This window comes from Mauremys mutica, unplaced genomic scaffold (assembly GCF_020497125.1).
Source record: "Mauremys mutica isolate MM-2020 ecotype Southern unplaced genomic scaffold, ASM2049712v1 001072F_np12_obj, whole genome shotgun sequence".
NCBI classification, from domain to species: Eukaryota; Metazoa; Chordata; order Testudines; family Geoemydidae; genus Mauremys; species Mauremys mutica.
This window is the reverse complement of record NW_025423111.1, coordinates 490-70,262: the sequence shown is the minus strand read 5'-3', so window position 1 is coordinate 70,262 and position 69,773 is coordinate 490. Positions and strand designations below refer to the sequence as shown.

General features: G+C 51.3%; 2 protein-coding genes, 1 long non-coding RNA gene and 3 other non-coding genes across 8 annotated transcripts; 4 read left to right on the top strand and 2 right to left on the bottom strand.

Annotated features, from left to right (window-relative positions):
• Window positions 1-14,278: 14,278 nt before the first annotated feature.
• On the bottom strand, window positions 14,279-14,360 carry TRNAS-GCU. The gene has a single exon. It is a non-coding gene; the product is annotated as a tRNA-Ser (tRNA).
• A 4,413-nt stretch (window positions 14,361-18,773) lies between these two features.
• On the top strand, window positions 18,774-18,855 carry TRNAS-UGA. Its single transcript has one exon. It is a non-coding gene; the product is annotated as a tRNA-Ser (tRNA).
• A 1,485-nt stretch (window positions 18,856-20,340) lies between these two features.
• On the top strand, window positions 20,341-20,413 carry TRNAF-GAA. The gene has a single exon. It is a non-coding gene; the product is annotated as a tRNA-Phe (tRNA).
• Window positions 20,414-35,923: 15,510 nt separating this feature from the next.
• On the top strand, window positions 35,924-41,396 carry LOC123357786 (chromo domain-containing protein cec-1-like). 3 transcript variants are annotated; one of them, XM_045000771.1, is made up of 4 exons: window positions 35,924-36,743; window positions 36,987-37,039; window positions 38,284-38,756; window positions 40,944-41,396. In XM_045000771.1, exons 1-4 carry the CDS (start codon window positions 36,645-36,647, stop codon window positions 41,384-41,386), a joined length of 1,068 nt encoding a protein of 355 aa, XP_044856706.1. In that variant the 5' UTR covers window positions 35,924-36,644; the 3' UTR covers window positions 41,387-41,396. The 3 variants fall into 3 exon arrangements, with proteins under 3 accessions (XP_044856706.1, XP_044856707.1, XP_044856708.1); XM_045000772.1 differs by having other exon boundaries at window positions 35,925-36,743; window positions 40,980-41,396; XM_045000773.1 differs by lacking the exon at window positions 35,924-36,743 and adding an exon at window positions 36,752-36,905.
• Window positions 41,397-41,582: 186 nt separating this feature from the next.
• LOC123357788 (glutamic acid-rich protein-like) lies at window positions 41,583-44,488 on the top strand. Its single transcript, XM_045000774.1, has 2 exons — window positions 41,583-42,893; window positions 44,106-44,488. Exon 1 carries the CDS (start codon window positions 41,680-41,682, stop codon window positions 42,001-42,003), a length of 324 nt encoding a protein of 107 aa, XP_044856709.1. The 5' UTR covers window positions 41,583-41,679; the 3' UTR covers window positions 42,004-42,893; window positions 44,106-44,488.
• An 859-nt stretch (window positions 44,489-45,347) lies between these two features.
• On the bottom strand, window positions 45,348-54,344 carry LOC123357785. The gene is made up of 5 exons (XR_006575606.1): window positions 54,297-54,344; window positions 51,046-51,113; window positions 48,614-48,696; window positions 47,525-47,679; window positions 45,348-45,927 (listed from the first exon to the last, which is right to left on the bottom strand). It is a non-coding gene; the product is annotated as an uncharacterized LOC123357785 (long non-coding RNA).
• Between the last annotated feature and the right edge of the window lie 15,429 nt (window positions 54,345-69,773).

Sequence of the window (69,773 nt, the reverse complement as noted above, 5' to 3'; positions counted from 1 at the left end):
AATATTTATATTTGGTGCACTGAAAGGGCCAACTTTCCAAAGCTGACCCAAAGGTTTAGTAAAAGTGTTTTGGAGAAAAACACTAAACAGAACAATGCGAATGAAAACTGGGAGGTATTGTTTAAGGAGCTTGTTAGATTGGGCATAAGCCACATTGCCTAATTAGCTGAGCTTGCAATGGCCTTTCACTCAACTCGCTGACATTTCTCTGTCTGCAAATGTGGTACCTGTTTTAAAACCTAGATCCAATCAATTACAACACGTCAGGGAAGATTCTAGGCATCAATGATCTGATCATTGGGTTGATGGCAATAAACAAGAGATTCCCATAAGGCTCCCTCTTCCCAAGAGCCACCCTCATCCTCTCTCCCCTTTCTTCTCCTGCATCCTCTGCAAACTTTTAAAGTGATGGCCTTCGCTCATGGGGATGTTGCCTAGTGGTCAGGGTTTCAGTCCTTTGGGGTGGGGGAAAGGGCACAGAAGATGGTGGGGGAGCCCAGGGCCTCCCATGGGCTTTGACCCAGGCCACTCTGAGGGCAACACTGCCTACCACCCCGCTATTGTCCAAAGTTCACAATTTATCACAGGAAGCTCTGCGGGTGTCAGCTCACTGCTTGGCACCTCTTCACAGCTCGGTATGGCATAGCAACTCTCTTCTTATAGACTCATAGACTTTAAGGTCAGAAGGGACCATTATGATCATCTAGTCTGACCTCCTGCAAGATGCAGGCCACAGAATCTCACCCATCCACTTCTATAACACACCCCTAACCTGTGTCTGAGTTATTGATGTCCCCAAATTGCGGTTTGAAGACCTCAAGCTGCAGAGAATCCTCCAACAAGCGACCCGTGCCCCACGCTGCAGAGGAAGGTGAAAAACCTCCAGGGCCTTTGCCAATCTGCCCTGGAGGAAAATTCCTTCCCGACCCCAACTATGGTGATCAGTTAAACCCTGAGCATGTGGGCAAGACTCACCAGCCAACACCCAGGAAAGAATTCTCTGTAATAACTCAGATCCCACCTCATCTAACATCCCATCACAAACCATTGGGCATACTTACCTGCTGATAATCAAAGATCCATTATTTGCCAAAATTAGGCTATCCCATCATACCATCCCCTCCATAAACTTATCAAGCTTAGTCTTGAAGCCAGATATGTCTTTTGCCCCCACTACTCCCCTTGGGAGGCTGTTCCAGAACTTCACTCCTCTAATGGTTAGAAACCTTCATCTAATTTCAAGTCTAAACTTCCTAGTGTCCAGTTTATATCCATTTGTTCTTGTGTCCACATTGGTATTAAGCTTAAATAATTCCTCTCCCTCCCTAATATTAATCCCTCTGATATATTTATAAAGAGCCATCATATCCCCCCTCAGACTTCTTTTGGTTAGGCTAAACAAGCCAACCCCTTTCAGTCTCCTTTCATAAGCCAGGTTTTCCATTCCTCGGATCATCCTAGTAGCCCGTCTCTGAATGTGTTCCAGTTTGAATTTTTCCTTCTTAAGCATGGGAGACCAGAACTGCATAAAGTATTCCAGATGAGGTCTCACCAGTGCCTTGTACAACGGTACTAACACCTCCTTATCTTTGCTGGAAATACCTCGCCTGACACATCCTAAAACCGCATTAGCTTTTTTAATGGCCATATCACATTGGCGGCTCATATTCATCCTGTGATCAACCAATACTCCGAGGTCCTTCTCCTCCTCTGTTACTTCCAACTGATGCGTCCCCAATTTATAACTAAAATTCTTGTTATTAATCCCTAAATGCATGACCTTGCACTTTTCACTATTAAATTTCATCCTATTACTCCAGTTTACAAGGTCATCCAGATCTTCCTGTAAGTTATCCCGGTCCTTCTCTGTGTTAACAATACCTCCCAGCTTTGTGTCATTGCAAACTTTATTAGCACATTCCTGCTTCTTGGGGTGGCAGCTGTGTCTGTTACGCTGACAGATCCGAGTCGGTGACTTGTCAGTGGGTGGGATCGAACTGGGAACTCAGGAGTTTAGGGCGTGAGCCTCCACAGCATGAACTGAGAGCCACCTGACTGCTAGCTCAAACTTTAGAGAAGACTCATTTTATCTCTCCCTCTAAGTGATCTTGGTGCCACTAGCTGGGACACCCCACCACCCCCTGGAGGTGTGTGGGTTACGTACTTCCCCTAGCTGAGGAAGCACATCCTGAGCTTCGGAGAGTTCCCAGCTGTAATCCCGGACGACCCCTGTAACAATGCGACCACTGGCAGGACACTGCTGAGAGTATCAATTCAGGACAAATTGCTTGGAGCAGGGCAGTCACAGCCCGAGGCTGGGTGCCCTTTACTATTAAAGCACGTCACAGCAGCCATGCAGAGAGGACTTTGGTTTTACCCCACTGGCCAATCGGACGTCATACAAGCAATTCCCTCAGCTATTCCAGTTCCCTTGTATCACCACCAGCACCGCTCCTTATGGGGATGAATGGTTATGAAAACCAAAACCTCAGTAAAAGGAAAAAACGTTCTCTCAAAGGATCCCAAAGGACCAAGCCCCAGATGCAGGTCAAGTCAGATCTTACCCACAAATCGCACTCTTGCAAATCCTTTAGCATCTAAAGGTTTATTCATAAAAAGCAAGAAATATGGATGAGAGTTAAAATTGTTAAAGGAATCAATTACATCCAGTAACATCAAAGTTCTTAGTTCAGGCTTGTAGCAGTGATGGAATAAACTGCAGGTTCAAATCAAGTCTCTGGAGTCCATCCACAGCTAGGATGGGTCATTCAGTCCTTTGTACAGAGCTTCAGTTTGTAGCAAAGTCCCTCCAGAGGTATGAAGCAGGATTGAAGATAAGATGGAGACGAGGCATCAGCCTTTTATAGTCTCTTGCCATGTGGTCTTTGCGTTCTTTGTCCCAAGGACACTCTATCCAGTATCAGAGGTGTAGCTGTGTTAGTTTAGATCTGTAAAAGCAGCAAAGAGTCCTGTGGCACCTTATAGACTAACAAGTAAGAAGCAGGCGGTGAAAACACCTCAACTGCTAGAACAGGGCCTCATCCTCCCTGATTGAACTAACCTCGTTATCTCTAGCTTGCTTCTTGCTTGCATATATATACCTGCCCCTGGAAATTTCCACTGCATGCATCCGACAAAGTGGGGATTCACCCATGAAAGCTCATGCTCCAAAACATCTGTTAGTCTATAAGGTGCCACAGGACTCTTTGCTGCTTCTATCCAGCATGTGGCACAGAAAAACCTTAGAGTTCTGTCCATAGGCAGGTCCCTGCACACTTTGCTGAGTCTCAAGGCATATCTGCCTTCTCTCAATGGGTCGATTGTGTAGCTGATGGTCCTTAATGGGCCATCAAGCAGGCTAGGCAGAAGTGACACCAACTTGTCTGGGGTGTTCCCTGGAAGCAGAGCACAAGTTTGAAATACGGGCAGCAGAGAGCCAATATTCATAACGTCAACTACAAAAAATGATACACATCTAGAGAGAGCGTCATTATAATCAGCCAATCAGAACCCCTTCATAGACCCCTTACACGACAATCTTTCTACAATATTGGCTGCAAATATAGAACAGTGGTCACAACAGTGATCTATACAGTTACAGATTATGTCAATAAAGTCACAGGAGGTGACACGGCATCAGTGAGACTGATACTGGAATAGCCTCCAGTTTTCGTGTCCTCGTTTGAAAAAGATGTTGTGAAATTGGAGCTGGGGCAGCAAAGAGCCACCAAAGGTTCTGAGGGCTGCAGAAAAATGCCTTCTAGTGAGCTATTGAAAGAGCTCAACCTGTTTAGCTGATCAAAAGAAGATTGAAAGGTGACTTCATTGAAGTGTTGAAGTGCCTTAATGGAGAGAAAGGATTGGGTATTAAAGGGCTCTTGAATCTAGCAGAGAAAGGCATAACAAGACCCAATGGCTGGAAGGTGAAAAGAGACAAATTCATATTACAACTAAGCCACAAATATTGTAATAAGGTGGATTCTCCATCTCTTGATGTCATTTAATGAAGACTAGATGCCTTTCTGGAATGTGTTTGCCCCAAAAGTATCTCTTGTGTCATTCAGGAGGCCTGTGATATGCAGGGGGTCAGATTATATGCTCTAATGATCTCTTCTGGCCATAAAGTTGACTAATTTCTGAAAAACTGAGTGCAGCATTGGGAGCAGCGTCTGATGTTTCCCTGTCTAGCCGGCTTGCTGCCTAGAACGAACGCTCCTTGAGTGGGGTGATCCACAGGGAGTAGCTCAAACCTTCACAGTGCCTGGCCAGGGGCAGGACATTGGCACAGCAAGGGAGGGGTGTGGCAGTGACATCACAAAGGCCTTTTGCAGGACCTCAGACTATTGGTCAACTGAGTGAACTGTTATAAATCCCTTGACTAGGGCTGGACAAAGATTTATTTTTTTTAATCACATTTGCTAATTCCCACATAGTGATTTTTGCACCATCTTCACCAAGGTCTCTCAGCTCCACCAGATCAGTTGCCTGCTTCTGCCTTTTGCAGCTCACCCTTCTTTGGGGTCAGTCCTGTGATCTTTTCTATCAACTCCTTTCGTTTTCAGTCACAGGAGTGTGTGTCCGTCCTGCCAGGAATGTTCATCAGCTCCAGGTGGGGGAGAGGTTTGATTCCCAGCAACCTACACGGAGGCTAAAACTACCTGAGCCTGACATCCACTAGGGCTGTACATGGCATTGGCTGCTCAAGTTAGTGATCTTGGAGTAAAAAGACAATTATAGTTGTAGAGCAGATGCGCCCAGGTGCAGGGGTTGGCATTAGCTTCCCCCTTGACCTGACCTAAACTCCATCACTGTTCCTAGTCTTAACAAACCCTGAGCATCACGGTTATACTGTTCCCCCATTTCACAGCAATTCTTAGTCATCGAGTTCTCCCTTTGGGAACAAATTGTTTCATTCCCCGTTGCTCAGATGTTGGTTCAGGTTGTGCTGGGGAGCAGATATTTATACTCCCATTTTCCTCACTTAAAATATATTGAACTATAACAAAGAGCAGGAACAGGGCAGGGATAGAGAGTGAAATGTCATTTCACCCTCTGGAACAACAGAAGAAGATGGGGTAAATCAGAGGGATTCCCTTATTCCCCGTCACCATCCCAGTCCCCCTTTTGTGCAGTTGGTTAGGTCAGTATTTTTTCTAAAGGGCTGGGAAGAGGATTCCCTCGTAAATAACTTGTAACTAAACAAAGTGCCCATGCATTGGGCTCCCAAAGCAGTTGTGGCCCAGGCCTTGCAGGAAGTGGCTCCTGAAGAGATCTCCTTCCTCATTAGCTGCATGTTGCCTATTATTTGGGAAATACAATCCCTATCGAGGCAGAGATGGGAAAAATGGAAGTGACTTTTCTCTTCAGCTCACCCCTGGGAGATGCTGCAAATGTGTAGAAAATGAAATCCGTGTTGAATGTGATATAGCTGCAGAAAGATACCTATTTTTAATAGAGATCTGACATTTGTTGTTTTACAGGGATTCTAAGCCGCACCTGAATTTAGTCCCTAATTTAAATCTGTGCTACCAGATTAAAGAAATAAAAGGGCATAGTTGGGGGAGTTGTACCTCACTGTCGCTACTGATCTGTTGTGCGGTTAGTGACAAATTCTACGTCAGAGCAGTGTGAAATTACTCCAAGGAAGGTCAAAGATTTGACAAGAGCTCAGGTAGAAATTGCAGGTACTAGTGGTTGATTTTCACCCCCGAGATGGAAGCTGTGGTGACCTGAGGCCCAGGTAAACTGTCTTTAGAACCTGCTCCCTAGTTAAGTGGCATTGATCACACTCCTGAAGGACGCCATGATTAAATTGGGCACAACTGTCCTTTACCATTTGGATCCAAAGTTAGATGAAGCACAGAGAGAAAGGGCTGATTCCTTCAGAGCCATTCCATGCCTACGGGTCCCAATCTGGCTGCCTTGTTGGACAAGAAGCACTTCCATGCTGGGCAAACAATGGTAGCCAATGAGGGAATGTATCAGATGTGAAGTTCAGACTGCAGGATACTTGAATGCTGAGTCCAGAGTCTGTGGTTTAGTCCAGGCCTGCACAAGTCGTAAAGCGGTGAGGACAATATTACTCAAAAGAAAACAGCTGAGGGCTGAACACCCCCCCCCCGGCCTCACTGAAAACCGCCCCCCAGCGCTGCGGAGCCCCTCCCCGAAACAATCCCCCCCAAGCGCCACCTGCCCCGTGTAAACAAACCCTCCTTCCCCAGCACCGTCCTGCCAAAACGGTGGCATTGAACCTTGTTAATATGTTATAGCGGGCCTCTAAGGTAGTATAATTAAGGTAAAAGGAAAATGTCTTTTTGCTAGAAGTAGAATAAGATCTTCTCCCCACTTGGTAATCAGTTGCCTTGTGGAGTCAATGAGGTGGGACTGAGGAAGGCGTGGAAGGCAGCACCTCCAGACAGCTGCAACCCTTGGAGAGGGGCTGGGAGCCAGACCAGATCAGCAGAACAGGTCAGCCACTGACTCATAGCTCGTCTCCTCAGTCCCCTGCTGCCGGCTCACTAGCCCCTCCCACTCGCCTCCTCATCCCCCCTCCCTCACCTGCTATTGTGTCATACAGGAGGCCTGTGATACGCAGGGGGTCAGATTAGATGCTCTAATGGTCTCTTCTGGCCATAAAGTCGACTAATTTCTGAAAAACTGAGTGTAGCATTGGGAGCAGCGTCTGATGTTTCCCTGTCTAGCCGGCTTGCTGCCTAGAACGAACGCTCCTTGAGTGGGGTGATCCCCAGGGAGTAGCTCAAACCTGCAAAGTGCCTGGCCAGGGGCAGGACATTGGCACAGCAAGGGAGGGGTGTGGCAGTGACATCACAAAGGCCTTTTGCAGGACCTCAGACTATTGGTCCAAGGTGGTGGGGAGGTGGTGACCTCACAGAGAGATGCTGACATCAGCCAGGCAGGACCGGGGCGAGGGGCCAGGGAAACCTCAGAGACCCCTGTGGCTTTGCTTCAGCAAGTCTCCTTCTCCAGGTCTCTCTCTGAGGACTGAGGGAGTATTCGGGTTCACGGACGTGAGCGCCAGGAGGAACCTCTTTCGAGTTTTCTCCTTCCCTTTCAGTGATTTTACTAGAAAACAGCCATCCCTGTTTAGAAGGTAAGAGCCTCCTGGAGGTGTGAAACCTGTTCAGTCTGATCCATCTGGTGACAGTTGAATTCTAAGCATGGAAAACACGAGCTTAAAGAGGCAGAATTTTATTCCACACCTGGGATTTTGTCCCTTAGAATCACTGGGGACATTGGGGTTTGTCCTTTTTGTTTCCCCTTTTCCTCCATCCATCCCCCCCTCCTTTCTCTTCGTCTCTTGCTTTTTTCCTTTCTCCTGTTCCCCTCCCAACACCAGCAGGGAGGGGTGTGTGTGTGTGTGTGTGTGTTGCAGGGGAGTGCTCTGCAGCTCCCACTGTGGGAGGTCCACCCAAAAATGTGGGGCTGAAATAGTGCTCGGGCAGTGATCCCCACCAGTGACCTGGGCCATCCTTTGGGCTCTCTGGTGAGAACCCTCAGCCTCCCGTCCTCAGTCTCTACCCTGATTGGCTGAGCAGCGGGTTATTGACAGGAGGAGACTCAGGTCCTTGTTGATCGGTTTTAAGACCAAGGAAATAAGTCAGAACCAGTTCTATGTTTGATGAATTTTGCTGCTTCTCTGCATTAATGGTCTCTGAGCAGTTCATGATTCTCTTTAACATTGCACTTCTCCTCAGATACTTGCTGAATAATTCCTGTGCACGGTTGTTGGTCTGGAGCTCATCTGAGAGCACTTTACACAGGTCATTCAATGTCTGAAATTCAAGATCCGATGGTTAGTTTGAAAAATCAGGGTTCTTGGGTCCTATTCCCAACTCTGCCCCTGACTGGCCGTGTGACCTGAGACAAGTCAATTCTCCTTTCTCACATGTAGCTTCTCCCTCTTTCAAGTAGGGATAATAATGATCCGCTCCTACCTACCTCAACACACTCACTCTTCCCCAATACACACACTGTCTCTACCCACACACACAGTCTCCACCCTGCAGTTGAAAAGCAGCTGGCAATCCAGTAGGATGCCCATGGAAAAATGGGATGGAGAAACCTGTATCATGTGATGCTGTACCATCTGATGAGGCATTGCAAAGCCTTCCCAAATCACCCTGCAGCCAGTTGCACAGTGGGATAGTTACCCACAGTGCACTGCTCTCTGTTGCCATCCAAGAACTGCTAGCATGGATGTGCTCTGGTGACACAAGGGGCATAGGGAGGACATTCAATAGCTGTTTAGTTAAAACACTTTAACTAAAGCAGCAATGCCAGGGGGTTGGTGGCTCCTTTCTTTCCTCACCCTGGAGTAAACTCAGCTTTTTATTCCATTCTTGATGTTTCATGGAATAACAAGAGACGACCGAAGAAAGACGTGGACAGGGTGGGTCTCGGGAGGGACAGAGAGTTTTGAGCGGTTGGCAGAGCAGGTCTCAGAGGTGGGGACAGTGGGCAGGGCAGGTCTCAGGGGAGAGGCAGAGAGGTGTGGGTGGTGGGCAGGGTGGGTTGCAGGGATGGGTCAGAGAGGTGGCGGCTGGTAGGCAGACCTTGTGGTAGGGGGTGGAGAGGCACGAGCAGCAGGCAGGAAGGCCTTGGGGGAGGAGAGGAGCAAGCGAAAGGTGGCTCAGCAGTCCTCAGCCAAAGAGGAAGAGCGGGGGTGGGAAGTGGAGTGGCCGAACTGGAGCAAGGGGGGAGCACAGGTGGGGCCTCAGAGAGAGGAGAAGGGTAGGGGGGGCAGTGCCATGGTCTGGGCACCAATGGGCCTCCCACTTCTAGGGAGCTTCCAGCGCTCACACCCAGCCTCCCCAAATGCAAGAGCCATGGGCCACCTATTCTCTTCATCTTCACTAACCAAGCCCCTCCCCAAGCTATGCTGATGGGAGAAGCCCTCCTGTTGGCACAGCGCTATCTGCACCGGGGTTAGGCTGATATAACGGCATTGCTTAGGGTATGGCTACACTGGCGAGTTGCAGCGCTGGTGGAGGCTTTCCAGCGCTGCAATTAGTAAGTGGCCACACCTGCAGGGCACTTCCAGCGCTGCAACTCCCTGGCTGCAGCGCTGGCCGTACACCTTGCTCAGCATGGGGAATAAGGATTGCAGTGGTGGTGCTGCAGCGCTGGTCATCAAGTGTGGCCACACACCAGCGCTGTTATTGGCCTCCAGGGTATAAGGATGTATCCCAGAATGCCTGTTCAGCCACTCTGCTCATCAGGTCAGACTCTACTGCCCTGGCCTCAGGTGACCCGCCCTTTAAATGCCCCGGGAATTTTAAAAATCCCCTTCCTGTTTGCTGCAGCCAGGTGTGGAGTGCAATCAGTGAATCTTTACAGGTGACCATGCCTCCATGCGGCAAATGAGCCCCAGCATGGAGCAATGGCGAGCTGATGGACCTCATCAGTGTTTGGGGGGGAGGAATCTGTGCAGGCACAGCTGCGCTCTAGCCGTAAGAATTATGATATCTTTGCCCAGGTATCAAGAGACATGCTGGAAAGGGGCCATGACCGGGACACACTACAGTGCAGGGTTAAAGTAAAGGAGCTGCGGAGTGCCTATTGCAAAGCACGCAAGGGAAACCGCCGCTCCGGCGCTGCCCCCACGACCTGCCATTTTTACAAGGAGCTGGATGCGATTTATGGGGGTGACCCCTCTGTAAATCGAAGGACCGCGATGGACAGTTCAGAGCCGGTAGAGGAGCGGGAGGTGGAGGGGGAGATCCAAACAGACAGTGAGGCTACTGTGGTCGGGGGAGACACCCCGGAGTCCCAGGAGGCATGCAGTCAGGAGCTCTTCTCAAGCCAGGAGGAAGCTAGCCAGTCGCAGCACCTGGAACTTGGTGCAGAAGAATCACAGGAGCAGGTCCCAGGTAAGCAGCTTTTATTGCAATGCAAATGTTTTGGGAGAGGAGGGGGTGGTATGGCTGCATGCTTGCATGCCTAGATGTGGAATATCCCATTGATGTGGTCTATCACGTCGCGGTAATCTGCCTCTGTAATCTCTTCAAAAGTTTCTGCAAGAGCATAGGCAATTCGCTTGAGCAAGTTTAAAGGGAGAGCCAGTGTGGTCCCTGTCCCAGTCAGGCTAACGCGTCTGCGCCACTGTTCCAGGAGGGGTGGGGGGACCATTGCTGCACACAGGCAAGCTGCATAGGGGCCAGGGCGGAATCCGCATTGTTGTAGGAGACCCTCCCTTGCTTCCCAGGTAACCCGCAGCAGGGAGATATCTTCAAGTATTAACTCCTGTGTGACATGGAGGGAGGCACAGTGTTTCAATGCAGGTCCCAACAGCAGCTTCCTGCCTTTCCCAAAGCCCACAAACAGCAGTGCACCCATGAAGCAAGAAGCCCCCTGCCCAGCCAAACTGCAGCAGGAACATGTCTCCCAGGATTTATTGATTTCTACTCTACTGCCTTACCCTCACTTACCATTTCTGGGAGGCTGTGAATTCTCTAGCTGTGTTTGAAATGTCTGAGGAATGCTGCAGTGTGAGACTGGAAACTAACTTCAGATTATACACAATGCAGGCTCTCTTAAAATGTATCATTTGCTGTATTTTTATAGTGTCCTTGACTAGTCCTGGGCCGGTCTTATCAGTGACTGAAAGAAAACTTCAGAACCTTAGAAGGAAGCCTAAGAAAAGCAAGGAAGACTTGGTGAAGGCAGTTATGAACCAGTGTGCAACAGAGAATAAAACTGCGCAGGAATGGAGAGAAAAAATGCAGCACTGGAAGGAAACAGAAATCAGAAGAAAGGAGTTGTCGCTGAAGAAAACCACGAGGCAGCTTATAAACCTCATGGCGCGCCAAACAGACTATATGCAGTCACTGGTAGCCATGCAAGCTAAACCCCCACCCTCCCAAACCTCTTTCCCCTGTGCACCAATGTCAGCTCCAAGTCCCGTTCCCCAGCATCCAGGTTCTTACCTACACCATCACCAGCTGCCCCCGACACCTGTACGGTCACCTATGAGCCCAAAGAACTACGACCCTTACGCTCTGCACTCAACCCCCATCACCATGCAACAGTATAACCCTGAGGTGCACAGCACTCCTGGCAGTACACATGCAAACCTATGAATGTATACAGTCCAACAACCAACCCCCCTGCCCGTTTACTTCCTTTTTTTTAAATAAATGATTTCTTTGATTATGAAACAGTTTTTATTATTGCATAAAGTGAAAGATGATAAACCCCAAGGAAAACACAGGTAACAAACAGCAAGGAAAACACAGGCACTTAAAAGCACTGTAACCAGTGCACGTCACTCCTGGTCAAGGCAAAAAACATTACTGTTGGCTTTCAGCCTCAAATTCCTCCCTCAAGGCATCCCTAATCCTTGTTGCCCTGTGGTGGGCGTCTCTATTAGCCCTGCTCTCTGGCTGTGCAAATTCAACCTCCAGGACTTGTACCTCGTTGGTCCATGCCTGGCTGAATGTTTCACCCTTCCCGTCACAAATATTATGGAGGGTACAGCACGTGGATATAACCGCAGGGATGCTGCTTTCCCCCAAGTCTAGCTTCCCATAAAGCGCTCGCCAGCGCCCCTTTAAACGCCCAAAAGCACACTCCACAGTCATTCGGCACCGGCTCAGCCTGTAGTTGAAACGGTCCTGGCTCCTATCCAGCTTCCCTGTATAGGGTTTCATGAGCCAAGGCATTAATGGGTAAGCGGGGTCCCCAAGGATCACAATGGGCATTTCAACGTCCCCTACTGTGATCTTTCGGTCTGGGAAAAATGTCCCTTCCTGCATCTTCCTGAACAGGCCACTGTTCTGAAAGATGGGTGCATCATGCACCTTTCCAGGCCAGCCTGTGTAAATATCAATGAAACGCCCACGGTGATCCACAAGCACCTGGAGTAATGTAGTTACACCCCTGAGTAATGTAGTTACACCGATCTAATTTTGTAGTGTAGACCTGTCCAAAGAACCTTGGGAGTAAAACTTCACCTGCTCCTCTGCTTTTCTGAATCCAAACACCAGCAAAGCTTGTCAGGCCCAGATGGAGGTTGGCAGAGAGTCAGGTGTGTGCAGACATGATCCCTTCAGCAACTGTAGGCACCATGGCTTAGCTGGCTAAAACCACTGTTTTGTATACAGGAGATCCTGGGTTCAAGTTCCAGTGGTACCTTATGTATCAGAGGAGTAGCCGTGTTAGTCTGGGTCTGTAAAAGCAGCAAAGAATCCTGTGGCACCTTATAGACTAACAGACATTTTTGCAGCATGAGCTTTCGTGGGTGAATAATCGATGCTCAATTCTTGCATCCGAAGAAGTGGGTATTCACCCACGAAAGCTCATGCTGCAAAAACGTCTGTTAGTCTATAAGGTGCCACAGGATTCTTTGCTGCTTTTAGTGGTACCTTACTGAGTTGCTTTTGGGGCACCTGGTATTGGCTGCTGTCAGAAGACAAGATTCAGAGCTAGATGGACCTTTGGTCTAGCCTAGTGTGGTTTTTCTTATGGTTTAAATTACACTCACAGGCACTGAGGATAGAGTTACTGAAAGTTTGGGAGTTAGGAGCTGATAAGTCAGTGGTCCAGTCCCCTCACAGACGACCCCGTCCCTCTGGGACAGGGTCAGGTCTGAGCTCTCACACCAAATGCTCATTGTGGCTGCCAGAATCTGTGGGCAGCTCGTTTAGTTTATGCCGAGGGTTGAGTCCTGTTTTGTGCACCGAGTCTGAGAATGAAAATCGTAACCTGCCCTTTGAAATAACAAAAGCAGCAGGACGTGTTTCTGTCCCTGCCCCAAAGCAGACAGACCAATGGAGAAATGCCATGAGTCCAGGGTAATACTCCCCTGCGGTTTTACCATTTCCACTTGCTAAACCCCCTCCCAACCTTCTGGGCTCCTGGAGCAGGGGACTGAGCCTGAGCCGAGACACGGACACTGCAACTTTGCAGCCCAAGCTGCATGACCCTGATTAATGTGACATGGGCCAGTCGTGGGTGTTTCATTGCACTGGAGACGTAGCCTAATGTTATGTCTGCACTGCGATTAACACACCCAGGGCACCTGTCGCAAAGCCCGGGTCAGCTGACTCAGGGTTATGGGGCTTGGGCTGCAAGACTATAAAATTACAGTGCAGACAGATGGGCTTGAGCCCAGTCTCTGAGACCCCCCAAGGGGTGAGGGTTTCCGAACCCAGGCTTCAGTGTGAACACAAATATCTGCACCACAGTTTTTAGCCTCTCAGCTTTAGCTCCATGAGGTCAGATGGTCCAGGCCAGCCATGCTGCCATCTTTATCCCAGGAGAGATGGACTCTCAGGGTATGTCTCCATTGCAATGTCAGCCAATGGGTGGCTCGCTGTGCTCAAAGCAGCACCCTGGAAGCCCCATATTCACCACTCTCCTATAATGATGATATGGTTTGTACAAAGTCTGCCTGGTGAGGTGTCATTTCAAAAGTCTTGGTCTGTTGAACCTTAATATTGGGTTGGATTGTGTGTGTAGCATTGGCTGGGAAGTTTTGCTCTGTGTGTGTGACTGAGATGAGGTTGGGAAATGCCCCCCACCAGCCTTTCAGGTGTGACAATGGAGGAGCCAGACCCGCTGCTGGCCCATTAAAGGGATCCACACTCCCAAGGACTATCCCAGGAACCGTGTACAATGCAGACTTCTCCGAGATAGCACAGCGACAATGGGCACTGCTTGACTCACATCCTAGCAAAGGGACTTCCTAGCCAGTTGGAAGAAACTATGAAATGGGGGTAGAGACATCATGAGTTGGCCTCTCTCCCCCACAACTCAACAGCTGGAAACACACCTGGATGACAAAACTGATTCAGAAATCAGAAGAGAATAATAATAGTACATTCAAACCAAAGTCCCCAAACAGACTAGTAGTGGTTTCTCAGCAGAAAATTTTCAGTTTGGGGAATTTTGTTTTCTCAGTCAGACCTTGCCAAGAGAAGATGGTTGAGTTGCCTCCTTCAGACCAGCTTGGCCTAGACACTAGCTCTGGTTCACTGTTGTGACCTTGCTCAGAATGGAGGTATTTTAATTATCTGGGGAGGTCTCAGGGTGTTAGGGGGAAATTATGAGGCTGTTCCCTTTTGAGATAAAAACTAAATAATGCAGGACTAGAGAATTTTTTTTTAGAAATCTGGGATTTAGACATTTTATTTGAAGCAGGGGGTGCAGCTGAGATTCTGAGAAGGCTTTTGTTTGCAAGAAGCAACATTGTTTGATCTGTCATTGTACCAAGGGGGGAGATGGTTGTCTATAAAGGAGAGTGAAGACTAAATACATCCGATGAGAATGGGATTTGAACCCATGCGTGCAGAGCACAATGGATTAGCAGTCCACCACCTTAACCACTCGGCCACCTCATCTGAGCTGCTAAAACAGGGACAGGAGGAGAAATCTAAGGCTGGCAGAGATAGGGACACTAAGAAGTTTTTAAATACTAAGCATAAGCAGGGTCTGAATGAGCTCCCCCCTCACATCTAGTGAGGAGCTGGGGGAAGACTTCAGGAACAGGCTGTGTTTACATAGACACCCCTACTCTGCCTAGCTATGCAGCATGATGGGGCCGCTTCCCCAAAATGACCAGTTTGGGATGGTGGTGGGTTGCAAATCACTTTAGGATTGAGTGGAATGAATGTTATTCTCCTTCCTGTACGAGTGAAGGGCAGCAGAACGTACCTAGGCCGTCCTGACGGAGGGGTGGGTGGGGGAGGAATCGCTTTCATTGGACTGCAGAGAAGTGATTGAGGACGTCACCCTAACCCAGTGGTCCCCAAACATTTCACACTGCGCCCTCATATCTATGGCTGTGGCCCCTCGGAAGCCGCGGTCGAGAACCGGGGCTGGGAGTGCGCCGTTGTTTGCTGGGGAGAGGGGAGCGGACAGGGGTAAGGGGGTCGAGGCCGGGCTGGGAGCCAGGGGCCCAGGCTGAGGGTGGGGTTGGGGAAGAGCTAGGACAGAGTGGGGCTGAGTGTTGCTCCCTCTCTGCCCTCCATGGGGTCTGGCTCGGGCCCTGAGGTGCCCCCATCAATCTTCCTCTGTGTCCCCCTAGGAGTCACACCCCACATTTTGGGGACCACTGACCCCTACTCGCTAAGCAGGGGCTAGTGATGCCAAAGCCCAGGGAAAGGGAGAACAAGTGCGGGGGCCCCAGCACCGGAACCCTGCCCCCCCCCCCACTTCTATCTGTGGCTCCGCCCCCTTCCACCCCTTCCACGCACGGCCCCATCCACTGTCACCTCTGTTCCACCCCTTCCCCCACTGGCCCCACCCAGTCACTCCTTTACCCCAGCCCCGCTGCGGCCCCGAGACCAGAGAAGCTCTGTGCCCTGCTGCAGCCCCCGGGCCGTAGCAGGGAGTGGGAGCTCCTCCAGCCCTGGGGCTGACATGGGGGAGACTTTCCCAGGGGGGCCCAATTTGGCCAGGGCCCCTAGTCATGGGCCCCACTGTCCCCTTGGCAACGCAAGGTTTGGGGAGGCTGAGCCCCCCCGAGCCTCCATTACGAGCCGCCCAGGCTACCTCTGCTCAGTGGGTGGCCAGTCTCCCTGTGTCTCTGCTCTTCGTGCTGGGGAGCCTGGTCGGCCTTAGGGGTAGGGCCCCCGGCAGCCGCCCAGGGCTCCAGGGGGTCAAAGGGCACCGTGTGGCCGTGCAAAGGTGCTCACTGCTCTCCCCTGCCCCAATGCTCCTCCATGGCCCCACAGAGGGTGGGGGGAGCGAGGAGCAACACTATGTGCCCCATGCGTCCTGGTCACTTTCCCCACCTGAGCTGGGCTGTGAGGGGAGCATCAGAAGCTGCTGCTCTCTGCCCTCCCCTGACGCAGCCCGGCTGAGGAAAGTGACCTGGATGCAGGGAGCTCGGATGACGTCCCTTCTCGCCCCCCTGCCCCTGCTAGGCAAGGCTGCTGTGTGGTGTCTCCATGGCTGCACTTTCAGGGATGCAGGTTTCTCTCTCCCATTGTTCCAGGGGCATCCTACTAGATAAAACTGAGCAAGAAATGCTTCCCAGTGGTTTTTAGGACTGGAATTGCTATTTACAACAGTGATTGCCATTTTTTTTCTAGTTTTGTTTGTTTAAAAGGAAGACAGTGATATTGCACTGGCAAATTCCCCATAGAAACAAATAATAATAAAGACACCTCAACTTTTCCTCATTTATGGAGGACAGTCTTATAATATGCATCCAGATCTCCTCCAATCACACAAGCTGAAAATTGTTCCACTTTACTGCAGTTCTGTAACCATGCGGGAACCAGTCCTGTCTGTGTTCTGTGCACATCCAAAATTCCTGCTGAATGACCCGCCCTGGGAGCAAGTTACCAGTGGCCCAGGGCTGGGGTGGAAGGAGGGTGCAGGTGTGGGGGGAGCCCAGGGCTGGGGCAGCAGACGGTGTGTGGGTGGGGGAGCACTGGTGGGGAAGGGGGAGCCCAGAGCTGAGACAGCATGGTGTGTGTGTGGAGGAGAGCCCAGGGCTGGGGCAGCAGGGGGGTGCGGGTGGGGGGGGGCAGAGCCCAGGGCTCAGGCACCAAGGGTTATGGTGGGGAGCCCAGGGCTGGGGTGGGGGCAGCCAATTTTTTTTTCCTTGGGGCGGCAAAACACCTAGAGCCGGCCCTGCCTCCACGCACCGTGAGGTAGGCAGGAGTGGATCATTATTATCCCTACTCGAAAGAGGGAGAAGCTAAGGCTGAGAAAGGAGAATTGACTTGTCTTAGGTCACACAGCCAGTCAGTGGCAGAGTTGGGAATAGGACCCAAGAGCCCTGATTTTCAATATACCTGCCCCTGGAATTTTCCACTACAAGCATCCGACGAAGTGGGTACTCACTCACGAAAGCTCATGCTCCAAAACATCTGCTAGTCCACAAGGTGTCACAGGACTCTTTGCTGCTTTTACAAACTAACCATCAGATCTTGAATTTCAGTCATTGAATGACCTGAATAAAGTGCTCTCAGATGAGCTCCAGACCAACAACAGTGACAGTAATTATTCAGCAAGTATTTGAGGAGAACTGCAGTGTTAGAGAGAATCATGAACTGCTCAGAGACCATTAATGCAGAGAAGCAGCAAAATTCATCAAACACAGAACTGGTTCTGACTTATTTACTTGTTCTTAAAAGAGACCAACAAGGACCTGAGTCTCCTCCCTGTCAATAACCCCCTGCTCAGCCAATCAGGGTCGAGACTGAGGACGGGAGGCTGAGGGTTCTCACCAGAGAGCCCAAAGGATGGCCCAGGTCATTGGTGGGGATCACTGCCCGAGCACTATTTCAGCCCCACATTTTTGGGTGGACCTCCCACAGTGGGAGCTGCAGAGCACTCCCCCGCAACAGATGGATCAGACTGAACAGCTTTCAAACCTGGAGGAGGCTCTTACCTTCTAAACAGGGACGGCTGTTTTCTAGTAAAATCACTAAAAGGGAAGGAGAAAACTCGAAAGAGGTTCCTCCTGGCGCTCATGTCCGTGAACCCGAATACTCTCTCAGTCCTCAGAGAGAGACCTGGAGAAGGAGATTTGCTGGAGCAAAGCCACAGGGGTCTCTGAGGTCTCCCTGGCCCCTCGCCCCTCTCCTGCCTGGCTGATGTCAGTATCTCTCTGTGAGGTCACCACCTCCCCACCACCTTGGACCAATAGGTTGAGGTCCTGCCAAAGGCCTTTCTGATGTCACTGCCACACCCCTCCCTTGCTGTGCCAATATCCTGCCCCTCCCTAGGCACTTTGCAGGTTTGAGCTACTCCCTGTGGATCACCCCACTCAAGGAGCGTTCGTTCTAGGCAGCAAGCCGGCTAGACAGGGAAACATCAGACGCTGCTCCCAATGCTGCACTCAGTTTTTTAGAAATTAGTCGACTTTATGGCCAGAAGAGACCATTAGAGCATCTAATCTGACCCCCTGCATATCACAGGCCTCCTGTATGACACAAGAGCTACTTTGGGGGCAAACACATTCCAGAAAGGCATCTAGTCTTCATTAAATGACATCAAGAGATGGAGAATGCACCACTTTCCTTGGTAGCTTGTTCCTATGATGAATCATCCTCGCTGTTGAATTTTTGTGCCTTAGTTGTAATATGAATTTGTCTCTTTTCACCTTGCAGCCATTGGGTCATCTTATGCCTTTCTCTGCTCGATTAAAGAGCCCTTAAATACCCAATCATTTCTGTCTATTAAGGCACTTCAATGAAGTCACCTTTCAATCTTCTTTTGATAAGCTAATCAGGTTGAGCTCTTTCAATAGCTCACTAGAAGGTATTTTTTCCAGTCCTCAGAACATTAGGTGGCTCTTTGCTGCCCCAACTCCAATTTCACAACATCTTTTTCAAACGAAGACACCAAAATTGGAGGCAGTATTCCAGTATCAGTCTCACTGATGCCGTGTCACCTCCTGTGACGTTATTGACATAATCTGTAATTGTATAGATCACTGTTGCGACCACTGTTCTATATTTGCAGTGAATATTGTAGAAAGGTTGTCGTGTAAGAGGTCTATGGAGAGGTTCTGATTGCCTGATTATAATGATGCTATCTCTAGATGTGTATCATTTTTGTAGTTGACGTTATAAATATTGGCTCTATGCTGCCTGTATTTCAAACTTGTGCTCTGCTTCTGGGAACACCCCGGACAAGTTGGTGTCAGTTCTGCCTAGCCTGCTTGATGGCCCATTAAGGACCATCAGCTCTACAATCGCCCCATGGAGAGAAGGCAGATACGCCTTGTGACTTGACACCTGGGCATTGGGATTATTTACCAGTTTCTCTGTCATTGGGGCAGTTTTTTGCTCACAGCTGTGATGGCCAAGTGGTTAAGACATTGGAGTTGAAATCCAATAGGGTTCCCCTGCGCAGGTTCAAATCCTGCTCACAGCGAGGTCTGTGTTTTTGCCAGTCCCTAACCCGGGCAATACCTCTGTGCAACCCCCTGAGACACTCTCAGTTCTCTCCCCGCCCCAAGTAAATCCTGTTCTGCTCCTTCCATAGAGATGCCTGGGACACCCCCTCACACTGTGTCCCTGAGGGGTCAGGCAAACTCTCAGCGCCTGAAGCCTCTGCCACTCACCTAGTGCCCCATAGACCAGCCATAGCCCTGGGTCTGCTCCTCTCTGTAGAGTGTGAAAGGAGCTGAGTCAGCGACTCCATGGGAGCTACGGGGCTGCAGAACCAACAGAGAAAAAATAGGTGCTCAGCGCCCACTGGCAGCCAGCTCCCCACCACCCCACAACAGGCCTTGCTGACAGGCTCCTCCTCTTCCCCTTCAGCACCTCCCACTTGCCAGTGATCAGCTGTTCAGTGGGGTGCAGGAGGCGCTGGGTGGGGAGGAAGAGGTGCGGGAGGGAGAGGAATGGGGCAGGAGGGGACAGGGGTGGGGGCTTGGGGGAAGGGGTGGAGTGGGGGCAGGGCCTGGGGAGGAAAGGGGGGATTTGTCCCAGACCCTGGATCCCTCTAGGGCCGGCCCTGAAGGGAAGCACTGACTATCACAGTGACAATACAACTGACCAGCCTTGTGGGGGAGACTGAGGGAGATCCGCACTCACCAGGTCTCTTCTCTCCCCCATGGTGAGCCAGACACTGCTCTCCCCTGCCTCTCACTCTAGCAGCTGGACGCCAAGGAGCCATTTCCCCACAGGAAGTGCATTGAGTGCCCCTGTGGTGCTGGGGGGCTGGCGCTGCTGCTGCCTGTGGGGCTGGCAGGGGGGCTGAGGTCTGCACAGACTCTCAGTTGCCAGGCCGGAGGGGGCACTTGGGACCTCACCAGACTGGCTCAGTGAAGACGGGGGTTGACAGAGCAATACAGAGCAGGGAGCAGCATCCGCCCATGCAGCCAGGCAATGAGCATTTCCCACAGCCTGGAGCCGAGGGCGGCAGCTGCTGTTCCAGCTCCTCGGGACAGGCCCTGTCAGCCAACAGCCACTTCTTACTCCCCACAGCTAAGGGCGCCGGGTTCCTCCGGTGGGGGTGTGGGGCAGCCGTTCGTTTTCCTGTTCGCACTCCTCTGTGGTGTGAAAATCGGGGAGGGGAGGCAGAAGCCCCACTTCCCTCCCGAAATGACGCCCAGTGGGGGAAGCCAGGACAACAGGGTGGGGCGGCAAGTGGTGGCCAGACTCTCACTGCCAGGGTCTAGTCTAGCTCAGGGTCCAGCTCAACTTCCTCCCCGTGCCACTGGCCCCCAGTCCCCTTCCACCACCAGGTCAACCCGGGCACTAAGGCAGGAACAGGGTGAGGCAGCAAGTCAAGCTGAGCAAGGCAGGCAAAAGCAGGTCTTGTCTTCATGGACAGCTCACAATGACGTCCTTTTTGTGTGCAACTGCTGCAAAAACCTCCCAGACAGAGAAGCATCAGGCTGCTTACACTGCTGCCAAAGTAGCTCAGTTGGGAGAGCCTTAGACTGAAAATCTATAGGTCCCTGGTTCAATCCCAGGCTTTGGTAGGTTCTTTCATCTTCTTTGTGCAGGGGCAGCTTGTTCTCTGACAGCACAGCGGTGCCTGCACCCAAGGTGAGCAGGGCTGGCCTAGAGCAAAGCAATTTTGCGGGCCCCTTCCATTAAAAAAAAGTTGCAATACTGTATTCTCATGGGGCCACTGTGGGGCCTGGGGCAAATTGCCCCACTTGCCTCCCCTCTGGGTGGCACTGAAGGTGAGTCTCTGAGCTTGGGCTCTGCAGTAGGAAAACATAGAGTGGGCTTCTGCCTCTAGTTGGCCCACCTGACCTTTAAGGATGAGAGATGGCAGGAAGAGAGCAAGGCAGGGTGAGCCTCAGGAATGGTGCCAGAGGGCTGCTGGGCAGTGACAGGCAGGGATTGGGGATGAAAACTCCTCTGCGCAGCTGAGCAATGGCAGTACCCTGGAAGGGGCATCTGTAAAAATGGCCATGTGGAAGGTGGCAGGGATTTGGGGGCCCAGGAGGAGGTACTTGATGTTCAGTGCCTTGGAGCAGCTGGACTTGGACATGGTGGGTGTTCAGGAAATGCACATTAACAACTCTAGGGTAGCTCAATAGGCAGAGGGTGATTGGAGGAAGGGCCTCCTGGCCAGGGAAGAATAATGGGGCTGGAGTCTTGTTTTTCACATTCGCGGTGCGAGTACAGAAGGTGGGGGAGCTCTGACCAGGGAGGGCATTACTGGTGGGCTTTGTGCTCTGTGGCACTGGTTACTGCTATATTAGTGTGTATGGTCCCCAGTTAAGGCATGAGAGGGAAGATCAAAGGCTCCCTTCCTCTGGACTGCATGATGTTTGTTGTTGCGGGGGTGGGGATTTTAATTGTGTCAGCCGGCCTGAGCACCGCTGGTCCCGTTTTCCCAACCTTCAGAGGAAACGTTTTTACAATGAGCACTACCTGGCACAGGTCTGTAGTGAGGTCAGCTTAGAGGAGCTCACACCAGCCACAGAGGGGGTTCACCTTTCTGCGGGGACAGACCAGGACTCGCATTGACCGGATTTATGGTTAGCTTTTGTGTCTTTAGCATGTTGCTTCTCAGATTCTTTCTTGGCCTGACTTGTTACACTTTGACACTTAACAGGCCAGAGTTTGTGCACCTTCCTACTATCCTCACTAGGATCTGATTTCCAAATTTTGAGGAATGACTTTTTGCCTCTAACAGCCTCCATTACTCGACCGTTTACCTAGAATTGGCGTTCTGCTGGTCGTCCTATTGTCGTTTCTGATTGAGGTCAAACATTTCATCTGAGCCTCTAATTGCGGCGTTTTTAAACGGTCTGCATGCTGCTTGCAGGCACCTAGCACTTGTGACAGCAGCTCCTTTTAATTCCCATCCAACCATCTGTACTTATGCCGATAGGTCGACTTTAGGTCTTTAACTTTGAGCGGTAGCTGAGAAGATGGTAAATCGGGCAGAAACCCGTTCGACAAACCTCTTCATTTCCTTGTTATTTCCTGACTTCTTCATTCATCCCCTTTTCCTTATTTCCTGGCTGAGGTGGTGGCCTGCCAGGGAGCTCCCCGGCACCTCTGGCTGCCTGGGCTGAAGGCAAGAGACAGGCCTGGGTGTGGTGAGGGCCTCCTGTCCCGGAATGAGGCTGCAGTGCTTCCTGGCGCCCTTTTCCCACCCACAGCGGCAGGCGGCTGCTGCGGGAGAGCACGAGGGAGGCTCTCGGGATGCTAGGCAGCTCTGTGTGGCTGTCAGGGGAAAGAGCCTTCTTCTCTAAAGATGGCTGGCAGGAAGGTGGTGCTCAGCTCTGTAAGCGACTGGCCCAGTACCCTCGCTGCCAGGGGATGCAGACATTTCTGTAAGGTGCAGAAAGAGGGTATTTGGCTTCCAAGTTAATATGAGAGCTATGCATTTCAGAGATGGAATTTCCATTCACTCATCAGTGGCCTAATGGACAAGGCAATGGCTTTCTAAGTCAGAGATTGTGGGTTCAAGTCCCATCTGGGGTGAAAAACTGCCTTCTTCCTGTATATTGCAAGGAAACCTTGGCCTTATTTTCACCAAGGAAGCTGGGAGATGTTTGAACACAAAATACTGGATCTTGGGAACAATCCCCCAGAAATGGCATCTTGACAAATGCTTTCTAAACCCCTCAGTAGCAAACAGTTAATACTAGTGTTTGTCTGAGACTAGAGGGAAGGGGAGTGTTTACTCGGACACCTCAGTGAGTGAAACAGACGGAAAGAGCAAGGCCGTCCTGAAAGAGAATGGATCTGTCTGGAGACAAAGAAGCCCCCCTGAGAATGAGCAACAGTGTGAAAAGAAGAGGTTCAAATGGGTGTTAGATGTTAGTTAGTGTTAGAGGGTTTATCCCTTCACCCTCCCATTACCGGGTCCTTCTTGCATACACACAGAGCAGCAATACCCAATGTCCCAAGGTGCAAACAATTAGATGTTTATTGGGTTGAACTTCCAGCAAGCAATGATTCCAGTTTCCTTCCTCAGTGTCCCCATCCCAGCCCTGACACCACAGAGCCTTGCCTGTGTCCCTGTTCCCATTCTCCCCCTTAGCAAAACATAGGACATATGGTGACACATTTCCTGATAGGGCCAGGCATCAAGGTGGAAGGTGTCGATATTCCATTTGTTCCACTGCCCCTTGCGTAGTACAGTGCCCTGCACCTTCTCTCATACGGGCCTGCCACACCTGTTCCAATTAGCGTTCCAGACTTCCCACTATAGTGGGCCCGAGAAGGTTGGGTCCAGGTTGTCTAGTACAGGGGAGGGGCTTACTCTATTACTTCTAGATTATTTCCATAGGCAACGTATCACAAGTATACTTAGCAATACACCAGCCGCTGTAATAATCCACAGCAACACCGAGACACCTGACTACTGCAGCATGGTCCAACATCCTGGCCACCACCGAAACACCACCTCTCCTCCTTTGACGGGGTCAAGCTCTTAACACGTCCAGTTGCTGGCAGTTGCAATACGCTGCCGTTGCAGGTTTTTGTGCTTTTGTCCATATCATAAGTCCACTGAATGTCCACAGAGAAATGGGTTATTGTCCAAACGAACTTAACCACGTGGTGTGGAATCAGGCTGTATGCGCTGGTTCGATTATTCACAGCAGTAAGATTCACAGATCTATCTGTGCGCCAAAGCCCAGAGAGCAGTGTGTAGTGTGGAATTTGGTTAGGGGCTGGTGTAATTGTGCCCCCAGTAATATGTACATTTCCAGCAAAACACCTCATACACAGTACACCCAATTGTCCACCCCTTGCCATGGGCCATTGGGTGTGCTCCTCCATGGCCATCAGGGAGGGGCACAGTCAGACATCTTCTCTGGATTTACACACCCCTCCATTGATTCCCAGCGAGCAAATCCCCTTCTCATTATTCCCATAGGGCTTGTGGGGCCCACCTTAGCTGCTGATTCACTTCCAGATACACAGGTGCTGGCCTCCTAGTCGAGCATTTTGAATTTCCATACACATCTTCCCCCAGGTCAGCCTTTTGAAGCCATCCCCACCCACGTCATGAAGTTTTCTGTCCATTGAAACACAACAATGCTAACAACAAGACAAACACCACAAACAGCACAAAACATAGATTCATGGTATTATGGGTTAGTCTTTTGCTGGCACCAGCTTCCTTGTAGAGTGTCTGAAAAACAAAAGAAACAATTTCAACACACACTCCCGGTGGGGACAGATTAGTGCTTAATAATAATAATACCACTTCCTTTTACAAATGTCCTTGCTCATTGCAGGAAAAACAGAAGAATTCCCTCCAGGCTGTCCTTATTTGGTTCTATAGTCAGATAGTGAATTACCCACTCGCTGATCATTTATGAAATTCATGAGGTGGTGTGCCTCAGTTTCCCCTCTGGTACAACAGACCCAGTTTGCAATAGTTTCTCTGCTGTACCAAGCTTTAAGTTTATTCTCAGGTAATAGCTGAGAGACAGCTTTAGATTTAGCTTTAGCACTGTACATACTCACAGAAACACACACTCCTTAGGGTTAGCTGTCCCCCTTATTTTCAGGCTTGACTTGTTCTTTCACCTCCCTTTCCTGGAGGGCCACAATCTGAGTCTTCCAGTAGCTTGTTTGCTGACCAGATGTATTTATTATTTGCAGCTCCTTTGTGCTGCCACTGATGGGCAGTTCTCTCCTTCCCCCATCAGCTAGGTCATTTGCATTCACCCCGGCTTTCGGGCTTGCTTTTGGATCCAAAGCCATCAGCAGCTCAGAGACTGTCTTAAAAGGGACACAATCAACTTCCACCCGAGTTCTGATTACTTTCCACTTTCATCTTCTTCTTCAAAACACACAGATCTGAAAAAGAAACCACAACCTATTGTGGCTCCCTTTGGAGCCCTAATAGGGTTTGAATTAAGTACCATGTTTTGTTTGCATTTCTTTTACCCCTTCTCCAATATACACTGCACACGTTCTGGGAAAACGCACATTCCTTCCATAGTTTAACCTTCATAACATTATATTACAAACCATAAGTCTCAGTTTAGGTTTTTAAAACCTTACACAATTACACACAAAATTTTGTTTTGTCTAACATCCCTTGCACTGCAATAATTTTTTTTTACACAACTGTACCCCGATTACACGTCCATCTTGTACAACCAGAGACATCCAGGGTCAGGCACGTTAAGTGCCAATAGAAACCCCGGACATTCCTTTAGTGATTTTGCTTACATTACCCAGGAGTCAAATCATTTTGATGAGATTATCTCTCCGCCTGCTGCCTGCAGCCATCCCCTATAGACCATTTCTGTGGGCAAAGGGCCTATTTCCCCTCAGAATGTCTGTAAAGGCTTCTTGGGACAAAACACAGTGGTGGTAGTAGCCACTTTACCTGACCCTCTTGTATAATTTATTTACTAAGCTTCCATTCAATGTGAGTGCACAGAGCTGCACATACAGTTACATTTATATAACTGGGTTTTATTATTAAACCAAAAACTGCCCTTCTTGTAACACCACAACTGTTGCCTTTTACTATTTCCACAACTCCCAAATGTTTCCTTTCCTCCAAACTCTGTATTATTAATTTTTGCAAAACCCTGGGCGGCTGCACTGCAGTGCTGGGGTGACTCTGCAGGAGGAGAAGCTGCTGTGGAGCAGTGTAGAGCAGGTGCAGGAAAGAGCCGGGGTCACTATTCACATTCTGAACTGCACAATTTTCCAAATTTGGGAATGTCCGAGAACAATTCTAAGGGGAAGGTGAATGCAGAGGAGTGACACTGGAGGTGCTCAGACCTCCAATGGGGGTGGTGTGGAAATTAATAATGGGAAGATCATTTGCGAAATTAGTCGTCACCGACAAGCTTTGTCTCTTCTTATTTCATGTTATGGTGTTATTTAGTGGAATCAGGACATATTTTTACTATGTTAATTAAACACATAATTTTATTTAACTGAGCCAAAAACTTAGTGTCACTTATTTTTTTCTCTGTCCTAGCAAGACCTAAATGAATTTCGTGACTTTCTGGAAAGTGCAGCGAGATTAAATGTGGGGAATTCAGTCTGTGTGTTTGTAAGCTGATGTTTTCCTCTCACAGGTCAGTGCCTGCATTGAAATACCAAGAGGGATCTAAGGGCTGGTGTATGCTGGGCACAGGGGTGTTCGCAGAAGGGGTGGGGCCTCAGTTGAAAGGGGCGGGGCAGGGCATTAGTCTCCCCCAGCTGGCGGTTCACGCCCTGCCCATGGTGTTACAATGAAAGAGGCTGCCCAGTCTGCACTTGTAGCGAGGTTCCCCCACTACGTGGCCGCGCAGAGGTTGCAGGAGACGGGCAGGTGACAGCAGGGGAAGTGGTGACACAGGAGCTCTCAGCAGCAGGGTGAAGGACAATGCCGTGGAGCGGCAGCGATGCAGAGTGAACAGGGCAAACTGAGAGCCAGTTGAGGGAGTGCCGGCAGCAGAAGCTGAGGTTTCTCTTGATGCCTTCCCCTCCCTCCTCCACCCCTGGGGCTTTGCTGCCCAAGGGGAGTGGGGGTTGCGGGAAGAAGAGCGGAGGGGTCTGTTAAAGGAATATTGGATTGGCCTGTCACACCGCAAGGTGAGAAACTGAGGCGAAGGGCACTGCCCAGTGTACTCTGGGGTGGGGGGTTTGCTGATGAGCGTAGATTTGAATGTGGTTGTGGGGTTTTCCCAAACTTAGGCTTGATTCTCTTTCCCATTTAATAGAAGTTCTCATTGGCTCTCCGCCCACACAGAGCTGGGAGTGGAGGGCGTGTTGCCTTTTCCCCAGGCAGAAGGGTGACACCTGCCTAGCGAGCAGGGCCGGCTCTAACATTTTTGGCGCCCCAAGCAAAAACAAGGAGCGCCGCCCCCCCTCCGAGCGTCACACCGCCCAAGGCCCCGCCCCCCGAGCGTCACCCAAGCCCCGCCCCCTGAGCGGCGCCCCGCCCAGTCCCCACCCTGAGCATTGCCCCGCCCAAGTCCCCGCCCCCCGAGCGTCATGCCGCCCAAGGCCCCGCCCCCCGAGCGGCACCCAAGCCCCGCCCCTCGAGCGGCGCCCCACCCAGTCCCCACCCTGAGCATTGCCCCGACAACGTCCCCGCCCCCCGAGCGTCATGCTGCCCAAGTCCCCGCTCCCCGAGTGTCATGCTGCCCAAGGCCCCGCCCCAGCGGCACCCAAGCCCCGCCCCCCGAGCGGCGCCCCGCCCAGTCCCCACCCTGAGCATTGCCCCGCACAAGTCCCCGCCCCGAGCGTCATGCCGCCCAAGGCCCCGCCCCCCGAGCGTCACCCAAGCCCCGCCCCCCGAGCGTCACCCCGCCCAGTCCCCACCCTGAGCATTGCCCCGCCCACGTCCCCTCCCCGTGCGTCATGCCGCCCAAGGCCCCGCCCCCGAGCGTCACCCAAGCCCCGCCCCTCGAGCGGCGCCCCACCCAGTCCCCACCACGAGCATTGCCCCGCCCACGTCCCCGCCCCTGAGCGTCATGCCGCCCAAGGCCCCGCCCCCGAGCATCACCCAAGCCCCGCCCCCCGAGCGGCACCCCGCCCAGTCCCCACCCTGAGCGGCGCCCCGCCCAGTCCCCACCCTGAGCGGCGCCCCGCCCAAGGCCCCGTGCCCCGAGCATCACGCCACCCAAGGCCCCGCCCCCCCGAGCGTCACCCTAGCCCCGCCCCCCAAGTGGCGCCCCGCCCAGTCCCCACCCTGAGCATTGCCCCGCCCACATCCCCGCCCCCGAGCGTCACGTCGCCCAAGTCCCCGCCCCAGCCGAGCACCGCCCAAGTCCCAGCCCCGCCAACACGGCACCACGCCTCCTAAGACCCGCCTCCCCCCAGCGCCGCCTGGCCAAACAAAAAAAATAAAAACAAACCCCGAGTGCCGCCCCCTCCCAAGGTGCCGCCCCAAGCACGTGCTTGGTAGGCTGGTGCCTGGAGCCGGCCCTGCCCCTGCCTTTCCACACTTTTGTTTTTCTGAAGCTTTAATGGAGGGTACTTTGGATAATGATGTGAAATGTTTTGGGGGGTTGTTCGTTTTGTTTTGTTTGGGACAAAGTATGATGAAGGTCTGCTGTATTCCACTGGAATATTTGGAGTAAAAGATCCATGGGCAACCATGGAGACAAATGTTTTCTGCCTTTTCAACAGTCTCAAGGTAAAGACAGCACAGGTTACGGCAGCTGTGTGGCAATAATCGTAGTTGGTGGCTGAGTTATTAGGGACAAAGTGCACCACCTTAAAGAACTAAATATAGGAGTAAGTGGTTTAAAGAAGTAAGTGGAAAAGTTACAAATACCTTTTGCAAAAAGTGATAATACAGGGCTTGGAGGAAAGTAAAAGTTTGGGAGGTGTGAAAATGGTACAGGTAACAGTTGTGAAGATGTTAAAGGCGACAGTTGTGGTGTTACAAGAAGCAAGTTTTTAGTTTAATAATAGAACCCAGTTATATAAATGTAACTGTATGTGCAGCTCCGTGCAGTCATATTGGATGGAAGCTTGGTAATTAAATTGTATCGGGGGGTCAGGTAGAGTGGCTACTACCACCAGGATGCTTCTGTCCCCAGAAGCCTTTACAGGTATTTTGAGGGGGGATGGGCCCTTTTCCCACAGAAATGGTCTATAGGGGACGCCTGCAGGCAGCAAGCGGAGGATTAATCTGATCAAAATTATTTGACTAGTGGGTAATTTAATCAAAATCACTAAAGGAATGTCAGGGGTTTCTAGTGGAACTTAACTTGGCTGCCCCGGCTGTCTCTAGTTGTACAAGATGGGAGTGTAATCAGCAGGGGCGGCTCTAGACATTTAGCTGCCCCAAGCACGGCGACATGACGCGGGGGGAGCTCTGCCGGTTGCCGGTCCCGTGGCTCTGGTGGACCTCCCGCATACATGCCTGCGGAGGGTCCGCTGGTCCAGCAGCTCCACCGAAGCCGCGCGGGACCAGCGGACCCGCCGCAGGCACGCCTGCGGGAGGTCCACCGGAGCCGCCTGTCGCCGTCCTGGCGACCGGCAGAGCGCCCCCCGCGGCATGCCGCCCCAAGCACATGCTTGGCGTCCTGGGGTCTGGAGCCGCCCCTGGTAATCGGGGTACAGTTGTGTAAAAAGAGTAATCACAGTGCAAGGGATGTTAGACCAAATAGAATTGTGTGCGCACAGGAAAAGGAAAAGGGGAGCAATGATTGGCACACTGAGCCTTGGGGTGGCTCTGGGGGATCTGACTGTCACTTTGGGGGTGCATGAAAACTCTGTGGGCATGGGGAGGCAGTCACAGCTTGTGTAAAATTAATATGGCTGATATAATGGAGGTTAAATGATTTCCCAGGACATGTGCAGTGTATATTGGAGAAGGGGTAAAAGAAATGCAAACAAAACATGGTACTTCATTAAAATCCTGTTAGGGCTCCAACAGGAGCCAGAATAGATTGTGCTTTCTTTTTCAGATCTCTGTGTGTTTCGGAGCAGGAGATGAAAGTGAAAAGTAATCGGAACTCTGGAGGAAGTGGAACCTGTCCCTTTTAAAACAGTCTCTGAGCTGCTGATAGCATTGGATCCAGAGGCAAGCCAAGAAAGCCTCTGTGTGAATGCAAATTACCTAGCTGATGGGGGAGGGAAGGAGGAAACTGCCCATAAGTAGCAGCACAAAGAACCTGCAAATAATAAATACATCTGGTCAGCAAACAAGCTACTAGAATACTGAGATTTTGGCCCTCCAGAAAAGGGCCCTGACATCCCCCTCAACCCCCCAACCTGCCCTGTCCCTGGGTCCCTTCAAGCCCCCCATCCACCCCCTCCCCCAGCCCTGCCCTGCCCTGCCCCCCTGGGAACCCCTCAGTCCTGCTACCCAAACTCCCCGTAGTTCACCCCCCAGCCTCCCCCTCATCCCCAGCGCACCCTCCCCCACCCTGTCTTCTCTCTGTGGCCTTTTCCTTTGCCCTGTCAATGTGCTGCCTCCCCGAGTGTCGTCCTCCCACCCCGCCCCCATCAACTCCAACCCATTTCTCCAGGGCTGGGTCCCATGTCCCTGTCACCCCACGGCCCCCTCCATCCCCAGTGTGTGAGTCCCTCATCTCCACTCTCTGCTCCCCCCAACCTGCCAGGGTCCCCTTTTCAGCCCCCGTGGGGCCCTTCAACCCACCCCACCCATCCTCTCTGGGGTCTCTAAATCCCCCATTCCCACAGTGCACCTTGGTAACCCTACCCTCCTCTACCCCTAATCCCCCTAGTCCCTTCCCTTGGGTCCTCCTGGACTCCCAACCCCACACTCCGGCCCCCCTCATATATACCAGTCACTCATTCACACACTGAGCCAGGCCCTCGGGGCCCCACTACCCACCAAACTTCTCCATCCGTGAGCCCAGGGAAGCGGGGGCAAGCTCCCAGTTTGGCTGGGCTTGGTGTGGGTGTGTGTGCTGGGCTCACAAAGGCATTTTGCTCCCTTGGAGTGGGGTGTGGTTTTTGGCCAAAGGTGACACGGTTTGGTAGCCCTGTGGATGCCATGTGGTGTCTGGAATGGGGCGTGTGTGTTCCCACGATGCCCCTTCCCCTCTGCCTGCAGAGCTGAGGACAGACAGTGTTATATCCTTGGGGCAGCCGGTGTAGGAAGCAATCACTTGAGGCCAGAGAGCAGGCAGCTAACCAAAACCTCCATTTTATTTACAGATATACAGAGAGCTCACTCAGCCGGTTGAAACCGGCTGAGCTATCCCTTAATAGTCTAACTCAGTTGCCATAGTAACAAAACCCATGACAACCAAATACACAACATATTCCTCCCCCCCTAATAAGAACATCCCCTAAATAAAACACACACTAAACTAGAGAAGGAAGGTAGACTGCCTCCATTCCCGGCTAAACCCTGGGGATTATTTTGCCCCATAACCGTGGGTTCGCCCTAACTAAAGATCCAGCCGATGAGGAGGCCTTCTGTCTCTAGGTGGATTACGGCGAACTTCTGGTGTTGTTGCACCCGAAAGTACTAGGGGCTCAGGGTCCGCAGCACGAATAGGTGAGGAGGTGGTATCAGCTCGTGCTGGGCAAAGGGGTATCTCAGCTGCAGGCAGTAATGGAGGAGAACAGTCAGGAACAGGTGACTCATGATTCGGTGTCTCACCAGGAGGGGTGAAGTCAGACCCCTCAACTGCAGATGGGTCCTGAAGACTGGCATGACCTGGCAACAGCTGATCTACATGTTGCCGCCAGGTAAGATTCTCTGCAGTCCAGACTGTATAGGAAACAGGTCCTGTTTGAGTGATGACTGTGGCCGGGACCCATTTAGCTCTGGAAGTATAATTCCGAAGGGTAGGCGACAGTATCGATAAAGCCCCTTATGAGTCACAATAGTCAACAGCTCTTGGGACTTTTCATCGACGTGCATCTGTAAATATGCTTGACTCAGATCAATCTTACTGAACTTTTGTCCCCCAGCCAGGCCTGCGAAGAGGTCATCGATGCGGGGAAGCGGTATTGCTCTGCACACAACACTGGGTTGACAGTGACTTTAAAATCACCGCAAATCCGGAGAGAGCCATCTTTCTTCACTATTGGAACGATAGGAGTGGCCCATGAGCTATGGGTAACTGGTATTAGGACTCCATTGGTGACCAGGCGCTCCAGGTCTGCTTCAACTTTTGGCCTGATGGCATATGGCACAGTTCGGGCTTTCAGATATTTTGGTGGACTGCCAGGTTTAATGTTCAATGTCACAGTGATTCCCTTCATACTTCCCAAATCATCTCCAAAAACAGCAGCATGTTTCCTTAGTATAGGGGTTAGACTGGTTTCTTCTTTAGTCATCCGGTGCACTTCTGCCCAGTTCAGCTGAATCTTCCCAAGCCAAGACCTACCCATTAAGGCTGGGTAGTCACCTCTCACCACAAACAGTGGCAATTTAGCCGCCTGTCCATTGAGCTCCACCTTAACATCAATAGTGCCCAACATGGGCACAGCTTCACCTGTATACGTCTTCAGAACAGTTTTTGTTGCCTTAAGCGGAAGATGCTGTAGCTTTTCCTTATACACAGTCTCAGGAACCAGTGAGACAGCTGCACCGGTGTCTAGTTCCATGCGTATAGGTTTGCCCTCCAATAAGGGGGTTACCCAGTATTAATGTGAGCCCGCTGCCAAAGACAAAACATGCAGTGGCACTTCCTCTTGTGAGGAGGTGTCACCTTGATCATCCTGGGTCTGCTCTAGGGTATGCAAGGTTCCTCTTTTTGTCGGCCAGACCACAGGCCTCTTTTTCTTTTGTTTACAGGCATACTCAATGTGTCCCTTTTTGCCACAGTGTCGACACACCAGGTCCTTATACCAGCGTTCTGATGCCTGGTGACCCAGCTTACCACAGCGGTAACATTCTTGACTCTGCACCGTTTTGTGGGTCAGTTCTTGTGACACTTTTTGCACCCTAGGGGATACACCGATGTATTGTGCCTCCCTTGTAGCCAGTTCCATGGAGACAGCAATATCAACAGCCTTCTGTAATGTAAGCTGAGCCTCTGTCAGTAGGCGCTTCCGTATAGCTTCACTGCAGAGGCCACACACTAACCTGTCACGCAGGGCATCATTTAACATCTCTTTAAATTCACAGTGTTCTGCTAGCTTTTTTAAAATGGCTACAAATTGTACAACTGTTTCATCTTCCTTTTGGTCTCTTTTGTGGAACCTATATCTTTCAGCAATTACCAGTGGTTTTGGGGAGAAATGAGACCCCAGGATTTCCACAATGTCACTGTAAGATTTAGTCTCAGGCTTAACAGGGTGTAGTAAGCTGCGTAGCAGAGAGTAGGTTTTAGCCCCTACAACAGTTAAGAATATTGGCACCTTCTTCGCTTCTGTAATGTCATTTGCAATACCAAAAAGCTCAAAACGCTCAGTATACACATGCCACTGCTCTGTATTCTCATCAAAAGGCTCCAGGGGCCTGGTCAGAGTAGCCATGATTTTTAGTTTCACTTTCACAGTCAGTGCAAACAAGCAGCTTTTTTGTTTGTTTGTTCTTTACCTTAACTTCTACTTCCTTCTGTTACTGGAGCAGCACCGGAATCCCATCCTCGTCGCCAGTGTTATATCCTTGGGGCAGCCGGTGTAGGAAGCAATCACCTGAGGCCAGAGAGCAGGCCGCTAACCAAAACCTCCATTTTATTTACAGATATACAGAGAGCTCACTCAGCCGGTTGAAACAGGCTGAGCTATCCCTTAATAGTCTAACTCAGTTGCCATAGTAACAAAACCCATGACAACCAAATACACAACAGACAGGTCTGAGGAGCAGAGCCGGAGTTCTGGGAAGGAGAAGAGCAATATGAAGATGGAGTCTAAGATGAGACCAGGTGACTTGGACTAACAGAGACTTGGTGGGATAACTCACATGTCTGGCGTACTGTCATGGATGGATATAAACTGTTCAGGAAGGACAGGCAGGGCAGAAAAGATGGGGGAGTTGCATTGTATGTAAGAGAGCAGTATGACTGCTCAGAGCTCCAGTATGAAACTGCAGAAAAACCTGAGAGTCTCTGGATTAAGTTTAGAAGTGTGAGCAACAAGGGTGATGTCGTGGTGGTAGTCTGCTATAGACCACCAGACCAGGGGGATGAGGTGGACAAGGCTTTCTTCCGGCAACTAGCAGAAGTTACTAGATCGCAGGCCCTTGTTCTCATGGTAGACTTTAATCACCCTGATATCTGCTGGGAGAGCAATACAGCAGTGCACAGACAATCCAGGAAGTTTCTGGAAAGTGTAGGGGACAAGTTCCTGGTGCAAGTGCTGGAGGAACCAACTAGGGGCAAAGCTGTTCTTGACCTGCTGCTCATAAACAGAGAAGAGTTAGTAGGGGAAGCAAAAGTGGATGGGAACCTGGGATGCAGTGACCATGACATGGTCGAGTTCAGGATCCTGACACAAGGAAAAAAGGAGAGCAGCAGAATACAGACCCTGGACTTCAGAAAAGCAGACTTTGACTCCCTCAGGAAGCTGATGGGCAGGATCCCCTGGGAGAATAACATGAGGGGGAGAGGAGTCCAGGAGAGCTGGCTGTATTTTAAAGAATCCTTATTGAGATTGCAGGAAAAAAACCATCCTGATCTGTAGAAAGAATAGTAAATATGGCAGGCAACCAGCTTGGCTTAACAGTGAAATCCTTGCTGATCTTAAACGCAAAAAAGAAGCTTAAAAAAAGTGGAAGATTGGACAATTGACCAGGGAGGACTATAAAAATATTGCTCAGGCATGTAGGAGTGAAATCAGGAAGTCCAAATCACACTTGGAGTTGCAACTAGCAAGGGATGTTAAGAGTAACAAGAAGGATTTCTTCAGGTATGTTAGCAACAAGAAGAAAGTCAAGGAAAGTGTGGGCTCCTTCCTGAATGAGGGAGGCAACCTAGTGACAGAGGATGTGGAAAAAGCTAATGTACTGAATGATTTTTTTGCCTCTGTCTCCACAAACAAGGTCAACTCCCAGACTGCTGCACTGGGCAGCACAGTATGGAGAGAAGGTGACCAGCCCTCTGTGGAGAAAGAAGTGGTTCGGGACTTTTTAGAAAAATTGGAAGAGCACAAGTCCATGGGGCTGGATGCGCTGCATCCAAGGGTGCTAAAGGAGTTGCTGGATGTGATTGCAGAGCCATTGGCCATTATCTTTGAAAACTCATGGTGAATGGGGGAGGTCCTGGATGACTGGAAAAAGGCTACTATAGTGCCCATCTTTAAAAAAGGGAAGGAGGAGGATCCAGGGAACTACAGGCCAGTCAGCCTCACCTCAGTCCCTGGAAAAATCATGGAGCAGGTCCTCAAGGAATCAATTCTGAAGCACTTAGAGGCGAGGAAAGTGATCAGGAACAGCCAGCATGGATTCACCAAGGGCAAGTCATGCCTGACTAACCTAATTGCCTTCTATGAGGAGATAACTGGGTCTGTGGGTGAGGGGAAAGCAGTGGATGTGTTATTCCTTGACTCTAGCAAAACTTTTGATATGGTCTCCCACAGTATTCTTGCCAGCAAGTTAAAGAACTGTGGGCTGGATGATTGGACTATAAGGTGGATAGAAATCTGGCTAGATCGTCAGGCTCAACAGGTAGTGATCAACGGCTCCATGTCTAGTTGGCAGCCCGTTTCAAGTGGAGTGCCCCAAGAGTCGGTGCTGGGGCCGGTTTTGTTCAATATCTTCATTAACGATCTGGAGGATGGCATGGACTGCACTCTCAGCAAGTTTGCTGATGACACTAAACTTGGAGGAGTGGTAGATACAGTGGAGGGTAGGGATAGGATACAGAGGGACCTAGATAAAGAAACCTGATGAGGTTCAACAAGGAGAAGTGCAGAGTCCTGCACTTAGGACGGAAGAATCCCATTCACTGTTACAGACTAGAGACCGAATGGCTAGGAAGCAGTTCTGCAGAAAAGGACCTAGGAGTTACAGTGGACGAGAAGTTGGATATGAGTCGACAGTGTGGCCTTGTTGCCAAGAAGGCTAATGGCACTTTGGGCTGTATAAATAGGGGCATAGCCAGCAGATCGAGGGATGTGATCATTCCCCTCTATTTGACATTGGTGAGGCCTCATCTGGAGTACTGTGTCCAGTTTTGGGCCCCACAGTACAAGAAGGATGTGAAAAAATTGGAAAGAGTCCAGCGGAGAGCAACAAAAATGATTAGGGGGCTGGAGCACATGACTTATGAGGAGAGGCTGAGGAAACTGGGATTGTTTAGTCTGCAGAAGAGATGAATGAGCAGGGGATTTGATAGCTGCTTTCAACTACCTGAAAGGGGGTTCCAGAGAGGATGGATCTAGACTGTTCTCAGTGGTACCCAATGACAGAACAAGGAGTAATGGTCTCAAGTTGCAGTGTGGGAGGTTTAGGTTGGATATCAGGAAAAAACTTTTTCACTCACAGAGTGGTGAAGCACTGGAATGGGTTCCCTAGGGAGGTGGTGGAATCTCCTTCCTTAGAGGTTTTTAAGGTCAGGCTTGACAAAGCCCTGGCTGGGATGCTTTAGTTGGGAATTGGTCCTGATTTGAGCAGGGGGTTGGGCTAGATACCTCCTGAGGTCCCTTCCAACCATGATATTCTATGATTCTATGACTTCTGCGGGGGGAGGCATGCTGGACAGCGCCAAGGATTGGGGAGACAACCAGGTGTGAGCCCAGGGTGCAGAGAGAGCTGGGGGAGGGTCTGTGTGTCTGTAACACTTCCCTGTCCACTCCCACAGATGGAGTCCAAGAGAGATAGGAAGGAGAGGACGAGAACCCCAGTACTAAAGAAAAATAAGGTGCATCCTAGCTGGACCTGGGGCTCTGTGGGGTTAATACCAGTGGAAGGGACAAGAGTCTCTTGTGCAGCGTGACTATGCTGGGTGCAGGAGCAGTGGGGTGCTTTCCAATTGTAGCTGTGACAACATCATGCAAAGGGGGTTCAGGGTAAGCCCTGGGGTGTGGGTGATGCGAGAAGGAGAGCCTAGCCATCACGGCAGATTGTGATGATAACTTTTGTTTTTCCCTCTTGTGTTGTGTTTGGCACCAAGGGGAAAGAAATGTGGGGGTGGAGAGGGAGGGGAAGAGGGGAAAGAGTCCAGCCCAGTGGTGAGATGGAAAACGAGTGAGAGCAGAAGCGTTGTTGATGCCAGGCAAGACAATCACCAACGAAATCATGCTGCCCGAGCATGGTGAGATTTTCCCAGGGCCCCCCGAGTTGCCCGAGGCCCCTGGGCATGGGCCCCCTGTGCGTTAAGCCGCCACTGCAATGGCTGCAGGGCTCAGGATACCGCTTCCCAGCATGCCTGGAATGCCGGGCGGAGACGGAACATGCGGGGAGCTACCACCAGAGCCAATCAGAAGTCAGCGCTCGGAGACAAAGGGGTCAGTTTATATTTGGTTGTTGGCTGTTGGTGGAGTGGAGCAGAGGGAGCCAAGCAGAAGTTAGCGCTCGGAGACAAAGGGGTCAGTTTACATTTGGTTATTGGCTGTTGGTGGAGTGGAGCAGAGGGAGCCAATCAGAAGCCAGCGCTCGGAGACAAAGGGGTCAGTTTATATTTGGTTGTTGGCTGTTGGGGGAGTGGAGCAGAGGGAGCCAATCAGAAGCCAGCGCTCGGAGACAAAGGGGTTGGTTTCCATTCGGTTGTTGGCTGTTGGTGGAGTGGAGCTGAGGGAGACGCGTCACAGCCTGGGAGGTGCCCATTGACACTCAGACCGAAGACCCGGTAAGAATCCCTTTTGCTTGTTTTCCTTGTGAATTTCAAGCCGGCCAAGGAGCACAGGGCAGCATCAGCCCCTAGAGAACTGATACTCAACTCCCATTCTGCTGCGCAGGGGCTGGGAGGGAGCTGGTTGGGGCGGCTCGGGCCCCTTGTCAATGCTGTGATTGTTGATGGGTTACTAGTCTAGTTGCTCCTGTTCTTTCCTTAACCCCAGGCCTTTCTTCCCTCTGCCCAATAAGCTCCCTCACTTGTTGTGTTGTTACTGGGAGATTGTGATAGATTTGTACCCTTGTGCCTGGATGACAATCCTAGTCTGTTATTGGGCACCAAACACTTCCCCAGGGCACAGCAGCCCTTGTGACTCAGGCACTAGGAGGGGCCCCCTGGGGTGGAGTCAGCAGGGGCCAAGAGAGTCCTGCACTTCGGACGGAAGAATCCCATGCACCGTTACAGGCTGGGAACCGCCTGGCTAAGCAGCAGTTCTGCAAAAAAGGACCTGGGGATTACAGTGGACAAGAAACTAGATATGAGTCAGCAGTGTGCTCTTGTTGCCAAGAAGGCTAATGGCATTTTGGGCTGTATAAGTAGACGCATTGCCAGCAGATCAAGGGACGTGATCATTCCCCTCTATTCGACATTGGTGAGGCCTCATGTGGAGTACTGTGTTCAGTTTTGGGCCCCACACTACAAGAAGGATGTGGAGAAATTGGAAAGAGTCCAGCGGAGGGCAACAAAAATGATTAGGGGGCTGGAGCACATGACTTATGAGGAGAGGCTGAGGGAACTGGGATTGTTTAGTCTGCAGAAGAGAAAAGTGAGGGGGGATTTGATAGCAGCTTTCAATTACCTGAAGGGGGGTTCCAAAGAGGATGGAGCTCAGCTGTTCTCAGTGGTGGCAGATGACAGAACAAGGAGCAATGGTCTCAAGTTGCAGTGGGGGAGGTCTAGGTTGGATGTTAGGAAACACTATTTCACTAGGAGGATGGTGAAGCACTGGAATGGGTTCCCTAGGTGGAATCTCCATCCTCAGAGGTTTTTAGGGCCCGGCTTGACAAAGCCCTGGCCGGGATGATTAAGTTGGGGTTGGTCCTGCTTTGAGCAGGGGGTTGGACTAGATACCTCCTGAGGTCCCTTCCAACCCTGAGATTCTATGATTCTAAGGACCCAGGTTCCATCCCCCCTGAGGCAAGACAGGCCCATTGCTGAGAGGCTTTGTTGCCCCAGACTCACGGCTGCTCCCTGCTCAGTTCCAGGATGGACGTGCTGAGAAGGTATCTCAGGAGGAAGGTGGCCCCGGAGCCAGAGGGGAGCAGCTGCCAGCGTCCCCAGACAGAGAGCTGCCCCTCCATCCGCATGGCATGTGAAGCAGGCCCCGGCCACCCCAGGAGATGGTCCTGCTCGGCCTTGCTCACTGGGAGGAAACCAGCCCCCAGGGCTGGTGCTGAGCAGAGAGAGACAACATCCAGGCCGAGATGGAGGTGGCCTAAGTTCAATCTGGGCAGGCAGGACTCAGCCCATGGCAGGAGCCAGGCAACGCAGCTCTGGGTTTGCTTCTGCTGGAAGGCCTGCCCTCATCCCAGCTGCGTGGGCCAGCAGGAAGCATTCCCAGGGCAGGAGCTGGGGGATCGCTGCCTCAGCTGCTTAACTGTTGCCGGAGAGGAGAGCAGCTACTCTCTGGAGGTTCTCTGCAACACGGAGGCTGAGTGGTCCTCCACTGCAGGTGAGGAGACCCCCTGGGCATGGGGAGGAGCAAGGGCCATTAACACCCAGTCGCTCTGTCCCAGTCATTGTGGGGATCCCAGCCCAGGGGTCTGGCCAGAGCCACGTGAGCTCAATGACATCAGCGGGAGTTGCAGAGCCACCCCCTGCAATGGGGCATGGGGGGAGCTTCTGGGAAGTCGGTCCCTGATGATTTGGAGCAACTCCCAGGGAGGATGGGACAGTGAAGGGCCCACTCTGCCATGGGGCCACAGGGCTGAGGGTCTATGGGAGGGGCAGTGTGGGGAACTCTCTGCCATGGGGCTCTGGGACTGAGGGGCAGTGTGGGGATCTCTCTGCCATGGGGCCCTGGGACTGAGGGGTCTGTGGGAGGGGCAGTGTGGGGATCTCTCTGCCATGGGGCCATAGGGCTGAGGGTCTGTGGGAGGGGCAGTGTGGGGAACTCTCTGCCATGGGGCTCTGGGGCTGAGGGGTCTGTGGGAGGGGCAGTGTGGGGAACTCTCTGCCATGGGGCCCTGGGGCTGAGGGGCAGTGTGGGGATCTCTCTGCCATGGGGCCCTGGGACTGAGGGGTCTGTGGGATGGGCAGTGAGGGGATCTCTCTGCCATCGGGCTCTGGGACTCAGGGGTCTGTGGAAGGGGCAGTGTGGGGATCTCTCTGCCATGGGAGCATAGGGCTGAGGGTATCTGGGAGGGTCAGTGTGGGAATCTCTATGCCATGGGGCTCTGGGACTGAGGAGTCTGTGGGATGGGGAGTGAGGGGATCTCTCTGCCATCGGGCTCTGGGACTCAGGGGTCTGTGGGAGGGGCAGTGTGGGGATATCTCTGCCATGGGGCCCTTGGGCTGAGGGGTCTATGGGAGGGGCAGTGTGGGGATCTCTCTGCCATGGGTCCCTGGAGTGGGGGGTCTGTGAGGGGCAGTGTGGGGATCTCTCTGCCATAGGGCTCTGGGGCTGAGGGGTCTGTGGGAGGGGCAGTGTGGGGATCTCTCTGCCATGGGGCACTGGGGCTGAGGGTCTGTGGGAGGGGCAGTGTGGGGATCTCTCTGCCATGGGGCCCTGGGGCTGAGGGTCTGTGGGAGGGGCAGTGTGGGGATCTCTCTGCCATGGGGCCCTGGGGCTGTGGGGTCTGTGGGAGAGGCAGTGTGGGGATCTCTCTGCCATGGGTCCCTGTAGTGGGGGGTCTGTGAGGGGCAGTGTGGGGATCTCTCTGCCATGGGGCTCTGGGGCTGAGGGGTCTGCGGGAGGGGCCGTGTGGGGAATCTCTCTGCCATGGGGCCCTGGGGCTGAGGGGGTCTGTGGGAAGGGCACTGTGGGGATCTCTCTGCCATGGGACTCTGGGGCTGAGCGGTCTGTGGGAGGGGCAGTGTGGGGATCTCTCTGCCATGGGGCCATAGGGCTGAGGGTATCTGGGAGGGTCAGTGTGGGGATCTCTCTGCCATGGGTCCCTGTAGTGGGGGGTCTGTGAGGGGCAGTGTGGGGATCTCTCCGCCATGGGGCCCTGGGGCTAGGGTCTGTGGGAGGGGCAGTGTGTGGATCTCTCTGCCATGGGGCTCTGGGACTGAGGGGTCTGTGGGAGGGGCAGTGTGGGAATCTCTCTGCCATGGGTTCCAGGGGCTGAGGGGTCTGTGGGAGGGGCAGTGTGGGGATCTCTCTGCCATGGGGCCCTGGTGCTCAGGAGTCTGTTGGAGTGGCAGTGTGGGGATCTCTCTGCCATGGGTCCCTGTAGTGGGGGGTCTGTGATGGGCAGTGTGGGGATCTCTCTGCCATCGGGCTCTGGGACTCAGGGGTCTGTGGTAGGGACAGTGTGAGGATCTCTCTGCCATGGGGGCATAGGGCTGATGGGTCTGTGGGATGGGCAGTGTGGGGATCTCTCTGCCATTGGGCACTGGGGCTGAGGGGTCTGTGGGATGGGCAGTGTGGGGATCTCTCTGCCATGGGGGCATAGGGCTGATGGGTCTGTGGGATGGGCAGTGTGGGGATCTCTCTGCCATGGGTCATTGGGGCTGAGGGGTCTGTGGACGGGGCAGTGTGGGGATCTCTCTGCAATGGGTCCTGGGGCTGAGGGGTGTGTGAGAGGGACACTGTGGGGATCTCTCTGCCTTTCGATGCTTACATGGGAGGGAGAAACATTAAATCTGCTCTCCCCATCCCTTCTCACCCCTGTCCTTCCTCTTCCCCCCTCCCCAGCAAGAGTCACCCTCTGCCCTTGTCTCTCTGATGCAGAGACCCCCACAGACCAGTCAGAGAAGGACTTTGCCCCTGAGGAAAAGACAGAGGAGGATGAAGACCCTGACACAGAAAGAGAGGAAGAGGAGGAAGATCTAAAGACAGAGGAGGAGGAGAAGCAGGAAGAGCAAGTCCTGATTAGTGAAAAAGAGGAGGAGGTGGAGGAGCTAGTGATGAAAGAGGAGGAGAACATTACCACTGAGGAGGAGGAAGACCTGGACACAGAGGAGAAGGGGGAGGAGGAAATATCTATAGAAGAGAACAAGGAGGAGGATGAGAACCTGTTTGCAGAAAAGGAAGAAGAGGAGGAGGAGGAAGAGGAAGAGGAGAATGTGTCTGCAGAAAAGGAAGAAGAGGAGGAGGAGGGGGGGATGTGTCTGAAGAGAAGGAAGAGGAGAATCTGACTACAGAAGAGGAAAAGGAGGAGGAGAACTTGTTTGCAGAAGAGGAAGAAGAGGAGGAGGAGGAGGAAGAGAACGTGTCTGCAGCAGAGGAAAGGAGGAGGAGGAGAATGTGTCTGCAGCAGAGGAAAGGGGGAGGAGGAGAATGTGTCTGCAGCAGAGGAGAGGAGGAGGAAGAGAACTTGTCAGCAGAAGAGGAGGAGGAGGACCTCTGCACAGAAGAGGAAGAGGACTTGATCACTGAGAAGGAGGAGGAAGAAGAAGGTAAAGGAAGAGGAAGAAAGGAACACCTGATCATGGAGCAAAAGGAAGAAGAGAAGGACCTGGCCATGGAGCAGGAAGAGGAGCACCTGCCTGTGGAGGAAGAGGAAGAGGACCTGGCCACAGGAGTGGAGCACCTGGCCATGGAGCAGGAGGAAGAGGAGGAGGACCTGGCTCCAGAGGAGAAAGAGGAAGACCTGGCCATGGAGAAGGACCAGGCCACAGAGGAGGACAAGGAGGATCTGGGTCAGGAGGAGGAGAAGGGAGAGGACCTGGCAATGGAGGAGGACGAGGATGTGGCCATGCAGGGGGAAGAAGAAGAGGCGGAAGAAGAGGTAGAGGACCTGACTATAGACTAGGAGGACCCAGGAATGGAGGAGGATGAGGATGTGCCGATGCAGGGGGAAGAAGAAGAGAAGGAGGTGGACCTGGCAATGGAAGAGTAGGAGCAAGAGGACCTGGCCAGAGAGGAAGATGAGAAGGAGGAGAACCTGGCCACGGAGAAGGAGCAGGAGGAAGAGGACCTGACCAGAGAAGAGGACGAGGAGGAAAAGGAGGAGGAGAACCTGGCCACAGAGGAGAGGGAGGATCTGGCCAGAGAGGAGGAAGTGGAGGAGGGGGAGGACCTGGCCATGGGAATGGAGCACGTGGTCATGGAGAAGAAAGCAGAAGAGGACGACTTGGATGAGGAGGAGGATAAGGAGGGCAAAGCCAAGTCCTCCTCCACCTCCATGGCCAATTCCTCCTTGCCCAGATGCATAATCCATTCCCATTGCCAGACTCTTGCCCGCGGTGACAATGAAGGAGCAGGAGAACTTCTGGGCTGCACAGTCGGGTGTCACGGGGACGTCTGTGGGAGCCATTGACAGTGTGTTCTGTGTGGGCCATTTTCCTTCTCTGACCCAGGGGTTCTCTGCTCCCAGAATCTCAGCCAGGGAGGCCACCCTGCAGAATATGGCCCCGCAGTTTGGTGATGGGCTGCAGGAGTCACCACGTAGCTGTGCAGCAGCCATAGCACCTGCATTGACCAGGGACCAAAACCTGCAGCCCTCACAGCCCAGGCTGCCCCCACGGATGGCAATGGGAGTGTAGCCTGGGCAACTAGCTGCTGGGCCAGGGCATATAGAGAGGACTCAGAGATGCAGCAAACCAGTGGGCAGAGAAGTGAAGGAAGTAAGGGAAAGAGGAGAGCGAGGAGATCGGGGGAGCTGCTGCAGTCAAGGGACCCCAGCCAGAAGAGAGAAGCTGGGTGGGTTAGACACACAAAGTCCTGCATCTTGGCAGGGGTTAGACTAGATGAACCTTGCCAGAGGCGGCGAGTTATATGGGCCTGTGGTGCCCGGGCTCCAGCAAATTCAGGGCCTCGAGGGGCCCGGCTCCACCAATGTTCAGGGCAGGGTTTCTCCCCCAGCCCGACCTGCCACTCCCACGTGCCACCCCCAGAGCATCCCCCGGCCCTGCCTGCCACCCCCACGTGCCTCCCCCGGCCCTGCCTGCCACCCCCACGTGCCTCCCCCAAGCGTCTCTGCCTGCCCCCTGCATCTCCACACTGTGCTCCCTCACTGGCCGCTGCCACTGCAGGCTACAGGGGAGCGGCGCTGGGGGCAGGCTGAGGCGGCTGCTGCGCCTGTGGAAGTAGGAGGCGCATGGCAGCCTCCCCGCCCCCACCAGGTGACTCCAAGTCGAATCTGAGGGGAGGGGCTTATCCCGGTTGGACCTCCTGAGCAGCAGCCTGGTGGGGCCTGGGTGAGTGTCTTGTCCCTGGGGGGAATCCTCCCCTCTGGCCCCCCACCCCAGCCCCAGGGCAGCCTTCCTGCTGCACCCCAAACTCCTCATCCCTGGCCCAGACCCACACCCTGCACCCCCTCCTGCACCCCAACGCCCTGTCCCAGCCCAGAGCCTGCACCCAACACTCAAACCCCCTCTCACACCCAGCCCCCCAAACCCCCTCCTGCACCCCAAACCCCTGTCCCATCCCAGACTCTGCACCCAGCCCCCAAGCCCCCTCCTGCACCCCAACCCCCTGTCCCAGCCCAGACCCTGCACCTAGCACCCAAACCCCCTCCTAGAGCTTGTGCCCCCTTCTGCACCCAACCCCCAACCCCCTGTCCCAGCCCAGACCCTGCACCCAGCACCCAAACTCCCTCGTTTGTACCCTTTTCTGCTCCCAAACCCCAACCCCCTGTCCCAGCCCAGACCCTGCACCTAGCACCCAAACCCCCTCCTGCACCCCAACCGCCTGTCCCAGCCCAGACCCTGCACCCAGAACCCAAACTCCCTCCTAGAGCTTGTACCCCCTTCTGCACCCAAACCCCAACCCCCTGTCCCAGCCCAGACCCTGCACCCAGAACCCAAACTCCCTCCCAGAGCCTACACCCCAAACCCCCTTCTTCACCCAAACACCCTCCCTGGACCTTGCAGTGCCTTCTAACCTGATGGGTCTATAATTCTTTGATTCTAGCATCTGTCACCTAAAAAGAAGGGCTGGCGTGTCTGGATTTCCTCCGCATCCTCTGCAGTGAAGACAGAAGCAAGGAACTTTTTTAGCTTCGCCGCAGTGGCCTGGTCTTCCTGGAGTGCTCCTTTAGCACCGATTGCCTAGTGGCTTTGCTGACCGTTTGGCAGACTTCCTGCATCCCATGTACCCCCTCCGCAAGCAAAAACAAGGAGCGCCGCCCCCCCTCCGAGCGTCACACCGCCCAAGGCCCCGCCCCCGAGCATCACCCAAGCCCCGCCCCCCGAGCGGCGCCCCGCCCAGTCCCCACCCTGAGCATTGCCCCGCCCAAGTCCCCGCCCCTCGAGCATCATGCTGCCCAAGACCCCGCCCCCTAGCGTCACCCAAGCCCCGCCCCCTGAGCGGCACCCCGCCCAGTCCCCACCCTGAGCATTGCCCCGCCCAAGTCCCCGCCCCTCGAGCGTCATGCTGCCCAAGGCCCCGCCCCCTAGCGTCACCCAAGCCCCGCCCCCCGAGCATTGCCCCGCCCAGTCCCCACCCCGAGCATTGCCCCGCCCACGTCCCCGCCCCCGAGCGTCATGCCGCCCAAGGCCCCGCCCCCGAGCGTCACCCAAGCCCCGCCCCCCAAGCGGCGCCCCACCCAGTCCCCACCCTGAGCGGCGCCCCACCCACATCCCCGCCCCCCGAGCGGCACGTCGCCCAAGTCCCCACCCCAGCCGAGCACCGCCCAAGTCCCAGCCCCCCCCAACACGGCACCACACCTCCTAAGACCCGCCTCCCCCCAGCGCCGCCTGGCCAAACAAAAAAAAATAAAAACAAACCCCGAGTGCCGCCCCCTCCCAAGGTGCCGCCCCAAGCATGTGCTTGGTAGGCTGGTGCCTGGAGCCGGCCCTGATCCCATGTACTTAACAACCCTTTGCTGTTAGTTGTTGTGCCTTGGCTAGTTGCTCTTCACGTTCATTTTTGGCCTCTGCCCTATACTTTTCATTTGACTTGCCAGAGTTTACGCTTCTTTGTCTTTTCCTCACTAGGATTTGACTTGCCAATTGTGAAAGGTGCCTTTTTAATGATCTTAGAAAGGCTCTAGCGGCTGCACCAGCGCGAGCCTCTCCTAAACAAGGCCTGCCATTTTACTTGCACCTGGCAACTACTCCAGCAAGCACTGGAGCTGTTTTGCTGCAAAAACAAATTGGCCAGGTGAGACCGATGGCCTATGGTTCCAAAACTCTCAGTGAGGTGGAGGCGAGGTTTTCAGCTTGCGAACGTGAGGTATTCGCCCTGGTATGGTCCCTAACACATTGGGAATATTTAAGTGGCACAGCTCTCATTGTGGTGAGGACATGCCATACTCCAGTAAAATATGTCATCTCTGGAAGAATTAATGAGGGAAGGGTATCCTCTCCCCGGCTGGCGGGATGGACTCTAAGTCTGGTCAATCGGGATATTCGTACTGAGAAGATCCCCCCCATACGAGAATCCTTCCCTATGCTCCGATTACCGCAGGAGATGAGCACGAATGTCCGTTGCCAGATCCTGATTTAGACTTACTATCTCCATTCTTCTTAGCAACATCCTGGGAAGAAGTACAAGGAAAAGGGTTAACACTCTGGGCAGTTGATGGGAGTGCTTGTCACCACGAAGGGCATCCTGTTGCAGGGTTTGCTGCAATCCAGGAGGGGACACAGCAAGTGGTGCAGGGTACGGTGAGGCCGCCGTCAGCACAAGCTGCACAATGAATTGCGGTCCTGGCAGTATCGTCTGGGGTAGCACCTGAGGAAAACATCTGTCTGTGTTCTGCTTCTAGTTGGGTGGTTCAAGCCCTTCCCATCTGGAAGAAAAGAGTTCAAAGTAAAAGCCCATACGAAGGGGGTCGGTTCTGGCCACGCTTGACAATCAGGCCAATCAGCTAGCAAAACAAGCTGCTAGGTTAGGATCAGCATATACATGGGATAAGACCCAATTTCAGCTGCTGTAGTTAAGATGCCGTCTCCAGATGTGTCAGCAGGCCATGGCATCTTGACCCTGCAAAAACAGGATAATGATCTCCAAGCCCTTTTAACAGCAGGGAAACATCAAGGATATGTAAGGACAAAAACGGATTGATTATAGCAACATCACCAAACTGTGAATTACCTGTACTGGTTATGCCAATAACTCCACGAAAAGAACTAATAACTGTAGCTCATGGCCAGGGACACTATGCTGCGTCCAAAACTTTGGAACGGGTGTCTAAGTGGCGTGGTTGCCTAACATAAAGGAGGAAATACTGGAACAAACCTTTTCTCGATTTGGTATCCCATCAGAAATAGATTCAGACAGAGGACCACACTTTGTGGGTGAAGTCACAAAAGCGCTGTGTGCGGCCTTAAACATCAAACAGCGGTTGCACATAGCTGCTCACCCGCAAAGTCTGTTATCGTCGAGAGGCTAATAGAGCCATGAAAACTGCTCTTAGAAAAGTAATAGATGTGCAAGGAAGGGATTGGGATAGCAAACTCCCATATATCCTAGCGGCCATGCGATCTACTAGAACTGTGTGAGGGTTTTCACCGCACGAGATGCTAACTGGGAGAATTATGCACACCCCTGAACTTTAGTGGGTGGGAGGAGTTCCACCGGATGAGTACCTTCCCAGGGTGCAAATAGACTTATACATGTCACAGTTGCTAGACACCATCAGCAGTCTTCAACATCGAGTAGCTCCTCAACTAAAAGCTAATAACCAAGTCATTAGTGCTTGGTTAGGCCACATTAATGATGTAGGATGGGTGGTTGGTACAAAGGTAATGTTTAGGTATTATATAGAAAAAGGCCATGTCCTTAGTCCTCGTTGGGTGGGTCCAGTTATCATAACAAACGGAGCAAGTGCCTCTGTATATCAGGTTCAAATACCAGCAAAGAAGGGGATCAAATTAAAGTGATTCCATAGCAGCCAGGTAAAGGAATGGAAAGGAAATCAACCCATTTAACTGTGCCAATCATATTTTCTCTTCCATTCCTAGATCGACATGACCGCCATCATCCTATTCTCTATGTATATAGGTTGCACTGTATTTGTTAAGGTTTGGTTAATTGATTTGGTTGAAGGTGACCATCTGTTCTGTATAACAGGGAGTCATTATGCCACAGAGGATCCCATGGCCACCCTGGATCCTTTGGAACAAAATGACCCCATTTCTGTTTTAATGATCAAGGAAGAACCGTGCTGTGTGCTCAAGTGGGTCAAAGAAAGATCGAACAAGGCAGGTATATTTCAAGCAGTAATTTCAGAAATGTGCCTTAACTATCAGGCTGCACCTGTGGGATGCAGAGAAAAAACAGAAATGTCATGTAAGTGGGATATAGTAAAACCTCTTTTGGGAATTGTACCAAACTTAGGGTGCCCAACAGTTCTCAGATTTGCGGTTGCATTAAATTGGAAGTACCTGAGCATGTACCATGGGGTGGGTTTCTGGAAATATATCAGCTCCTTGGGTTCATGAAAGACCTAGTGCCATGTTCAGAATTAGTACTCCAGCACAGTCCTTCCTTCTCGGCTCTCAATGTACTGTTGTATCCACACCTTCTTGCGATAGTTCGTCTATGCAGGGAAATGGATGTAAAGCAGGAAGAGTCTTTTCATTGTAAAACTTTCTACTGCAGTAAGATCAAGGTTAAATTTTCCCGTAAATAGTTAGACTTGTATAGGGAGGTTTAAAATGAATGTTACAACGGCAGACTCTGGTAAATGGTCTATGGTAGGTCCGTATGGAATAAGAGTATACCAATTTGTTTTGGTTCTTCCTTCTCCTATTCCTAGTTTAACTGGTCCCGTGGTAATTAGGGAAGAAGCAAATCAAACAGTTATTACACATCCCCAGTCTGCGATAAGGAATGTTTTAATCAGCACTACCCCCTCTGTAATACTATGGTTGTATTTGGGTTCAATGCAAATTTTTCGCCATGTGACAATTTATTCATCGGGTGGGTCATAATTTGGCAAAGCCACAGGTGTCGGCAGTTACATCTTTTTAAAACAGGTGTAACACCGACAAGAGGGGGAAATGTTAATTTCAGTATACATGTTTGCCGAATTATTCTGTATAAAAGTTAAAATAAGTTCTGTAAATCAAAAGGCCATTTTGTTTTGGTAAAAGGACAAGGCGACCTCCATTGGGGGTCAGGTTCTTGTTCCTCAGTACCTAGAAAAGGCGGGAAAGTGGGAAGAGCAGGAATCTGACCTTGCCCAGCAACAGCTCCCTACAGAGACCAATGAGGGGAGGGGCCAGGGGCACTGGCTCTTGAGCTTTTGAGCTGTCAGAGGTGCAGGTGGCTGCTCTCTCTCCTGGTGCGGTACAATCTTGCCACTGGCTATGGGCCTGCAATAGCTACTTACTAATTAAGTTGGGGTTGTTTGTTTGTTGTTTTGGGAAAGCAAACTTGCATACACGGACCTGGTCCGATTAGTTAGATCAATCGTGCACTCAGGACGACGCAAAGCGGGTTAGGGTGGGAGTTAAGATAGGGATACGTACCTGTCTGTTTCATCTGTTGTCCACGGTCAGTGTTCACTACTGGCTTCTCTTTTCTGGATCCTGCACCCCTTTATCGCTGATGTCTGTAAAGATAGAACATCTTGTATTATAAGTGCCTGTGTGTTATTCCGAATCTCCAGAATCATTAATCCATTCCCCTTTCCATTCCTTCCTCTCCCCTTAGCAAATAAAGTGTTGTTGTTTTATTTTATAGCTTTGTGTGTGTGGAGTTCATTAAAGTCAGCTCTGATAGATGGCCTTAAAAGGGGGACTCAGCGGGAGATAAACTGTAAGGCTCCCCGAGATCTTCTGATCAGATCGGCCTAGAGAGATAAAAATCCTTACGCTTGTTGAACCTCATCAGATCTCTTTTGGCCCAGTCCTTCTTGAGAGTGGGAAGGGGCTGGGACAGCAGCTTAAAGCCACATCTCCCCAGGGCAGCACAGCACAGCGTGCAGCGCAGGGGGCACATTTCAGTTAGTTTCACTTTGTGCAACTTAACCCTGAGGTTCTCAGCCCTGTGAATGAGACTGTGGAATTACCCAGCCCGTGGGAAAGACTGTGAGTGTAAAATATTCCCCAGGGTTGTTCCATCCCTGGGGGACCATCTGCCTCTGGAGGCTGGGGATGGAATCAGGACCTTTCACTGCCAGGCTTCTGCTTATGACCAGGACTACGTCAGCCGTGATCAAGTCTAAACAGTGACTTCCAATGAGCCTTAGCCCACCGACTGTTGTTAACGGGCAAGGCGGAAAGGCCTCAATTTACAACAATGGCCTAATTTTGGGTACCTCAGTTTCTCCCTTTGAACTACAGGACTGCAGGGAACTTGTTCCAACTGCAGCCACAGCTGCATGTGGAGTCCTTGGGCACTGCAGGTGTCCAGCCCCTACGCATGTAAAGGCAGGATCCCATATTTGGATCTGACATCAAGAGACATTCTTGAAATCTGGCCCCAGCCCACCACTGTGCTCTGCCTCCCATGCTGCCCAGGGTGGGCCAAAGGGGCTGTAGGGAAGGGGTAAAGCCCTCCCCCACCCTGGGAAATTCCTCCCACACAGGTGCCACTTGTGCCTCCCCCCAGCAGCTGTAGGCACAAGGAGTGCTCGGGGAGGGGGGAGCATGGACAGGCTGGAGGGGGAGGGGGTGGAGCAGGGATAGAGGGGTGTGACCAGGGTGAAGCTGCACCTCAGTTTTATACAGGGCCGCCGAGAGGGGGGGGCAAGAGGGGCAATTTGCCCCAGGCCCCGGGCCCCGCAGGGGCCCCTACGAGAGTTTTTCGGGGCCCCTGGAGCAGGGTCCTTCACTCGCTCCGGGAGCCCCGGAAAACTCTTGCGGGGCCGGGCCCTTGGAGCTTCTTCTGCTCCCGGTCTTCGGCGGCGGGGAATCCTTCCGCTCTGGGGTGGAAGGACCCTCTGCTGGCGAATTACTGCCGAAGCGGGACCCGCCGCCGACGTGCAGCCCGGTCTTCGGCGGTAATTCGGCAGCAGGGGGTCCCCGCCACGGGTCTCCGGGGCACTTCGGTGGCGGGTCATGAAACGGAAGGGCCCCCCGCCACCAAATTACCGCCGAAGTGGGGGCCCCTGCCGCCGAAGACCCCAGGCCCCCGGAATCCTCTGGGCGGCCCTGGTTTTATACCCTGGCAAAGCCACTAACACCATTAAAATGAGTGCAGCACACTACTCAGCTGAGCTGCAACCTCTATATTAACCATGTAGTTAAAGTGCTGCAGCGTCGTACTCAGGGAACTAGCAGCATCTGCAGCAGCATCTCTGCTCAGCCCAGCTTCCCCAGCACAGCTGAATTCCCTCCTTCTCCCAGACGGCTGCTTTCCCGACTCCTGCCCCAGTCCCCTCGGGCTGCTCCCAGATCCCCTCCTGCAGTGGAATGGACACGTGGCCTGAGAGCCCTGGACACTGGATTTCTCTGTTCACCCCACACCATGGACCCTGCAGGAGCGCTAGTGCAAGCTCCCCTCACCCGCTGCCCTTGATCACTGGTTTGCAGCCCCCAGCTGGGGGAAAGCTCATTCTCCATGGACCAATGAGTCCCTGGTCTCTCTGCTGGGACTCACAGACAGGGAGAAAATCGGTGCAGGCCTTGCTGGGTGTGGTTACGGGTGACGGGGTCACCTACCCCACTAGGGCCCAGGCCGAGATCCCAGCACATTCCACGCTAGCCCCTGACCTGCCATCAGATGGACTTTCAGCTTCTGTCCCTGTGGTGGGGGGAGGCATTGGGTCATTGCCCTGGGGGAGCTGCTGGGCGAGGGAGGCGATTTACCTGCTCACAGACCCAATGGGCTAGTTTTACTTTGGTTATTATAGTTGAAAAGTCATGGAAGATGGGAGAGATTCCAGCAGACTGGAAAAGGGCAAATGTAGTTCCCATATATGAAAAAGGAAATAAGGACAAGCCAGGCAGTTACAGACCAGTCAGCTTAACTTCTGCACCAGGGAAGATAATGCAGCAAACAATTCAGGAATCCATCTGAAAACATCTAGAAGATAATAGGGAGAGAAGCAATAGCCAGCTTGGATTTATCAAGGACAAGTTGTGTCAAACCAGCCCCCGATAGCTTTCTTTGACTGGGTAACAAACCTTGCGGATGGGGGGAAGCGGCAGATATGGTTTATCTAGACTTTAGGAAGGCTTTCAATGCAGTCTCACATGACCTTCTCCTTAACAAACTAGGGAAATACAACCTAGATGGAACTACTCTAAGGTGGGTGCATAACTGGTTGGGAAACTGTTCCCAGAGAGTAGTTATCAGTGGTTCACAGTCAGGCCGGAAGGGCATAAGGAGTGGGGTCCCACCATGCTCAGCTCTGGGTCCAGTTCTGTTCAATATCTTCATTCATGATTTAGATCCTGGCATAGAGAGTACAGTTACATAGTTTCAGAGCAGCAGCCGTGTTAGTCTGTATCCACAAAAAGAACAGGAGTACTTGTGGAACCTTAGAGACTAACAAATTTATTTGAGCATTAAGCCACTGAGCCATCCCACCCCCACTCCAGGGGCAGCCATGTGCTGGGGAATGACGCAGGGCAACAATTTCCCACCTACACAAGGACAAATCGCTGCAGATAACACGGGTGGAAAATGCCCCTCACGAGAGAAGATTTTAAACTGACGTTTGAGACTCATGGGGAGAACGGGGGAAATCGGGGGAGACGGGAGAGCTGATCATTGGAGGGGAAAGGGGGGAAATCGCCCCAGATTTTATAGCCCCGTGTGAGACACTGAGCGAGAAAAGGGGCAGAACTAGAGAGAATTTGTATCGGGGGCGAGAGCCAAGTGGCACAAACAGGGACAGGATCCAATTAACCCCCCTCCCCCCTACCCCCGCCCACCACTTCTCCCCCCACTTGGGAATTTCCTGGCTGCACAGAGACAGTTCAACCCCCCCCTCCCCCCCGCGTCCCACTGACCTTCCCCCCCTCCAACTCCATCTTCTCCCCTCCCTGCCTGACACCCCCCATCTCCCCCCACACCACAGGGGATCCCCCCCCGCCAGGCCCCAGTCTCTGCCCCCCAAATCCCAGCGATGCCGGGGGCAGCTCCTGCTGCAGCTCCACTGGGGCTGAGGCAGCTCTGAGGCTTCTCCCGGGTTCCCCGGGGCAGAGTCACTTTCCTGCCCAGCCCCAGTGCCCCCCCCCGGGGTCTCTCACTCCCCGGGGGCTCCGTGGGAGGCTGGACACCAGGGATGCAGGATGGCAGGAATGGGGGTGACAGGCCTCCTGTGCCTCAGTCTCACGGCGGGACCCAGGGGGTTCGTCGCTCTCCGGCTCGGGAGCACTGGGAAGACCCGACCGTGGAGGGGCCGTCGCTGGGGGGGGGACGGCCCCGCGCAGGCGCTGAGCACGTCCTTATATCACTTCTGTGGCGGGAAAAGGGCTGAGGAGATGGAACGCTGAGGGCTGGTTTTGGCGGGAAAAACCGGTTTGGACTGGTTTGAGCCTGTCCCCTGATGGTAAACAAGTCCCCTCTCAGAGATGGAGTCCAGGGGTCAATAGTTCATATGCTCCAGATTGGATCTTATTTTAAAGCCAGTGATTTACTTCGTAGACATCTTATTAACCAACTAATGGAACCTATTCAACAGTTCATACTTCTCACACCTAACAATGAGATAAAAAAAAGAACACAGACAAGCCTTGTCAGTAACAGCTAATGTCCCAACTGGGACGCACGTGAGCTTGTTGCAGAGCTGCTGCTCAGGGATGGGAACCTCCTGGCACCCCAGCCTCCAAAATCACTCAGGCTGCACTTTCTGCACGACTAGGTGCTGGCTGAGGGGGGCGTGGGAATTGGTGGCCTCTGCTGCAGGTGATGGGAATCGCAGGTATTTAAAGCCATGGCCTAGAGGAGGGAAGTGCCTAACTCCAGAGTCTGCAGCTGCCTAGGGCCAGGGCTGAGGATTTAGAGCCCCTAGTGCTGCCGTTGCAAGGTTCAAGCACGCTCAGCCCTGGCATTGCCACCCCTCCTGCGGCTAGTAGCTGCAGCTGGCTAAGGCTGGCCTCTGGGAACTGGCCCCATGGCTGTAGCCAGAGAAGCTGCAGGTGGCTCTGTGACTACTGGGGCCATTAAGCTAGAGCAGCTAAAGACACTGGAGTTCACCTCAAGGAACAGAGGGCACCAGTAGGACAGGAATGTCAAGGGGAGCAGGGAAGGAGGGAGCAGGTCAGGCTGGCAGAGGGAGCTTCCAGCTGGGTGGGAGCATTTCCAAAGTGGAAAGGAAACAAGTATGGGGAGAGGTGGTGGTGACCAGGTAGCAGACTAGCATGTAGATGGGAGCAGAGGGAGAGAGGCTGGTGGCTTCAGATTCCCAAGGGCTCAGTCCTGACTTTGGGGAGATGGTGTTTGCAGGTGGCTGGTTCACATGGCAGGATGGGGGCTGGGGGGGGGGATCTGTCAGAACTGATCAGGTATCTGCTGGCTTTAGAACTCTGAGCTGAGACTAGGACCACCTGCCGTGACTGGTGACATGGGGGGTACTGGAGACATGGCTAGAGAAGGTCTGAATGAGGAAGGAGATAAATCTGTGGGGAGTTTCCTTGATCACTATGAAAGTTCTGCTCACTGTGGACACTGGTAAACCCACATGGGTGTACAGCTCAATAAGAAAACCCGGGGGCTGAGGGAGCTGTGTATGGCAAGGCGTACAGTCATGTAGGGGTGTGTGATCAAAATGAAAAATGTCTCTGAGGTTCAGTACCGGGTATCCTATGGCACCAATGGCACTGCCCCACCAGGCCCACACTCGGAGCCCACAGTGACTACATAGGGGCCTACAAATATGTTTGGTGCCGGGACCCACAAAAGGCTAATCCGGTCCTGACTGCCTGAGCACTATTTCAGCCTCACATTTTTGGGTGGACCTCCTACAGTGGGAGCTGCAGAGCCCTCCCCCGCAACACCCCCCCCTCCCTCCTGGTGTTGGGAGGGGAACAGGAGAAAGAACAAAATAAGCAAGAGAAGAAGAGAAAGGAGGGAGGAAGGGATGGAGGAAAATGTGAAACAAAAAGGACAAACCCTAATGTCCCCAGTGATTCTAAGGGACAAAATCCCAGGTGCGCAATAAAATTCTGCCTCTTTAAGCTCGTGTTTTCCATGCCTAGAATTCAACTCTCACCAGATGGATCAGACTGAACAGGTTTCAAACCTCCAGGAGGCTCTTACCTTCTAAACAGGGACGGCTGTTTTCTAGTAAAATCACTAAAAGGGAAGGAGAAAACTCGAAAGAGGTTCCTCCTGGCGCTCACGTCCATGAACCCGAATACTCTCTCAGTCCTCAGAGAGAGACCTGGAGAAGGAGAAGGAGACCTGGAGAAGGAGACTTGCTCCAGTAAAGCCACAGGGGTCTCTGAGGTTTCCCTGGCCCCTCGCCCCTGTCCTGCCTGGCTGATGTCAGCATCTCTCTGTGAGGTCACCACCTCCCCACCACCTTGGACCAATAGGCTGAGGTCCTGCAAAAGGCCTTTGTGATGTCACTGCCACACCCCTCCCTTGCTGGGTTAACGTCCTGCCCCTGGCCAGGCACTTTGCAGGTTTGAGCTACTCCCTGTGGATCACCCCACTCAAGGAGCGTTCGTTCTAGGCAGCAAGCCGGCTAGGCAGGGAAACATCAGACGCTGCTCCCAATGCTACCCTCAGATTTTCAGAAATTAGTCGACTTTATGGCAAGAGACCATTAGAGCATCTAATCTGACCCCCTGCGTATCGCAGGCCTCCTGTAGGACACAAGAGCTACTTTTGGGGCAAACACATTCCATAAAGGCATCTAGTCTTCATGAAATGACATCAGGAGATGGAGAATCCACCACTTTCCTTGGTAACTTGTTCCTGTGGTGAATCATCCTCGCTGTTGAATATTTGTGCCTTAGTTGTAATATGAATTTGTCTCTTTTCACCTTCCAGCCATTGGGTCTTCTTAGGCCTTTCTCTGCTCGATTCAAGAGCCCTTTAATACCCAATCTTTTCTCTCCATTAAGGCACTTCAACACTTCAATGAAGTCACCTTTCAATCTTCTTTTGAGAAGCTAAACAGGTTGAGCTCTTTCAATAGCTCACTAGAAGGCATTTTTCTCCAGCCCTCAGAACCGTGTCACCTCCTGTGACATTACTGACATAATCTGTAACTGTATAGATCACTGTTGCGACCACTGTTCTATATTCGCAGCCAATATTGTAGAAAGGTTGTTGTGTAAGAGGTCTATGGAGAGGTTCTGATTGGCTGATTATAATGATGCTATCTCTAGATGTGTATCATTTTTGTAGTTGATGTTATGAATATTGGCTCTATGCTGCCCGTATTTCAAACTTGTGCTCTGCTTCCAGGGAACACCCCAGCCAGACAAGTTGGTGTCAGTTCTGCCTAGCCTGCTTGATGGCCCATTACGGACCATCAGCTCTACAGTCGACCCACTGAGAGAAGGCAGATACACCTTGTGACTCAGCAAGCTATGGAAGGACCTGCCTATGGACAGAACTCTAAGGTTTTTCTATGCCATGTGCTTAGGGAAGATGTATTTTCCATGCCCTGGTTCCTCGCTGACCCAGAGAGAACAAAGGAACATGAAAACAAAAACCTTCCCCCACAGATTTGAAAGTATTTTCTTCCCTTATTGGTCCTTTTGGTCATGTGCCAACCAGGTTATCTGAGCTTTTTAACCCTTTACAGGGTATTTAATGCTACCTGTAGCTATACGTTTATGACACCCTGTAAATAGCAATCTGCAGAATGATTCTGAGAAAGGGCAGGGTGAAGGGAAGTGGCTTCAGCAGATTTACTGAGCATGCTCAATGCACCCTAAGTAGCAAATTCCTACACACAGCAGTTTCTCACACTACACCTGAGGCAGCATGAGGCAGGGGCTCCATTGCTGTCCAGATCCCACCCAAGAGCAGATCCCCAGGGGCTGCGAGACCCTCAGCTTCTGGGACCTGTGTGTGGAGTCTCTTCTGCCCACCCAGGGCTGCCCCTGGGGTCCTTCTGGCCCCTGGTGCCTGCAGCCCCTGGCCAGGGGCAGCAGAGCCTGGGACTGGGTCCAGCTGGAGAAAGTCCCCACCTCGGATGGGCACAGAAAGTGCTTCAGTGAACGTCTGTCCCTGGAGCAGCCCCTCTGGCACCGCAGCAGCAGCCCGGAGCTCAGCCCCGGCTCCCAGCGCACACTGGAGGCAGCAGCACCAGCAGTGTCTGGTACCTTACAAAGCCCGGCCACCAGGAGCTGCCCCACGGCTCTTTTCCTTGTTTTTCCTGCTTCCTTCCTACCAGCCCCCCACTGCTCCAGCCCCTTCCTGGCTCCTTCAAGCCCAACCCAGGCTGCAGCTGCCGCACTCACCGGGCCAGGGACTGTCTGAGGTGGGAACTAGCCCCATCTCTGCTCCTCCTCCTGCCCCTGTGTGTCCCAGAGCCGCTGCAGGGACTGACCCGCACCCAGGCTCTCGCTCCTATTAGCGCTCACAGGGGCCAATCCAGCTACGGGAGAGTGAGCGCCCCTGGGAGCAGGGAAGTGACCACATCTCCCTGCCAGAGGGTGGAGGAGGAGGAGGAAGAAAGGGAAAGAGGAGAGACTGAAAGGGGATAAGGAGAAATAAGTGGGGAAAGCAGCACGTCACTAAGGCTAAATGACTATAGACACCACTCAGCTAAGGGTTAAACAACACAGTGATAAAGTTCAGGTCAAATCAGGAAATCAATGAGTTAACAAGGATATTGCGCTGGAATCAAGTCGTCAATTTAGTCCAACCATCAGATTAATACAGTAGAAAAACCAACCCCTATAAATCCTAAAAGAGCAACCCAAGAAGGCAGGTGCACATTTAGTGATGCCAAAACCCCAATCAGAGATTTTGACCCAGGCAGTGCAACCCAGATTTACCCAGCTGAATATTTCAATGCTGAAACCAAATCATTGCTGACATTTAGCCCACAACCTCAAAGCTAATTACAGTTTTCTCCTTAGATTTCACTATTCTGTAGCTAATACTTCTCCTCGCCCTCTCGGCCCAGAACACATACAGACCTTAGAGAGACATTAGTAAAAAGTTCAAACAGCTCTCGCTGAACAATACGTATCTGACCGCTCAAGTCCTTCCACTGCTTGCGCAGGTGAGGAGCATTCGTTCAGTGATTCTATAGGGCAGGGTTTTAAGGCTATTAAGATTTGGGGAACTATTCTTCCTAACATCTTCCCGTTGTAGATTTCAGAGGTGTTCACACACTGACACCCACTGAGCGACATCGTTACACTCCAATCTAATAGAAAGGCTGGGAGGTCTCCAAGTTCATAAAAAGAAAGACAAAAAATAGAAAAGGGAACAAAGAGTTTCTAAGATAATAAGGGGTTGGATCTCTGCACCTCTCGGGCTTTGGATTCACCCAGAGTAGGAACTGTAGCTGCAGTTTAGGAACCAGGTAATGGCATAGATTTCCTCTCTCTCAGGAGCAGGGAGTGACCTATGTCTCATTCTCTCTGTCTCCCATCAGGTGATGGGACCGTGAGTGAGAATGAGGAGGGGAAACCCCAGCAGGAAGATGCTGAGGAATTAGAACCACCTGTGCTCTATTTTCACACTTTCTAACCTTTCAAAGAAGCAGGAGGCAGAGAGGTGAAGGAATCAGCTGTTTTTCTCTCTGTGCTTCATCTAACTTTGGATCCAAATGGTAAAAGACAGTTGTTCCCAATTTAATCATGGCGTCCTTCAGGAGGGTGACCAATGTCACTTAACTAGGGAGCCGGGTTCTAAAAATAGTTTACCTGGGCCACAGGTCACCATAGCTTCCATCTCAGGGGTGAAAATCAACCACTAGTACCTGCAATTTCTACCTGAGCTCTTGTCAAATCTTTGACCTTCCTTGGAGTAATTTGACACTTCTCTGGTGTAGAATTCTTCACCAACCACACAACAGATCAGTAGCGACAGTGAGGCACAACTCCCTCAACTATGCCCTTTTATTTCTTTAATCTGGTGGCACAGATTTAAATTAGGGACTAAATTCAGGTGCGGCTTAGAGTCCCTGTAAGACACCAAATGTCAGGTCTCTATTAAACATAGGTATCTTTTTGCAGCTATATCACATTCAACACGGATTTCATTTTCTACACATTTGCAGCATCTCCCATGGGTGAGCTGAACAGAAGTGTCACTTCCATTTTTCCCATCTCTACCTAGCTAGGGATTGCATTTCCCAAACAATAGGCAACATGCAGCTGATTAGGAAGGAGATATCTTCAGGAGCGACCACCTGCAGCGCCTGGGCCACAACGGCTTTGGGAGCCCAATGCATGGGTACTTTTCTTATGTACAATTCATTTACTAGGGTATAAATCTTCCTAGCCCCTTAGAAAAAATACTGACCTAACCAATTGAACAACAGGGGGGATTGGGATGGTGATGGGGAATAAGGGAATCCCTCTGACTTACACTGTCTTCTTCTGTTGTTACAGAGGGTGAAATGATGTTTTCCCCTATCCCTGCCCTGTTCCTGCTCTTTGTTATAGTTCAATATATTTTAAGTGAGGAAAATGGTAGGAAAAATATCTGCTCTTCAGCACAACGTGAAGCAACATCAGAGCAACTGAGAATGAAACAATTTGTTCCCCAAAGGAGAACTCGATGACTAACAATTGCTGTGTACTGGGGGAACAGTATAACCGTGATGCTCAGGGTTTGTTTAGACTAGGGAAAGTGATGGAGTTTAGGTCAGGTCAAGGGGGAAGCTAATGCCAACCCCTGCACCTGGGCTGCATCTGCTCTACAACTGTAATTGTCTTTTTACCCCAAGATCACTAACTCGAGCAGCCAACGCCATGTGCAGCCCTAGTGGATGTCAGGCACAGGTAGTTTTTGCCTCAGTGTAGCTTGTTGGGAATCAAACCTCTCTCCCACCTGGAGCTGATGGAGTTTGGCTGTTCTCAGTGGGAGCAGATGACAGAACAAGGAGCAATGGTCTCAAGTTGCAGTGGGAGCCATCTAGGTTGGATATTAGGAAACTAATTTTGCTAAGGTGGTGATGAAGCACTGGAATGGGTTACTTAGGGAGGTGGTGGAATCTCCATCCTGAGAGATTTTTAAGGCCTGGCTTGACAAAGCCCTGGCTGGGATGATTTAGTTGGGGTTGGTGCTGCTTTGAGCAGGGGAATGGACTAGATACCTCCTGAGGTCCCTTCCAACCCTGATATTCTATGGTTCTATGACATACACTCCTACGGCTCAATAGAAAAGATCACAGGACTGACCCCAAAGACGGGTGAGCTGGAAAAGGCAGAAGCAGGCAACTCATCTGGGGGAGCTGAGCTACTACGGTGAAGATGGTGCACAGATCACTATGTGGGAATTAGCAAATGTGATTTAAAAAACAAAAACAAAATCTTTGCTCAGCAAGGCATTTATTACAGTTCTCTCTTACGTGGATTTTCTGATGCCTGATAAGGTGTGAGCTCCAACTGACGCTTTTCCCGCACTCAGAGCACGTGTAGGGTTTCTGTCCTGTGTGGATTCTCCTATGTGTGATAAGGTGTGAGCTCCAATTGAAGCGTTTCCCACACTCAGAGCACATGTAGGGCATCTCCTGTGTGTGGATTCTCTGATGTGAGATGAGGGCTGAACTATCAGTGAAGTGTTTCCCGCACTCAAAGCATGTGTAGGGCATCTCTCCTGTGGGGATTCTAAGATGTGTGATAAGGGGTGACTGCCGACTAAAGCTTTTCCCGCACTCGGAGCACATGTAGGGTCTCTCTCCTCTGTGCATTCTCTGATGAGTGACAAGGTTTGAGCTCCCATTGAAGCTTTTCCCACAATCATGGCATGTGTAGCGTGTCTGTTCCAAGTTGATTCTCTCGTGTGGAATAAGGTCTGAGAGGCTACTTAAGTTTTCTTCTGACCTCTGCTGAGTCTCACAGGCTGTTTCTTTTTCTGGGAGTGCACAACTCCCGGAAACGTTCCCTTTGGGTCTTCCTGATAACGTTCCATGTGTTTCTACTTGCTCAGCATCTTCCTGCTGGGGTTTCTGGTCCTTATTTTCACTCACCATCCCATCACCTGATGGGAGACTGAGCGAATCCAGATATAGGTCACTCCCTGCACCGGAGAGAAAGGAAATCTCAGAGAGAGGAATGGTAAAAGGGATGAACAAACCAAAATATGTGTGGGAGAGATCAAACCTATCAGGTGCTGATTTTCACCAGAACACTCTGGGGAAAGCTACATTGGGCAGGGACCTGCTGCCACTTGTCAGAGCATAGGTGGGAAGCCATGAGTCACATCTGCCTAATGATTCCACACCTGCAGGGAACAATCCTGAATTTGGAGAGCTCATAGGGTCTTTGTAGGGCATCCCAAATGTTTCCTGAAATCACAGACAGTTTTTGAGCTGATTTAACCAATTCCTTACCCGTGCAGGCAGCTCTCGGGAGGACTTCTTTCTCAGAGCCCTGGAGATCTGGGATCCACAGCTTTTCCTCTCGTTCCAGCTGCGAGATCACATCAGGTGTGGAATCTGGAAGCCCTACTCCAGGCAAAGAAAACAAGGGAGGTGAGTGGAATTTGTGGGATACTTGTCACAAGGAATAGTCCATGGTTTTACCCCCAGCTCATTTTTAAGCAGTAACATCCCAAGGCCAGCTTCCTTGGCTCAAAGTGGCAGGAGAGTTGTTAATCATATTCATTACCTTAGTGCCTAAGAACGAACTAACAGTGAGTCCCCATTGTGCTCGGCCAAGTACAAACACAGAATAGTAGATGGCCCATGCCCTGAAGAATTTACAATCTGAATAGACAAGACAGACAGAATGGGGGAAAGGGTAGAACCCACTGTTAGAATAGAGATATTCAGGTCTGTCTGTAAAGCCTAGACTTTAAGAACTTAGGTGTATTTTTATCACTTAGCTAGTTACAGGGGTATAAAAACAAAGAATCAAAATCACTGTCTGCCTGTGTATGGGCCGTCTCTCACTAGGATAGTCTGAGGTCTTGTTCTTAGGCTAAGGCCTTTGGCTAAGCAGCAAGGGCAGCCATAAGGGTCTTGGGAAGCGAAGGGTCACATCCTCACATCACAAACCAGTCACACTGAAATAAGGTGCTATTGGGCTGTTAGGAAGTCGATCCTGTCCTGATAGTGCCCATCACCACCATATAAAGAAACAGATCTTAAGATGGTTAAAGAAAACTTAGTTTGACAGCATTCTGTCTGGCAAGAAATCACTTCTCAATGGTTGCGGTTGTGAAACTCTTTTCTGTATTGCTTTTTCTTTATGTCCCACAATTTTCTATTGTTAATCTGGCTGGTTCTCTAATTGCTTCTCTCTGCTGTATAATGAGTTTTGCTAGGCGTAAGTTAATTAGGGTAGTGGGATATAATTGGTTAGAGAATTATGTTACAATCTGTTAGAATTGGTTCATTAAATTTCAGTACAATGATTGGTTAAGGTATAGCTGAGAATATTACTCTATAAACAGGAGGGGGAAGGGAAATTGGAATCATGTTTGTTAACGGGGGGAACGTGGAACAGGAACACAGGCAAGGCTCTGTGGCATCAGAGCTGGGAAGGAAACACTGGGGAACAGACTCTATGGGCGTACAGAGATAAGCCCGACTGGTGTGAAGGACTTCGGAATATAGGTAATAATAATAGGTAATAATTGGAGATATACCAATCTCCTAGAACTGGAAGGGACCTTGAAAGGTCCTTGAGTCCAGCCCCCTGCCTTCACTAGCAGGACCAATTTTTGCCCCAGATCCCTAAGTGGCCTCCTTAAGGATTGAACTCACAACCCTGGGTTTAGCAGGCCAATGCTCAAACCACTGAGCTATCCCTCCCCCCCTTATCGGTGTAATATGCTTGCTTAGAAACTAACCCCAATAAACGTGGCATTGTCTGCGCTTCAGACTTCTGGTCTTTTGCTGCTTGCTGTCTGCGTGACAAGAACCAGGGAAGCGGGAGGCCTCTAACATAACTGACATGACCTGATAACTAAGAGGTAAGCTTTTAAGGAAGATTTTAATACACTTTGGAAATGATCAGGGATTCCCATGAGCACTGATGAGGGGACCATGCAAAATATGCATTTAGATCCTTGTCTTGTTTTATATCCTTTCCCCGTTAGGCACACTGGCACTGTCATGGATCCATGGGATCTGTGCAATGCCTGGGCTTTTAAACAGTGCTTGGGAAGCCTCTGGCTTCAACACTCTTACTTCAACCTGTGAGCTCTGCCAGCAGGTCCAGCTGAACGACACTCCTCTTCAGAGACTGTTCCTCAGTCAATGCACAGAGCAAGTTTTTGCTGTGGCACTGGGCAGACTGTTAAAACATAGCAGGATTCATTAATGAACCGAAACACAGCACTGGAAAGTCCTTAGATTAGCACAGGGAAGCGAAGACGACAATACAGTCCATATTGGCCAATGCCCTTGAGCCAAGCTGCTGTAGAAAACGCTTTGGTTTCCTTTAACTGCACCTGTCCATTTGTCTTTGCTCCAGTAGAGCTCCCAGTGTGACTTCTATGAGCCCAGTTATTCCTGCTCCCAAAAATGTAACGAGTCCATGTATGCTTCACTCAGCCAAGCGGAGATCTGTTGCGTCGCAGGAGAGCATGGACAGAGTCTGACAACCCATGTGATCATAAGCAGAGAGTACTTTATTCATTTCCAGCATGCTCTTATATACAATTATATCAAGCAATCAAGCAGTTGCTAATTGGTTAATAAGATACACACAAGCACAGCTGAAACTTCCTTGGATAATTGCCATTCCATGCAACCTTTTGATTTATTATTCTGTTTACTGCCTACTGGCGGATGAGAGCTAATCAAGGTCAGCTTCTCATCACAGCTCACAGCAAACTAGCCCGTCCTTGAATCCCACACTTCCCCCCTTTCCTCAAAATAAAAAAAAAAGGAAGGCATAGCAAAACATTCCCAGTTCATAGCATCACATTACTTCAATCTATTACAAAGCAAAACTAAAAAACAAATCTGAACACCAGCTGCCTAACTAAACCGTAACAATATCTTCCGCAGTGCCCTGCTCTCACCTATTACATCCCTCCTCCAGGTAATGCAAGTGGCCCAAGGGACCAGGAGGGTTCCACCAAGGTGCAAACACCCACAAAACAGGTTTCCAAATAAGGGCTTCCACTGCAGCAACATGGGGCAGCAGGCAGAAGGCCGTTGTATTTATGGCACTCTGCGCCAAAATCAGCCAAGGCCGGACCCACTTCGCCGGAATCCACCTGGGACCTTGAAAACAATCTCAGCTAGGCCACCTGGCATTCCCCTACTTTCTCATAACAACTTTATCTCATCCCTCTATTCTTGTAACCACGCTGCTGTAATTTTCCACCAAGGCAGCATAGGGAAGATGCAACCGAACATCTCCCCCCTATTCTTAAACACACAAAAAAAAATTAAAAACATCCAAAAAACTACTCCAAACTTTATAGCAAAAAGACATGCAAAACAAAACAAAAAAAATAATATATCTCATGCTACAAAACTCACCTATAACCATGCAATTCTCAACATATAACACCACCAACACCAAACAAAACAAACATAAACCAACAAGGGTAAAACAAATAAATGGTATAAATTCTGCAGGATTCCCCCCTTCTCTATAGCACACCAACTTGTGGCAAACTTCTATTACCAAATCATCCCTCAGATGTCAGGCGATCAAACTGACACTGAGGGAGCGGGGGGTCCTAAAAAAAAAACGAAACACAACATAAACCACATAAAACGCAAAAAACAATTCTGGCCAGAAAAAACAAACAAACAAACACCACAAAACGAAACATAAAACACATAACATAAATTTGATTCTATAAATAAATGCATGGTATATCAAATGCTATGCAGCTAACATCAATTTTCTTTAATATCTAAAAAACAAAAAACAGGTCTACTCCTACTGGGCAATCAATTATTACTAAAAGCATACAAATACCTCTATAAATCAAGCATACATCAATAAAAGCATTTACATATGCAATGGCTTCCCAGCGTGCTTCTAAATACAAAGCTAGGCACAGCTCAAAATTGCTTACCACATACATGCCTATAAAACCTACTACAAGCTCAAATACATAGCACTATATACATTCTGCCGCTAATGCAACAAAATTATTCATAGCCAAACAATTGTAAACTAATTTCTTTGCCTAAATTCATTTACAAAAACATCAAAAACTTTTCTCTAGCATCTTTACAAAATTCAGCTGCTATTCCCTCTAGCAACCACAAAATTAACTTCTCACTTCTCTAAAAAATCACTAGCTTATTTTCCAACAGCCACTAATTAACTCAAAACACCATTCCAAACATCCTCCTGAAATTGAAATCCCAAGCTTAAACTTAAATCCCTTTCCTATCCACTACACCCTCAAAAAATCCCAAGCTGCATTCCAAGCCTTTATCTGTAGCCTGCCCGCTTGGGCCCGATCCTTTTTTCCTCTCCAAGGTCCCTATCTGTTGCCTGCCTGCTTGGGCCCGATCCTTTTTTCCTCTAACTAAACCGTTCCTTACATGAACACCAACTTATTCCACTATCAATTTAGCTAGGAGGGTGTACTTCTTAACTAGCCCCCACCCTTCTAGTCTCTACTGCGAGCAATTATCTGTACTTTCCCACCATGGGGGCTACATTCTCATGCATATAACTTTAATTACAACATCTGCATTCAGCCTATTTTAAATATAGGCTACATCTAGTATCAAGCAGTCTACAACAACCAATAATCAGCACATAACACAAAATCTACAAAAATCTAATAAGGCTAACAAAAGCACTTTATATAAAGATGCTTTGGATCACATAAATTCAAAGCCATCCTCCCAAATTACCTAAATTTATGCCTAAATAACCCACAACTCCCCCCTTGAGAATACTCAACAAACCTTTTGGCTGAGTTTTCTCAAACTTTAAAAACAAAAAACAATTAAACTCTAAAAAACTGGGGTTAGTAATGGGGGGGGTAATATCAGTACAATCCAATTAGGGAGGGCAATATATGCTAAAAAATTTATCCAAAACACAGGGCGCAGCCTGTAAAATAAATCCCAAAATCCAATTAACATCACATTTCTCAGCAGGAGTCCCAAATTTCTTCCTGCCAGTGTACAATTCTTTGTTTCTTCACCAGGGTCAGTTCTCAATGTCTTTTTAGTCAGGAATTTCTGGACTTTGGCAATATCAACAACATAAGTGTTTTTTCTTCTTTTCCACCACCGTCATGGTTCAACTTTTACGGGGGAAATTATCAAAACACACACAAAAAAAAATTCCAATAACACAATGGAGCTAAAAAAAAAATTAAATAAGCCAATCATCAGTAGGAAAATTCTCCTGATGTGAAGGGGTCTTTTGCAGTAAGAATCATGGGTCCAGGCAAAGCAAAATTTTATCTCAATTAATAAATCATTCAGGGAGGATCAAACAGAAAAAATCCTAGCATAGCAAACAAGCAACTATCCTCCAGGGGCCCAGGTTGTGTACATCTTGTTGCTCTTTCAGTCATTCCATCCACCATTGCAGCAGACATCTCTGATACTGACACAATTGCAGGTTCTTCACTCCTACTATGTGCAGCCTCAAATCCCAAATGAGCAGTGGTAATATCTTGGACTAGTTCAGGAAATAATTTTTCAGGCACTGCTTCTAAAGGCTTCAAAGTGTCAGCTGAGGTTCCCATAGGCGTTACAGTTCCTGCAATAATTCAATCGCTGCAGCTGTGACAGGCACAAATGCTTTTTGAGCCTCAGAGCTTTCAATACTAAAAATGGGTGAGCCAGTATCTGCCAGCTGCACAGCTAAAATCTCTTGCTGATTGTCATTTGAACTTGTCGCAGTCAGTAGAAATGTTTGTTTTGCTTCCATAGGCTCCTCTTCGTCTCCCTTTCCACACACAGGCAGTTCTTGAGGACATATGTCGCTCTGTAGAGGGGCCCCATTTACAACTGCCCCTGGGCATTCTGATACTAGGTTAGATGGCTCATCTCCTACATCATTCTGCATGGGGGCCTCAGCTGCAACCGCTTCAGTGTGCTCTGATTCCAAGGTAAACACAGTATCTTCTACCTCTGTCTTCACAGGTGTCTCAGTTACCCCACTCTGCATTGCATCCATAGGGAAGGGGTCTCCAACCGGCAACACAGAAGGCATTCCGGGCGTTGGGCGGCAGAGCTCAGAAAGGGCCGCCTGCACTTCTGCCTCGGCCGCGAGAGTTTCTACTATCTCCTTCGCCTTATGCCATACTGGACTCAGGGAGAAGGCCTCCTTATCGCCCTGAGCCACCGACTTCCAAAGCTCAGAGCCTAGTCGCTCCCAAACAGTTTTATCAAATATTGTACTTGATTGAACAGAAAGTCCCCTTCTCCATCCCCACCGCAGCAGACGGGATAACGTATCAGAGGGGAGCTTCTCTCCCTGCCGCTCCGCGATGCGTATCAGATATCCATGCACCGTCCTTTCTTCCGCTGATACAGCGGTTCCCATGGTAGCTGCTCACCTCTGGGCTGGGGTGTGCCTCCCTTTTCAGACGCCCTGCGGCTTGCCGCTCGACACTGAGCTCAGGTGCGCCCCTCTTTTCGGGCGTCCTGCGGCTCCTAGCCGCTCAACACTGAACTCAGGTGCGCCCTTCCTTTCGGACGCCCTGCGGCCGCCGCTCGACACTGAGCTCAGGTGCGCCCTTCTTTTCAGACGCCGTGCGGCCGCCGCTCGACACTGAGCTCAGGTGCGCCCTTCTTTTCGGACGCCCTGCGGCCGCCGCTCGACACTGAGCTCAGGTGCGCCCTTCCTTTCGGACGCCCTGCGGCCGCCGCTCGACACTGAGCTCAGGTGCGCCCTTCTTTTCGGACGCCCTGCGGCTCCTAGCCGCTCAACACTGAGACTCAGGTGCGCCTCCTTTTCTTCTTTTCAGTTCAGGCCACCAACACTATCCTCATTCAATCACGTCGGGGTCACCATTTGTTGCGTCGCAGGAGAGCATGGACAGAGTCTGACAACCCATGTGATCATAAGCAGAGAGTACTTTATTCATTTCCAGCATGCTCTTATATACAATTATATCAAGCAATCAAGCAGTTGCTAATTGGTTAATAAAATACACACAAGCACAGCTGAAACTTCCTTGGATAATTGCCATTCCATGCAACCTTTTGATTTATTATTCTGTTTACTGCCTACTGGCGGATGAGAGCTAATCAAGGTCAGCTTCTCATCACAGCTCACAGCAAACTAGCCCGTCCTTGAATCCCACAGAGATCCTCCCATGGACAGGTGATAATCATTCCCTTGTCTCTGTTGGGTATTCCATTGATGTAGGTTGGTCCCAGCCTGTCCTTAATGACCCATTCATATCACTCCATAACAGCTACGTGACAAAACACCTCATGTCTCCTGCTTTTTAGAATCATGGCAATACCAACCACAGAGGGAAACTATGATGTGTATTGGCATCATACAAGTATCACCAAAATTCCCACCTCTCTCTCACACACACTGCTCACAGCCCTTGGAGAGAAAGCAACGCACAGGAGCTGGACGTTAGTCCAGTGAACACAGTGGAGGACAAGCTGCAATCCTCAAACCCTGGTGAAAAAGGAGAGGCAAGCGCGTGCCCGGGATGGCAAGCCGTGGGGGGCCGCCCGGATGGTCTCTGTGAGGGGGGCAGTCAGGCAGCCTTCGGCGACTTGCCTGCGGGAGGGCCGCCGGTCCAGCGGATTCAGCAGCGGGTACGTTATGTGGATTGATCCCTGCCTATGATTTCAGTTATAACTGCCTCTATGAAATCAAGTGTCTGTGTGTTTCACCAGATTTCATCTTCTCCATTAACTTTGCGTAGCCATGTACAAGGGGGAGCTGTACCCCCAACACGTCATCTTATCGGTGTAAAAACTGTACAGGCTACGTCACCACCCTGTGACATCCTCAACAAAGTGCCCATTTGTGCCTGGGTAGGGGCCCTGCTCTGGGAGGGAGGATGCAGCAAGGACTCAGGGTCGGTGGCAGGGGTAGGTGCTCAGAGATGGGGAGGTTATGTGGGGAGGGGGGTAATGAGCGGGAGAGGGAGGTCAAGAGTTAAAATAATAATATTTGGGGGAAACATGTATATAAGTGAAACAGAACAGAAATAAAACTGGAGTGTGGGTTCTAAAGCAACAAGGCTTGGGTAGGGATTCGAGGTTAAAGCTCTGGGATCCCCCAGCGCTCTAGATCCCCAAACCTCTCCTCCCTCCCACTGACCCACCCAGCCCACTTCCTGGGTGCCCTTCCTCCACACTCCCCTCCCCTTCTTCCCATTACTCTCAGCCGGCATCACCTCCCGGCACCTTGGGAGCTTCTTGTGTTCCCTCCTCGTCTCTCACAACCTCCTCCGTCCCTGCTGCTTCTTAGCTCTAACCCTGCACATGCCCTCCCCATGTCCTGGCACCCCAGAATTAGCTACTCCTCCCCTCCCATGGCTCTCTTATCCCTTCACCCATGGGGTCATGAATGGCAACATTATACACTCTTCTGTCAAACCAGGAGCTCATCTGACTGTCACACAAGCCACGCATCGGTCACACACCTCTTTACTCAATTTAGAATTCTACAGGAGGTATATTTTCCTCTTAAAATGAGGAAAAGGCATGAAAGCGACAGTTATTAATGTAGCCAATAAGGACACATTAAATGCAATTTCAAAATGACTGATGACAAATGTCTAAAAATTATTCTAGTGGGTGGGAGATGAGGCAAAAAAGTGGGGGCAAGGAAACTTGTCAAAACTTGTATGAATAAAGGTATAAAGTTATTACTGCTCAGGTTCTTTAGAGACCCCACAGCTTGTAATGACCAAGGTAACAGAACTCCTTACCCAGGGAGGTCACGTTCTCATAGTTCTCCTGCATGACATCCCAGTAGAGGGCTCTCTGAGTGGGGTCCAGCAGAGCCCCCTCTCCCCTGGTGAAATGCACAGCCACCTCCTCGAAGGTCACCGGCCCCTGAAAGAGCAAGAGTCCAACACTCAGGACCTGCTGCCCCACTCACAGCCCCACACTCATGGGGGAGAGGAGCCAATCAAATGGGAGCTCTGGGTGGCTCACAGTCAGAGTCCCACCTCCACACCACTCAGAGCAGCCAGGAAACACCAGGGGGAGGGGACGAAGCGAGAGCCCCTTGTCTCTCCCAGCAGATCCATCCCCCCCTACTAGCCACAGACGGGCACAGGAGATGGAGGCCCTGGCAGGTGCAGGGAGAGCTCGCTGGCAGGGAGCCCAGCGCTGTTCCCATTGTGAAGAGCTGGACGGGGCCAGACTCAGTGGGGGGCAGACGACATGACGGTCCAGGGGGGCCTTGCTGAGGGGGTTCCTCCAGCAGGGGTGTCCTGTCCCTCCTCCCCCCACTTCTCTTCAGCTGTCTGCCCCTGCAGCTCTTCCTGCAGCCCTGCCCCCCCCACTTGGAGCTGCCCCGGCCAAGCTGCTCCCAGGAGCCTCCTGTGCTGTGCAGGGGGGAGGGGGGGTTGCTGATGTCGGGGAGGCCCCACCCTCCTGCCTCTGTGCCCAGTCTCTGCTGAGCTCCCCCAGCCAGCACCTACTAACCCCCACCCACGCTGAGGGGAGTGACACAGGACAGCAAATTCCCACCTATCCAAGGACAAATTGGTGCAGAT

Coding starts and splice junctions, on each gene's coding strand:
- LOC123357788 (XM_045000774.1), top strand. CDS start 41,680: ATGGAGCAAAAGGAAGAAGAGAAGGACCTGGCCATGGAGCAGGAAGAG.
- LOC123357786 (XM_045000771.1), top strand. CDS start 36,645: ATGCGGGGAGCTACCACCAGAGCCAATCAGAAGTCAGCGCTCGGAGAC. Junction 36,744..36,986: donor GTTGGTGGAGTGGAGCAGAG/GGAGCCAAGCAG, acceptor AGTGGAGCTGAG/GGAGACGCGTCACAGCCTGG. Junction 38,757..40,943: donor TGAGTGGTCCTCCACTGCAG/GTGAGGAGACCC, acceptor CCCCCTCCCCAG/CAAGAGTCACCCTCTGCCCT.